We start from the raw sequence: 72,089 nt of genomic DNA, 5'->3' as shown, positions 1-72,089 counted from the left end.
AACCTCAGAAACATTGTGGGTCTCTTTCAAAGTAGATTTATGTCCTCTAACGGGTTGCTTCCTAGAGCTACGGAGATCCATCTTGACTTCCACCATGTATCCCTGTGGACGGAACACTCCTCATTCTAACATTCTACTCTGCTGGGGCCGCAGTCATGTGCATCTGGCATGGATAATCGTTTCTCTCGATAGTTGGAATCTCTCGCAAAATCTTGTCACGTGTTAGTGTAGAAATATTGCATTTCGAATAAACGTTGTAAAATTTAAATCTTCGTCGTCGTCTTCATCATCACCATCATCATCATCATTATCATCATCATCATCATCATCATCATCATCATCATAAATTGTCCTAAAACGCTACTAACAGTGTACACCTAGAAACAGGTTTCGCTCAAAAGGCACCGTTCGAAAAGTAACATGGGCAAGCACCAGCTCGCTTAGCGATGATTCAGCGCGTCAGCTTCCGGCAAAATGATATATCTTGCAACTTACAGGCTATATAACATTACATAGGTATGTAATTTACTGTACAATAAGTGCTGGAATTTTTGACGATCCTTTCTAACGCAGGACAGAACGATAGGACAGTGTAACCACTTATGCACATGTTATATGACAGAACTGCAAAAGAAAAAAATTGCATATTTCATTTCACCTGAACTGGCATATCACACTTTAGACATATTGTAGTCACTTTTTTGTAATACCTATAATCTGCAAAGAAATTGCTCTTCTTCTTTGTGTTTTTAATTCACAGGTACGAGTAAATCAGAAAAATAATGATCTTTTCCATCGTGTCTAAATTCAGTTTTTGTTATTTTTAGGGGAGACTCGGCTAATTCCGTAATATTAAGAAATAAATCCATGATATTTTTATCAAAATGTTTATTGAAAAATATTATCAAAATATGTAGATATGGACGAATCTTTTCATTACCAAATGAGATAAAGAGACCCATTAAAATGCAAATATATTTAGTTGTACATACATTACAATTGAAAAAGAACAACTCGGGTAATTCCGCAACAGTGCGGATAAATCCGCAATAGGACTTGGCTAAATCCGCAGTAGTAAATAATTATGAAATACATTATGAAAGTGACATAAAAGGAACAATTTATATGTAACAATGCTCACTTTCTTCACACCTATGTAGCAAAACACGAAAAACAGCCAACTTTCGATGTTTCACTGTATTGCCGACAGAGGTGTCGACCAATATCCTTGATTTTTTCTGTAGTACTGCAGAGGACATGCCTCATGTTGACAGCCTCTCAAAACTTAAGTTCACGATAGTGTAAAACCGCAGTAAAATCATATATGCACTACTGCGGAATTACCCATACTGCGGAATTAGCCGAATTTCCCCTATGGGTCGTTCTTTGCTATTGACAACTCTTTTCTTTGACTCAAGAATTGCAGCAGTAACACGATGTCGAAATGATGCAAAGGTCCTTGATTACGTCTTTACAAATTCAAAGCGTTCTGTTCCTCTACATTAGTTTGGTGCGCAATTAGCAGTAAATACCGGTAAATGAAGCTGTGTTGGAAAGAGTTGGTGAAGAAAGAATAATGCTGAAACTGATCAGAAAGAGGAAAAGGAATTGGTTGGGTCAGTAGCTGAGAAGAAACTCCTACTGAAGGATGCACAGGAAGGAATGGTGAACGGAAGAAGAGTTAGAGGCAGAAGAAGATATCAGAAGACAGACGACATTAAGATGTATGGGTCATATGTGGAGACAAAGAGAAAGGCATAAAATAGGAAATATTGGGGAAAGTAGAGTTTTCAGTGAAGGACCTGCCCTTGGGCAGTAAACTATGAATAAATGAATATCGTTCATGAACACATCCCACCAAGACCAAACCAAGAAGCCAGAAGATAGCGCGGGAAATCACTAGAATTAAAAAAAAATAATGCTTTGCAATATTTCTTCGAGTTCGTAAAATGTGATTCTTTTAAGAAAAGAAATTATGACATATTATCCTGGTGCTCGTTTGGTAGGAGGCGTTGAAATATACATTTATTACTGCGCCTGTAAATTTGTCATTATGAAACTAAAATAATCATTGAATAAAGCAAAATATACTCAAACTTCTAACACTATGTCAGAAACTCAACCATTGCAGCTGAAGATCAATCTTCAAATAATTAGTTTCATAAACTGTATTGATAGAATGATTCCCATTGTTATATTTTGTCAATAGTGTACATTTAAATGATGTGTGGTTGGTGAAAAATCGATCTTGTATTTTAAATAACAAAGATATGAAAATATTTGTAAACATAAATGTAAAGAACCTGCTTCGACTGTCACTTAAAATTATCTGTGATAATGAAATGCGTATCCCGGAACAATTACGACGATACTTTTTCTTGCAGGATTTATAAGAATGTTATTCATGTAACTATCGTAAATGCGTATCCTTTATTCTAAATTTCGTCGAATTCTCACCATATTACTCAATATTACAGAATGAACCACGCACAGAACCATAAACACAACAAACTAGCACCACACTCGACAATACAACTGCGTACGAAATCAATTATCAGCTACCAATGCTTCACGTTGACTAACCTCGACTACCTCGGGAACACAGTTCGATCAGTTTCAGCTGTTTCCCATCAACCTAACGAGAGAACACTCAATACTTAGACTTATAGCACTTCATTCTTAGTCAATAATAATAATAATAATAATAATAATAATAATAATAATAATAATAGTAATAATAATAATGGTAATAATAATGATAATAATAATGGTAATAATAATGATAATAGTAATAGTAATAATGATAATGATGATGATGATGATAATAATAATAATAATAATAATAATAATAATAATAATAATAATAATAATAATAATAATAAGCTCCAATATGAGTTTCAGGTTAAAGTTGCGTAGGAGTTTCACTACTAGCCTATTAACTTATTATTAGTCACCACAAGATTCGATCCCTCCTAGCATCGGCCCTACGAGAAAAATTACCAAGTAGAAGAGGAGGTCCATGGTTTGTCCACAAATGGGTCTTTAAGGCGCATTGACATCATCGCTATCCCGACAAGATCAACAAGCGGATTCATAATTGATCCAACTGTAAGGATGAAAACGTACGAAAATCAAGCTACTGAGGTACATCAGGAAAATTGCGAAATATACGACCCCATTATACGTCGATCGAAGTTATTGGATTACTGATTGGGGCTAGAGGGACCATCACAAAAAGATTCGCGCATTTTTGCAAGCAGTTTGGTCTATGACAAACTCTTATCATTGAGGTATCTCGTCTGCAGTGAAGGGATCTATAAAAATCCTAAGAAACAATCTCGACACTTAAATAGATTGATCTCTTTCCTATGGCGATCTGCTCACTTAAGTTGGGTCCTGCAACTAGTGCTAAATAGACGACTGTGATCACCTGATAGCAAATAGATACTAGGAAATTTTATGTTCCTTCTGAAATTAATGATGTTTTGTTTAGTCGTCTTCAATGATTTATAATTGTGTTATTTCTTTTTCTTTTCCATCTCCATTGTTTTATTTTTTCCATTATAATTGTTTACCTACCATTTATATAAAAAATCAACAATTTTATGGTAAGCTTTGTCTTGTAGGCAGCCTTCACTTGGAGGAAGCTGAATAAAATTTATTCAAAATAATATGTAGGGACAAAGTTTATTTAATTTCGGTACACTGTCGTGAATTCGAGGGCATTTTGATGTTGCTTAATTTCAATTCTATAGTATAATTTACTTTATAATTGAATTTTAATTTAATTATTGTACAATTTAAATTGGATGAAATCCGTAAATTTTCAGTTATTACGGGTATGTTTGTGTTATTTCAGCAACCTCTGCAAACCTTTTTTCCTCGTCGTTTTATTAACTATAATATGTGTTTTTGCATGTAACTTGAAGCATATACAGTACTTCAATATTTGGATTCGGTCTGAGAGAGTGAAACACTATAAAGTCCATATTTTGTCTCTTTCTCTTTTCTTGCTTGCTGTTGCAGAAATAATTAGTAATTATCTTTTTAAGAGCTATGGAGTTGTTTGTGAACTAGAACGATTTCATTTTACAAGAAGTGGCAATAATATTAAAATTCTTTGCTTGAATAATGATAGAAGTTTTGCAAATTTCATTCACTTATGAAGTTTTGTAGAATACAAACAATTAAGCCTGTACACATATTTATCCTTGATTAGGAGATATACAATGAAGCAAAATGTGACAAAAGAACATGAGCTAGTGCACCAGGTAATGACTAAGAACTTAATTTTTAACTTGTGAGTAGACAATCTATATTTCATTTTTAATGTTGCAAATTAAATTTAATTAAATTTACTTAATTCTCGTGACAGAATTTCAAATCGCTAGGGAACGAAATTACGGACATCTTCAATTTGGTAAAGTGTCATATTCTGTGTGCCCGGACAACTAACAGTTTCGCAACTTCTAAATAAACAGGCTACTGTAAATGCTATTATATTTCAGTGCTTAATTACTTACTCTGTAGAATAATATATGCGTGTGGAAGTTGAGACAAACAGAACTAGTAAGTTCCCATGGAAATATAATATTTAATGGCTGACAAGGAAAAATGTGTTTTCCTGTGTACTTCTCACACATTACTAGTGTTAAATTCTGCGTTAGTTTCACGTACTTCCGCTAAATTAATTTCCATGTAACCTAACATAAATAGAAAGACGAAATTAGGCGAGGGGACAAATTTGTTTATTCTTCTTTCAAGCTAATTAAGCACATTAGTCGTTGTTGTTGCAATAACTCCTATGTGACATATTTATCGATTTTCAAATTTTTGCTCTAGTACTTACTTACTTACTGGCTTTTAAGGAACCCGGAGGCTCATTGCCGCTCTCACATAAGCCCGCCATTGGTCCCTATCCTGAGCAAGATTAATCCAGTCTCTACCATCATATCCCACCTCCCTCAAATCCATTTTAATATTATCTTCCCATCTAATTTCTCTATTAAATACCTTAAATAGTGATACAGCAAATAATAAAATCTCCTATATATAATTATATATCTTTGTTTCGAAAATGTAAGAATTCACAGTCTCTTATGTACGGCTGCCATAGGACGAATAAATGTGTTTTTTCTTTCCTCCTGAAAGATTTTATATTTTGCACATAGAAGTTATTTCAGGAACAACGACGATATATCATACGTTAAAAACTTTTGAGCGGAATGTAAAGGAAAGTATTGGTACTGGTAATGACATAAATTTTGAAAGATAGCCTATATACGAAGCAAGATTTTACATTGCAGTGGTCAAACTCCATGCATTGGTTCTTTCTGTTTGCAGCATTTTCATTTATTGCATATTCAGAATCAAGAGGAGGAGATCAGTTTTATTTTTCGGCAGTTTGTCGAACTCGAGTTCACTGGATTTATAACTAGAAATTGTTACTTGTATCACAACAGGATACGTAATTAACATAAAGGAGTAATTAAATAATTTAGGAAAAACATAGAGGGTAAATTTTGGTAATATTGTGAAACGAGTAATATTGTGATAACTATTTTTGAGAATTTATTACAATTTTACTGAGCGAGAGAAGGAACGGTTTTGTGCAGGAACTTGTCAACGAAGTAAGTTTTTGTACTGCAAAGGAATTTTACAATGTTACATTTGTTCGGATCAAACTTCTGCACATTTAAGGGACAAAACTAAAATTCTTTCACTCATTTATTTTCATAGTACACTGCTCTCTTAAATTGATTGAACACGTTGGGAATTAAATCAGTGGCTTTCCTAAAGCACGTTGTGACATGTTTCATATAAAGCAATTTTTATCTCGAAAAGTTATCAAAACGAGCAAAATTGTATTATTACCTACGCTGCACGCAAGATTGACTTAAAACAAGTCCGCTTGTTTTATTTAAAATATAATCAGTTATCCAAATTAAATAATAATATTTCTAATAAAACTAATTTTTGTATTAAATATTTTCATCTTTTAAAAATAATGATTGAAGTAGCCTAATTTTTATGAAATTCTTAAAACTGAAATTTCAAACACTATGATGGCAGTGAGGATGATGGTTTGTGGTGTACAGAAGAACATGACAATGGAGTGAATGAATGTGAAGCGATAGCATTGCTGGTAATGAATAGGAATAAATAATATTTTCCACAATCTCGCACAAGTTAAGCGCAAGTAAATTCTTGAAAATAGAGTCATGTTCCACACAATGAGAAACAGGGGTAATGACGTTCGCTCTGTCAAGTCCGAAGCATGCCTCAGAGAGACTGTCAAACGAGCGAGTTGTGTTAAGTTCCGAGCATTCGGGAGTAGATCCCCGGACACTCGGGAACAGTTGCCGCCCCGTATACGATCCGTGCCGTGTCATTTAACTAATTTGTTCAGGTGTTGGGCGTAAGGTTACAGAAACGGGTTGCTGGGAAACTCCTTTCACGCTGTTTCATGACCTGACTAAATGTCATTCTCCTTCTCTCATTAATTCTTGAGTCTTGTTCTTTCAAAGCATAAACTACTAACGGGGCGTTATTAATTAATTTTGGTACGAACATTGTGACACTGAATGCTAGACGGCAACCGCCCTAATCTTATTATGTTTGTCCTTCTCTGTATTCGTGTGCTTGCAGATATCACCACTAGATCTGAGGTAGGTTAGAAGACTCATGATGTGATATTTTTGTGAAGTCCGCAAAAACAAAAGGGAGGAAATGTGATAATTCGTCGGACAACGACTAGTCGTTAGTATGGCTGGCGCTAGGAATGACTCAAGGACTAATCTACTCTATCACTCCCTGCCTTATTCTACTGTAATACCCCGTGCCCTACTCTATTACTTTACTGTCATACCCTGACCTATTCTACTGTAATACCCCGTGCCCTACTCTATTACTTTACTGTCATACCCTGACCTATTCTACTGTAATACCCCGTGCCCTACTCTATTACTTTACTGTCATACCCTGACCTATTCTACTGTAATACCCCGTGCCCTACTCTATTACTTTACTGTCATACCCTGACCTATTCTACTGTAATACCCCGTGCCCTACTCTATTACTTTACTGTCATACCCTGACCTATTCTACTGTAATACCCCGTGCCCTACTCTATTACTTTACTGTCATACCCTGACCTATTCTACTGTAATACCCCGTGCCCTACTCTATTACTTTACTGTCATACCCTGACCTATTCTACTGTAATACCCCGTGCCCTACTCTATTACTTTACTGTCATACCCTGACCTATTCTACTGTAATACCCCGTGCCCTACTCTATTACTTTACTGTCATACCCTGACCTATTCTACTGTAATACCCTTGCCCTACTATACTACTAACACTATCATACCCTTCTCTATTCTACTCTCTTATTCGTGTCACACATTATTACTATATCTCTCTCTGTCCTCTGCTATAGTATCCCTTGCCCTACTCTGCTTTGTCATACCCTGTTTCACTCTATTTTATTATTCCTCCCCTATCCTACTACTCTACTCTATCACAACTCCAACCTACTCTAACCTAATATCCCTCCCCTATCCTACTACTCTACTCTATTACAACCTACCCTACTCTAATCTAATATCCCTCCCCTATTCTACTATTCTACTCTGTCATACCCTGTCCTACTCTAGTCTATTATTCCTCCCCTATCCTATTACTCTATTCTATCACAACTCCAACCTACTCTAACCTAATATCCCTCCCCTATCCTACTACTCTTCTCTGTTATAACCCTACCCTACTCTAGTCTAATATCCCTCCCCTATTCTACTACTCTACTCTGTCATATCCTGACCTACTCTATTCTATTAATCCTCCCCTATCCTATTACTCTACTCTATCACAACCCTACCATGCTCTAATCCAGTAGTGTCAGAGTTGTAAGCTCCAATACCGGTTGTGGAGCTAGAGTCGGAGCGTAAACTTGCTTATGTCTGTGAAAACACCGGAGCAAGCAACCAGTCTAGTGGAGCGCTCCGCTCCGTTTAGTCTCTGTCTGACAACGCTGCTCTAATCTAATATCCTTCCCCTATTCTACTATTCTACTCTGTCATACCCTGTCCTACTCTATTCCATTATTCCTCCCCTATCCTATTATTCTACTCTGTCACAACCCTACCCTATTCTAATATAATATCCCTCCCCTAATCTACTACTACACTCTGTCATACTCTAGCCTACTATACTCTGTCATACTTTACTACTCTACTCTATCACACCTTGCCCTGTTCTAATAGTATTCCTCCCATATTCTATTATTCTGTCACAACCTGCCCTACTCTACTCCATTATCCATGTCCTACTATATACTCTATTATCCCTGTCATATTTTGTTACTCTGTTCTATGAAGAACTGGCCTAGACAATCTAATACCCCTCCCTACTCTCCTATTCTACTCTGTCATATCCTACTCTACACTATTCCATTATTCTTGACCTACTGTTTCCTATTATCCCTGTCATACTTTACTGTTCTATCTATCACATTCTGCCCTAGTCTACTCTAATACTCATGCCCTATTCCATTATTCTACTCTGTCATAACCTGGTCTGATCTATTTGATTATCCTGCCATATTCTACTTCTCATACTCTGACCTACTCTACTCTATTATCTCTGCCATACTCTAGTATTCTAATAGGCCTATTCTACTCTATTGTACTGTCATTCCCTGCCTGCTCTACCCTAATATTCCTGTCCTACTCTACTACTGTATTCTGTCATACCCTGTCCTACTCTACTTTATTATCTCTATCCTACTGTAAAGATAGGGCCTATACTTTTATCATAATCTGGCCTACTCTGCTATTCCACAGTACTAATCTCCAATTCTACCACACTTTCCTGCTCTTCTTCTTTCTTGTTTACTTCTTTCGTCCTTCACTCGGTTTTTGTCATTCTAATCGTACTTGCCCTCAGTGGTTTAGTGGTAATCATATATGCTATTGGATCAGAGATACTGGGGTTCAAACCCGGCCAATGACGATGGATTTTTAATGAGAATAGAAATCTTTAGCTAGGATTTTTTTTTCGAATGGACGGAAAACTGGGAAGACCGTGTCGTATATTTGGGGCTAATAAAGGAACCGCTACGAGAGGGCTTCATACAGAATGTAACGGTAATTTAAATTATAGAATAAATACAGTGAACTGACGTGTGTGACCTAATTACGCCAGAGGTTTTCCCTAACTTTGCTTGTAATCCATCAGTCGACTCATCCATCCAACCAACCACCCGCTCATCCATCCACCCGCCCATACATCCACCCACTCACCCATCCACCCACCCACTCATCCACCCACCCACCCACCCATCCTCCTTTTTTTTTCTTCAATATTTCCATATATTTGGTTCTAAGAGATACTGTATGCTAACAACATTAAACACAGATTAAGGCTATCGATATTAACAACACGAGTAAACCAAAAGAAAATAACCATACACATTAAGTTACTATTATTGGGACACTAGGGAGTCCTCGGCTTCGCTCTGTTGACTGGCGACTGTTGCTCGATCCCTGACAGATTCAGTGAGGTTTTTGGTGATCAAAATGCATTTTTGGATAGACCTCTGAACGCTTCGATTCTTTCCTGCAACTTTCATTCAAACATTGCTTCATTACCACCATATTATAATCTTTTATTCTAAGCAAACTAAGAGGAAGGCGAGATGTAGGCAGATCTAGGAAGCGATTGGCTGAAGTCGGAACAAGTCTAATGATCTAATCCGTGAATAATAATGATGATGAGTTTATTGTCTTTTAATATCCTCTGTTCTATAAAAGACACATCGAGCACATAATTTAAATTATCCTGTTAAGTTCAACTCACCGTTCTTCTGTTCAAAACATAAGGGAACGTGAAGTTATTTAGTTGGTAAAATATCTTCATTCTTGATCACTCTTTTTTTTAACACATATATAATTTGCTTGATATGGAGCTTCCGGGCTAAGATGCCGTGGTCTACTGGTGTAGATATTCCCAGACATTTCGTCTGCTATTGCGCCAGACAACTTCAGTGGTATCCTAGAATACCTCACCACTGAAGATGTCTGGTATCCTAGGATACCTCACCACTGAAGATGTCTGCCGCAGTAGTAGACGAAACGTCTGGGAATATCTACACCAGTAGACCACGACATCTTAGCCCGGAAGCTCCACTTCAAGTAGACACCGGCCGTGAAAACCTACATGCTAAAATATATTTTACTTTATTATTCTTCCTCCTCTCACCCTATCTGTGTTCTGAAAACAGAATTCTTTTGATAAAGAGCATTGTTAACAGATAAAGACACAATACTAAGCGATATGCTACTGCAACTAAATGACAGCTCTGTGAGCAGTATGGGATGAAGGTCAATGTAAACAAAGCGAAGACTATGGTTATCGGAAGAAAAATAAAGGAGGTAAATGTGGACAACTTCAAATACTTTGGGGTGTACTATAAACAGTAACATGAGCTACGTGTGATATGGACGGACAGAATAAGAAATGAAGTTGAGTTGGAAATAGTGGATAAAGAAAGAATGATGCTGAAACTGATCAGGAAGAGAAAAGGAATTGTTTGGATCACTGGCTGGGAAGAAACTGTCTACTGAAGGAGGCACTGGAAGGAACGGAAGAAGTTCTAGGCAGAAGAAGCTATCAGATGACAGGCGACATGGTTAATATGCGGAGACTTAAGACTGGTTCACAATAAACCGGGAACGGAAACGACAACGAGAACGAGAACGGAAATATTGTTAAAATAAATGTATTTAAATGTGAATGCTCATATTTAAATACATTTCTTTTAACATTATTTCCGTTCTCGTTCTCGTTGTCGTTTCCGTTCCCGGTTTATTGTGAACCAGCCTTAAAAGAAAAGTAGAAAATAGGACAGATTTGAGAAAGCTAAGTTTGCAGTGAAAGACATGCCCTTGGGCAGTTAACTATGAATGGATGAATATCATTCATGAACAAATCTCGCCAAGACCAAACCAGGAATCCAGAATATAGCGGGTGAACTTACTAGAATGAAAATAAATAATGGAAAACATCGAAATTAGTCAATTAAGGTAAAATGCCACTATAGTGTAATATTAATACAGTGGAGTAGTTCATTTTAAATCACTTAATATTTATTTAGTACAAAATATCTTGTTGAGATCGCTATCAGTTTGCAGAACTGAAGTTTGTTGAGCACTTCTTTGAAGAGAACCGTAAATTTGATCCGTTACTGGGGCACTTAATTTATTCTCTCCCATCCAAAATGAGGCGTCAGTATTCAATTTCATAAATATGTGTTGAACAGATCGGACGTCAAGAAGGCGACAAATGACCTTATTGTGCCTGTTAGACGTTATTAATATTTCACTTAGCAAAAAAATGCCTCAAACTATCTCTGATAAATGATGATAATCCATCACGGACCACGAACATGCACACCCTGCTACTCGAGTTCATGGGGTACATCGGTATGCGGACTGGCTGGTTGGCTATGTAGCCGAGGAGACAGAGTTAAACAAAAGAACATAAAGTGCGATAAAGCAATTGAAGGGGCCCATATTTTCTGCGAGGAATATAGTCTGTGTCGACCGAGGTATACGCAACGAAATAAGCGCAGCTTTCGAATTGAGTGGATGCCACGATCATGGGTTCGAACTCTGCACAGGGCATCGCAGTTTGTCTGTTGTCAACGTGATCCACTTTGTATTCAAGTGTTAAGTTACAATAGGTTCAAAATGGCTAAAAAGAGATAAACAAGATAACAGAACAACATGCGAGCCGTTCAGAGCAGAAGTGGTGTGGTGTAAGTAAAAATGGACAATGAGGGTTAAAGTAAACATTCTGTAAAATAGGCCTATAGCGCAAAGAAGAAATTAATATTCAATTTATTTAAACTACTAGAGGTACCCGTGCGCTCCGCTACACTCGTTAGAAATAAATATAAAGTAATTACATAATTGAAATAGGACATTTGATCCAGGGAACATTCGTGTTTGATAGAAGGATAAATCGTTTAATATGTTACTTACTTTAAATTGCATCCAAATAATTAAAATGCGATCATTTTGGTCCAGAGACACTCATTTGGTGCAATGACAATTCCTTTAACATGTTTCTTAATTTTTATTACATGCAACCATAGTTTAATGAAGATTGACATCATTTAGATTTAATGTGTATATTTTATTTTACTTGTTATAGGTTTCCATTGAATTATGGCAATAACTTAATTTTAACCCTTGTTTTCTACGTATTCAGTAAATGGCGCTTGGCCCACTATGGTTCTGAACCCTTCAAATAACTTAAATTATATTATATAATAATACATATTATGTTATATTATATTACATTATATTATATTGTATTATATTATATTATATTATATTATATTATATTATATTATATTATATTATATTATATTATATTATATTATATTATATTATATTATATCAGAAGTTACTGTAATAACATTATAGCATTATGTCCATCTAGAGAAACTACACTTTCCAATGGTGAAATAATAATTAATTATACAAATCGGTTAATTTAGCTTCCGATATTACTTCATACAAACACAGAAACATTCTCTGTAGGCTATGTTTCATAGCTTTCGATTGTTGCTGTCCAAGGCCCCTTATAGACGAAGTCATTTGTTTTTTAATTCATTACACGGCCTTAGATGGCAGTTATTTTAATTTTAAAACTCATTTATCTCATTAAATATCAGTCCTATCAAAATTTTTTAAGGAATAAAACTTATCGGAAATGATTTGTAAAGAAACTTTTGTTATGTAACATTTTTCACAAAAATCAGTAATAAGCGAGATATTTCGATTTATTTAATTCAGGCCCCCTTATAACCCCCCTTTTAAATAATGTATTTTGAATGCCATATAGCCTAAAATCTAAGTTACAACGAACTTAATTTATGTTCCAATTTTCATCGAAATCCGTTCAGCCATTATCGTGTGAAAAGGTAACAAACATACAGACATACAGACAGACAGACATACAAACAAAAATGTCAAAAAAGCGATTTTCGGTTTCAGGGTGGTTAATTATATATGTTAGAACCAATTATTTTTGGAAAATCGAAAATTACCAGAAAAATTTCGGCTACAGATTTATTATTAGTATAGATTAGTAGTCAGTGGATAGCAAGAAGGACATATTAATTGCTACTTTGCGCTGTATTTTACAGAATTTTTACTTTAAACCTCATTACCCAATTTTGACTTACACCACTTTTGCTCTCAACGGCTCATATAAGATACGGTAAGTGAATTCATAGGCAGATACATGGATAGATTAGATAGATTAACAAATGTATTAAGTAGGTATTAATATATGTGTGATACACGGATGATGAAAGTAGAGCAGTAATGTCAAAGCAAGTGCATTTTTCTGACCTTGACGTCGTGCGCGGGTATCAAGCGCTAAGTAAGGAAAGAGGAAGGGTTGTGTATATAAATAAACAGCCTGATGGATTAAGAAAATAGTGGTGCACAAACTTCAGACGGAACGTGAAATTTTATGTCGTTATTTTTATATGGCTTCTTTCCGTTTGATATTATCTAAATTGTCTGTAAAACAAAAATACTAATACCAATTTCTTAATATTGCAGTTGTGTTTTAAATGTTAATAACATAATAAAGAGTTAAGAAGGAATATTCACACAAATTATATAATAACTACAACTATACTGTACTAAATGGATGAAATACATCATCCATAAAAAAGTAATATCCCCCCCCCCCAAAAAAAAGAGATTGAGTATGACATAAGTTGTCACTGATATTGATGGTACTTTTAGCCTTATAAAAGTAATCAATAAACCAATCAAAACAATATTACAGTACAAAGCAAAGTTACCTAGGTGCTGTATCTGTTTTAAGTGTAACTAATATTCCCTAACAAAACTCTTATCGCATTATGCTTTTAAGGTAATATTTGTGAGTAACTTCCTATCATTAGAATATTAAATTATTTTCTCGAAATGTGCTGAAGCTATAGAGCTGACATTTTTACGACACATGGGCACGTATCTTTTAATTATGATGTAACAGTAGTTGCTTTGTTAATTCATTTCCTTACAAACAATTTCCATGCGAATATTTTCAAAATTTTCAATACACTATCTACAGTAATACGTATTTACGGTATATTAGATTTACGAAAACATTCTGTAAGGCTACTAAATAAATATGCCTATATCTGAAAATTTCACTTTTCTATAAAAAAAGTTGAGAAAATATTTCTTTTGAATAAAAGAATTAAACTTGTGAAAAATGAGCATTAAAATTAAAACTTACATGCTTATAATGCACTTATACTTCTCAGGCAAATCTAAAAATTAACATGGATACAGTTTTAATAAGTTCTCTTCCCTTTATCCATTGAATCAGTGCTGGCCATCCCTGAATATAGCTCGACCAAGCGGCATATACTACCTCTTTCGTCTGTCTCTTTCCTTTCCGCTGTAAAGCGCTCAGGCTCTCCAGAGCTCTAAAGCGCGCGCTTGCTCCTATGGGCATCACTTTACATGGCTGAAGTAGAGTAACATGAACAGCACAATATAAAATAAATTCTATACCTAATTCCATAAAAATGATCTTTTTATTTTCATACTACACATGATTATAACTTACAATATCCAACCTGTTTATAAATGAAGGGTTCAGAGCCATAGTGGGCCAAGCGCCATTTATTAAAAACGAAGAAAGCAAGGGTTAAAGTTAAGTGAATACCATAGTTTAATGAAGATTGATGTATCATTTAGTTTTAATGTGTATACTTTATATTACTTGCTATTTGTTTCCATTGAATTACGATAATCATTTAATTTTAACCCTTGTTTTCTCCGTTTTTAATAAATGGCGCTTGGCCCACTATGGTTCTGAACCTTTCAAATAATATATTCATTTTCATACTCCATATTATTTTAGCTTATAATATCCAAGCTGTTAATAAATAAAATACATTATTTCATTTTCATACTATATATTAACGTCGTGTATGACAGACGCTATATTCGGTTCATTTTGTCGAGTATGACGAAGTTCGATGTTCGCCAGTTTTGCTCTACATGACAAGACCTGTCATGTTTATTCGGCCATGTTATGAAAATATTTGCTGTTTTCTCTCCCATCCTTCAACTGCTTACGGATTTTAACATATATCTTGCTATTAGTTTTCGTAATATGGAATAAGACAAAGCGTGTAATGTCTTGGTTTCCTGTCTCATGTTTGATAGTAGTCTGTAGTATGAACATAGGCCTATGCATTTTTAAAGATTATTTTGTTCGATTTATTTATACGTATATTTTTGTGATATTTAATCATATTAATAACAACAAAAATTACTATACTCATTAGTATGGATAACTTCGCAAGATATTCTTATGAACTAAACATAAAGGGGCAGGCAAAGAGGAACTAAGAAGAAAGGCACCGAACATAAGGAAGGGGAAAGGTTGAACAAACGCAGAGCGAGTTGCGGTTCAACAGAAACTCGGCAAACATGAAGCGATCATAAGGCCTCTTACCAGTTTTCAAAGGATTCGGTTATTTTAATTTACATGCTTCACTTTCACATATTGGTGGGTGCCTATGAAGTGGGGCGAAGATTTTAATATCTTGATATCTCTTCTCAAGTTCGAACATTGTACGACACTACAGAATGTTTCATAATATGTGAGACTCAATTCATCGGTGGACAGAAAACTCAAAAACAATTAATAAAATTCTTGTAAATATTTGTCCCAATTCATTTTGGTTCAAAATTATATGGTAATGTTTATACGCCAACAAAGTAGAGCTGCTTACAGTTACAGGAAGTACTTAAAATGGAATCTTCAGTCTGAATGCAAGCCTGCTGTCATATCGTTGACTGCCGCATTCTTTAAAGGTACCTTGTGTCTGTCGTATAAGTCTGCAGCCCTCTTGGATATGCTGACGAAGTGGTTCAATGTTTGGAATGGGTTGTGAATAATCAATTGTTTTCAAGTGTCCACAAAAATAAAAGTGCAATAGATTGAAGTCTGGAGAACGCGCAGGCCAGCCAATAACAGGTCGAGGGATAACATATATGTACAGTTCACTTAGCTTTAACTCGGCAACAAATACACATGAGATAAATGATTATATGAATTTTTTTTCAATGTTTTTGTCTTTCTTGGTCGCCAATGAAATGAGTCCCACGTGTTACGAGAGGTACATATGTGAGTAAATGGTCGTTCTTGGTTAGTCTAAAGGATATCATGCTAACTATTCGATCCGAGGTTTGCTGGCTCAGATCCAATGGGCGGCTATGGATCTTAATTGGCAATAGAGACCTTAGCATAATAATTATGAATTCCGTGTGATATATTAATGCGATGTAAAAGAATTCTATCGGTGAAAGAAGACTCTAGGAAAAATTTCTCGGCCATTTCTCGCTTTTCTTGAATTTAGACACTGAACTAACCTCTGGAGTTGAAAAAGTTGTTAAATAAATACTAGATATTACTAGACGTGTATGTAGGTGTAACATATGTTAATAGAGGCTTAGGTTTCAATATAGGTACACTTGAATGTATATGTAGGCCTATTTAAAAGGTGTACGCCTGTAAACAGGTTTTGCTTCTCATGGTAGGCGTCGTTTTAAAAGTAACATGGGTAAGTAACAGCTTGCTTAACTGTGATTCAGCGCGTCAACTTTCGACAATAAAATCACGCTACTTATACGTTAAATCACAGATGTAATTGATTGGTTTATCTAATAAATAAGAGATGGAACTGTCGACCATCCACTCTAATGCACATTTCACATCTTTTGAAAATATTTCTAAATAAATTCTGGATTTCATCTCTATCGATAGAATTGAACTCTAGGCACATGGTCCGTTTCATTCCATTTATAACCGAGTGTTTTCTCAGAAGGCTGTAGTTTTAACAATTTCATCGTTTTCCAGGCTAATATCTTGGATACGCCTGTCCATTGAGCTAACTTTCTTAACGATTTTTGGAGGGTTGTTCTTGTGTATAGCCTATATCTTTACGTTCATTTTTCTTCAGTTAAATCTCGATTTAAGTGTCTTCGTTTTTACTTAAAAATGAGCCAGGTTTGCTCAATTTTCTTGCACTAAATTCTGGGTTGTTGAATTAGATGATACTTGAACGCCAAGATATTTCAATGTAAATATAGCACGATACATTTGTACGATTTCTTCACAATATACGTATTATTACAAAATTGAAAATTCACTCTTCTAAAATGTAGTGCATTGCAACGAACTAAAGTAAACTGCACTGAATGGAAGTCAGCTGTATATTAATGCTGTAAACTTGACGTCCATTTTCAGGCCGCGTTATCTGTCCATACTACCCGACGCAGTACCTTCCCACGCTTGATCCAGGCGAAATGTGCATATAGCTTTCCAAAAATACGCTATGAAATATTTCATATTAAACCATTTTTATCTCGAAAAGGAAGGAAAAACGAGACAAATTGTATTATTTTTTTTTATCTAAAAGAGTAACCCCTTGAAATTAATGACATTAGGCCTACTTGCTGTTCCTCCTGTATAGAATAAGTGAATAGACATATGTGTAGACGGATGGATGCCGGCAGGAAGGGAGAATTGGGGCTGGGTTGAATAAATGGATTGATTGATTAATGGGTGTGTAAGTAGATACGTAACCGAAGAGTGAGTTTTAGAATGGAAGAATGGATGATCTGTCTGCCTCTACAGAATGGGAGGGAATTGTATTTATTTATAATAAGAAGAAGTGAAAAGTCAACTGTTAAATTAAAATGTAGCTAATGCTTGAATATCTGTAACTGGGCAACGTGAAGAATTGTCAATTATCCAACGTGGAGCACGATTTTTTAGAATTGTTCTGTCTGTAATATTTTATGAAAATAAAATTTCAGCGCAAATACATGTTCAGCATCATCGACTGTTTTAATATGTTGTGCATTTCACAAGGAAACATACAAGGCTAAATAACTTTTAACACGTTAAGAGTATGCAATGTAATGGTGTTTATTTATAATATATACATAGCTCTGAAAATGTTAATATATTTTATGGCACATGTGAATTGTAGTTTCATGATGAAATGAAATGCTGTCCTTCCATGTTAACACAATGTGGACTACCTCTGTTCGGGACATTAAAGGTAGACGAGTGATGACTGGAAGAGACACCTGTAAGTAGACAAAATAAAAAAGATAATTATTGGTAAGAACATAAGCCAAGTCCACATCTGTGGAGTAACGGTCAGCTCGTCTGGCCGCGAAACCAGGTGGCCCGGGTTCGAATCCCGGTCGGGGCAAGTTATCTGGTTGAGGTTTTTTCCGAGGTTTTCCCTCAACCCAATACGAGCAAATGCTGGGTAACTTCCGGTGCTGGACCCCGGACTCATTTCACCGGCATTATCACCTTCATTTCATTCAGACGCTAAATAACCTGAGATGTTGATACAGCGTCGTAAAATAACCCAATAAGAAGAAGAAGAACATAAGCCAATCTCAGCATCTACAAATGAATGTTAAAGATAAATCTTCATTTCTGTAACCGGGGCTCAATCAATCGCATGCGGTAGCACATTCTTTATAGTCATTATCAGACGTCTCCAAAAGCGTACTCGCGAGTAAGCCCCTGAACGGAACCGAAGCCAGTATGTAATGAGCGCTCTCTGCCTCACCCATCTCCACCTGTACTGTACTCAATGTTTATGCGCAAACGAAGAGCAGTGGCGGGCTGCCATTATCACTGTGTTGGTCGAAGTGTTCCACCGTTTCACAATGTCTTCTAATCATGGACGTAGTACAATCAAAGATAAATAGGAAGTGAATTTTTTGTGTTAATGGGGAGAATGTGAAATGCTTAATTTGTTCGAAAATTCTTAAGGGTATGTTAAAATTCAACATGCGACGACACTACTCGACTCTTCACAAAGAATATCATACAATTACAGGCATGTTGGACATGTGAAAATAATTTATTTTGGGGCTAACTGTATAACTGTCGGTTATACATAATAGTCAGTATATTACTCAGTTCCGCATGACAAACATATAGTTTTTCGTTTAATTCCAGGTGAAATGCGTAGGCCTACAAATATTTTGATAAATATGAAATAAGAAAATACAAACACAAATTACACATGTGTCCTCAGTCTTAAACAAAAAAAGCTTCTTGCTAGCTATGTTCTAGCTTGGAATATTGGAAAATCAATGAAGCGCTTTACAGAAACATCATTTGTAAAATCGTGCATAGAGGACGTTACTAAAATACTGTGTCCAGAACGAAGTCAAAGTTTAAGAAAATTAAATTGTTTCTAATTACAGTTGAGAGAAGGAATTTCAAGATTGTAAACGTAATTGAATCTGAAGTCGAAACCACAACTAACCAGTTTGTAGTTTACTCACTTTCATTGGACGAAACACAGATATAAATGACAAAGCTCACCTAGCCATATTCATCCGAGGAGTTAATGACCATTTTACTGTTTCTGAATGTCTTCTAGATGTAATTACAAAATACAACTGGAGAAGATCTTTTCCAGGCACTGAAAAACACCATAGAACAGAAGAGGTTGAATTTGCAATTGTGTCTATAGCAACAGACGGGAGCTCCAGCTTCATAGTATGTCAAAAGAATATACAAACGTATATTTCTTATTCTTTTGATGATATTATTTGTAAACATAAGCAGACCGCTGCCACGATCCCCCACTGATCGCTTCCATTTGTTGAGGTACGAGTCTCTTCCCCTTCTCTAGCCTTACAGTACACTGTGTTCGGTGGGCAGCATCGAGAGCACGAATGACGATACGCTTTTTTGGAGATCTCTGGTCATTATGGACCTAAATGGATAGGCCTACCATTTAACGCTTATTTTTAATAGGCTGTGGTGTCGTTATATAAATTGTTCCGTAAATCTGTTTACCAGGATAAAAATTATATTCACAATAAATATAATAATATACTGCTGATGATCGCCCGCATATTACCTGCATCGAAGATCAGTTGTTCTCTTGTTGCTGTGGAAACCACGTGGGGCAGACCTCTACAGCCATCTCGCAAAGAGAGCTTAGAGCCTTGCTATTGCTGTCATAGTCTGTGAAGCAAAATAGATTTATTTTTGGCATAAGAACCTTACATATGTACAATACTGTTCTAAAAGAGGGAGGAAAGCAATTAATTTTAAATTCGGTCAGGTAGCTGACATTAAATATATCGATTGGGGAAAGAAACACACTGCAACCTAATGTAAGAATAATCTCAATATGTCTTTTCATGTTCTCAAGTTGTTCAGTGTAGTCGATGTTTTTAAAGAAAATGAAAGCCCTGGTACGAACCTCAACTAGGATATTTCTCTGTCTACATCTGTTACTGAAGAGAAATCAACAGAAATATATGAAATGACAAGACATTTATAATATTTTTGTAAATGCATAATGAATGGAGTGTCTTCAGTTTGTGCTTTGTAAATATTTGTTTAAATTTGAAATTACGAAAGCAAATTTATAAAAAGTTTCGTGATTATGAAATATCACTTTCCCGCGGTGGTTTATAATTTCAGATCAGTACAGAGAATTTCTTACAAAGCTTGATATATCTAAAATGATTATTCTTTATAAGTTTGAATAATTTATTTTCATGTAAACCTGACATGGAGCTGAGATTAAATTTATCGTTCGGGGAAAGAAACACACTGCAACCTAATGTAAGAATAATTTCAATATACAGTATCTTTCCATATTCTCAAGTTATTCAGTGTAGTCTGTGGTTTTGAAGAAAATGGAAGCCGGAGTACGAACTTCAACTAAGTTATTTCACCTAGAATATATTTTATAAATGTATAATAAATGAAGTTTCTTCAGTTTGCTCTTTGTAAATACTTGTTTGTTTAAAATTTAAACAAACTACAAAAAGTTTCTTAGTATGAAATCTCACTTTTCCGTGGTGGTTTATAAATTTAGAAAGCCACAGAGAATTTCTTAATATATTTATAATGATTATTCTATATAATTTTGAACAATTCTGCAATGCCTGGGAAAAGTGACATATTAGTTTCCACAAATCTTCTTTGATAATTTATTGACAACTTACGGAATATCTGCTGGCTTAGCAAAAGAGACATTAGTATTTCTCTCATTACAATAATTCATACAGAAAAAAATCAAATCGACATAAACCAGTGTAAGTTGTCAATAAATGATCGAAAACGGTTTGTGGAAACTGACTTATGTCACTTTTCCCAGGCACTGCAGAATTTATCTTCATGTAAAGTTGCAAAAGATAATTGTAAGAAATCTTCTTAAAATTCTCTTCAGGTTTGAACACTCCAGTAAAGGAAAAAAAAAAAAAAAAGACATGACAATGGGAAACATAGACTTTTTTGACTGAAATAAACCAGATCATATTGTTCCGATCATGAAAAAGAATAACTCCTGAGTTAAATGAATGAGAAGGCACGTACCCATGGGGAGAGCGTTGCCCGTCCGCTTGCCGTACATGCTGCCGTTGAAGGGCAGTCGTCGAAATGGGGGTCCTGGGTTGCAGGCCACCAGCACAGCCAGCAGCAGAAGGGCCACCAGGGAAAGAACGGTGCAGGCGAATTTCATGGCTAGGACAATATGAGGCAACTGAGTTAAATTTATTATCTGGATTAGTCCTCAGTTACAGTACGATTATTTAGTCCTGACAGTCGCCGGCGAGTCCATTAAGTTACGCCAAGGGATGTTCAGGTTAGTCTGTTGCCTTCAGTCAAAGGGATCGGATGTCTCGTATGCGGTATAGCGTTGTATTTCCAGTACAATTGAGCTGTATTGCATTCCTTTAGCGAACGCTCGCCCTTATCTCTACTCCGTAACTCTTCCCACTACTCCTATTACTTCCGCTCTTTCGCGTCGCTGAGCTGTCAGGACTAAACAATCGGGCTGTACGTCATTCTCAGTCATGCCCGTTAGGGGACTCGTTTGCCGAGAAATTTACTTCCTTGATTAGGTGAGGTGCCTATTCTGATGATGTATAACTGATGGTGAAAGGTTGATTAGGATCGTGAAGAAGTCAGCTCGTGGAACTTTGAATCGGTACTATCCCACCATTCTCATGGGGGAACTTGGGAAACCAAGAAAAGCCCAAATTAGGACAGCCATCCCTGAGATCAAACCCTAGGACTTCCGGAATACAATGCGGAGATAATAATCATTAATTTTTAGTGCTTGTAATTTCCGAATATTGTCACAAGTGACAGCATTTCTGTGTATAAATTTAGAGGATTCCCATTAAATTTCAGGTCATTTATATTGTTAACGTTTCTACTCATTGTAATATGTCTGTGGTAATAAAATTACAATTAATAATAGTAATAGTAATAATAATAATAATAATAATAATAATAATAATAATATAATAATAATAATAATAATAAAAACAATAATATAAAGAATAGTGATTAGAAAATTGTTGTAACAGGCTTAAACAATGTTGAATTCTGCGTTGAATATGAACTTCTCGTACTTACTTACAAAATGGCTTTTAAGGAACCGGAGGTTCACTGCCGCCCTCACGTAAGGCGCCCTCGGTTCCTATTCTCAGCAAGATTAATCCAGTCCCTAGCATCATATCACACCTCCCTCAAATCAATTTAATATTGTCCTCCCATCTACGTCTCGGCCTCCCCAAAGGTCTTTTTCCATCAGGTCTTCCAACTAACACTCTATATGCATTTCTGGACTCACCCATACGTGCTACATGCCCTGTCCATCTCAAACGTCTGGATTTAATATTCCTAATTATGTCAGGTGAAGAATACAATGCGTGCAGTTCTGCGCTGTGTAACTTCATTCGTCTTATCCCTAAAATATAGTGGGGATCAGCTTACTTAATACCTTAAGGGTGAAACCTAACCATTCTTCCCCTTTTACTACATATGCTAGTGGATTATAGAGATTTTCTAGTTCTCAGGTTGAATTTTCTTTTACCAACTTTGTTTCGAATTTTGGGTACTGACAAATACTACAACTGGCAGTTATTTCCTAACTGTTATGTTGGCAGTAACAATTTAGGTTTGCAGTAAAGGAAACTGATGAAAATGCAAACAAGTAAATATATTTTTAGGTTAGGTCTCATGAATCATAAACTGTATAGTCAAAGCAATGAATTTCATGTTGCCAGAGAAAACACATTTTAATATTAGATCACACTAATCCTAATTACCAACATAATGTGCGAGAAGTCCAGAAGGAAAATATACTGTATTTCATAAATTATTGAACCATTTAGGAAATACCTCGCAACATAAAGGTGAGATATGGTAAATAAGCAAGACACTGTTATTGCTAATACTGTATTATTATTATTATTATTATTATTATTATTATTATTATTATTATTACTACTACTACAATACGTAGCATTGTTATTTTACCCCTCTTTGGTGATATCTGGTATTAGTTGGCAACACTGAAGAGACGGCCAAATTAGATTTTTAGAAACTACACTTACGTGATTCTCTCTATATTTTCCTAAGCACCTTATTCTCGAATACCCTTAACCTCTGTCCCTCTCTCAAAGTGAGAGTTAAGTTTCACAACCATACAAAACAACCGGTAATATAACTGTTTCATAAATTCTATCAGATTTTTTGAAAGCAGACTGCATGATGAACTTCTCGTACCATACGAATATTGTACTTCAGTTACTGCACGGTACCGTTGCTTGATATACTAGCCCACCTCGCTCCAGTGTGAGCTATGTGAACATGTTTTTATTCCCGCGTTGTACAGGACTACATAAATCTATTATTAATGGTTCTGTACCGAAAGATATATATTTCCGAAGTAGTAAAAAATGTACGTCAAGTCTTAGAAATGAAGTTTGTGTTTATCATTTTCGGTGCTGATTAAATATCACTCATAGCCAATGTTTTCGAAAAGCAATCACTCTCAAAGCCTTCTATATCTTCTGTCGTATTTCATATCCTACTCTGTTGTAAGTGAACTCCATTAATATTACACACAAGCTATAAGCAAATAGCTCAAGCGTTCTGTTCGCGGTTGGATTTAAATACTGCATCAATCCATATCATAACATTATCGAAAACTTATGACATATCACTCGCCTGCAGAACTAAGATACAATTTTTAGTACTCATTTGTATTATTTATTTATTATAGTATCTTTAGCAGAGTTATAACACAATATTTAGCTTGTCAATTTAACTCTTACTTACATATATAAGTTTATACAACACTGGACATTTTTGTTCTTGGTTTCCATCTACCAGAAAACAGAAGTGAAAAGTAACTTTTATGTAAAATCCGAGTATTATTGTAGTATAGGTCTATGTACCGTATTTTTTTTTATTTAGTGAGTATGCCCCAACGAGTATAACTCATATGCAAGGGCTATACAAGAACACATACATATGTTATACAATGCAATTTTAAAAGTCATGAAACTACAGTCTGTGAAAACAAACAATAACACAAGAATTTATGAAAGAAAGGAAGCAAAATAAGAACAAATAATAGGATGGCATAAAATTTTGGGCAAAAGAAGAAAAACATTGAAACCATGAAATAAATCAGTCGACTGAGGATTAAAATAAATAATCTTCCTAAAAACGTATTTTTAAACAATTCTTAAAACACCGGCAATTTGGTAAAATTCTCTATTCTAAAGGAAGTTGGTTAAAAGTTGTTGTTAAAGAATGGTTAAGTCCTTTCGTTCCATAAGTTACTGAGCTATGCTGAGAAAAATATGTATTGTCTTTTTGTCTTGTTAAATAAGTATGTATATCTTTATTAAACTGAAGTGTAATATTACTATGTATTAAATTGTTAATAACTTTGTACATGAAAATGGCAGCACCTAATTTGATAATTGATTCAACTGGTAGAACGAAGGAAAATTGATATAGATATTTAACCGGAGTCAAGTAATGAAAACCCAATCAATTTCTTAAAGCTCTATTTTGAATAATTTGTAAAGGTCTCAAAGCAGTTTTCTTATTATGTCCCCAAATAAATGACATACACATTAAATGAGAATGGACAAAAGCATAATATATATTCAAGAGACAAGGTATAGGCAAAGATCTTTTAAGCCTTTTCAAAATACCAGACATTGGAGCAGTTTTCTCACAGACAGCCAAAATAGTATGCTTATCCAATGTTAAATGTTCATCAACAATCAAACCTAAAAATTTAACTGATGCAACTTTTTGTATTACAGAATCATTAAACTTGAATTCTTTCGGAATAATATAACAAAATGAAGGTTTAGTGAACACAGTACATTGTTAATGTAGTTATTAGTGCACAATATCTACTAGCATAAAATTAATACAATAAAAATACCTATAATTAATTGGTTGGAATCCATAATGTGTCCACTTGAAGTGTGCACACTGATTGAATAACGATTAGTAATACAGAAGATATAAAAGCTGCAAATATCCATCCAAGAATGTAAAAACAGTATGACAAATTGTAAGATCCGTGCCAATTTTTGTAAACGAGTTGAAGGGTTAAAAAAAAGTAAAAAAGAACCATACACCAAAAAATGCAAATTTGGGATATTAAGCAAATTGAGCGTATTGTAGCGGCCGTCTACTGAATTAGTTGTTAGGAGAAAAAACACCATAGGCCTATGTTATAGGATTGGAAATTTTCAGTGTTTTCATAAAACAAACATAGTTCAAAGACTTTTTTTTTGTGAAAACAGTCATTGTACAGCCAGGGCAATGATAGCATTTACAAATATCCCATTCATATCATTTTTAAACATTTAATTTCTGCTAAAATTTAATCATATTGAAAGCAAAGTAAAGTAAATCCATGACGCTACAGCCCTTAGCAGGGACAAGACCGACTAGCCGGCTGCTGGCCTCACGTCCAAATGCCGAAGCAGAGGTGGACGATCATCCAACCAGAATGAAGGTATCGTGTGGTTAGCACGATGATCCCCCAACCGTTATAGCTGGTTTGCGAAACCGGATTTCGCTACATATCGTAGCTCCCCAAGTGCATCAAGATGCTGGGTGGGCACCGGTCCCATACACTGACCGAAATTTCATGAGAAAATTTCTTCCCCCCTGAGGACTTGAATCAGCGCGCATTCCGTCACGCGAGTCTTAGGCGGGATGCCTTAGATCGCGACGCCACGGCGCAGGACATATTGAAAGTATTTTGATAAAATAAATTTATTCTCTGGAAAAGGGGCCAATAAAATATATATATATATATATATATATATATATATATATTTATTTGTAACACTATTAAAGTGGGAATGCATTGTTTAATCAAAACTTGTAGACAAATATTATTGCATTTAAATCGCAATTACATAAAATAAATCATTCAATCTTTGTTTTCTCGAAACATGACTTTTGCTTATGGGCCCTTTTTCCGGCTATCGCCTCAATTAATTACTTTAACAGTGTTTTCCACATCTCATTGGGAAAACAAGACAAAACCAAAACCACTTTTTCTTTACACCTAATTTTGAAGGAAAAAGTGTAAATAGAATAGACACTGAAAACACTTTAGAAAATGGCGTTTATTGAGTTTTGTCTAAACTGTTCTCTTAAGCAATGTTTTCTAAATGAAGACGACTCCACTTCACCATAGTGTCGTACAGTATTATATCCGTCTGGTGTGTAGCCCGAAGTTCAGAGCAGCGAAACAAGGACGGGAATGTGGAAAACCCTTGTTAATAATACTACGGTTATTAATAGGATTATTTCGTTGAAACCGAATCGGGGTCAGGAACCTCTAGTGCAGATCTTGTGCGACTCGTTGGCATTCTCCACGCGTTCTGCGCAGGTGCACCTGTTGCTTGTGACAAGAGAATAGCGCGGCCCGTCCCGGTTCGCAAAACGCGAGCGCCAGCCTCTTACGCCTGCCAGCTACTGACACCTCCAGCTAAGGAAATATTAGAACTGGCTCCACAGGTTTGCCGTAAGCGAATTTTACATAATTTAAATGGCCGGTCATTGTGTGCAATAGTTACGGCCCAGCTTTAATGCTCCCAGGAGACCAAGGTCGTGTGTTCGAGTCAAGGCTACGTTATGGATATTTTTCCATTCTAGTATTAGTATTTAGTATTTATTTATTTAATCTGGTAGAGATAAGGCCGTCAGGCCTTCTCCGCCCCTCTACCAGGGGATTACAACTATAATATGAAGAATAAAATTACAATTAATATTAAATTTACAATTACAATTACAATAAAGTACGACAAGATTACCTGATTAATGAAAGCTAGACATTTTATCATAGAAGTTAAGAACAAATAATATTTTTGTATTTACTGAATTACAAATTAAATCTAGAATAACAAAATTCTATAGTGATGAAATTACCGGATATTGAAATATTTTGTGATATATTAAGAGAACTATTTACAAGAAACCATATCTGAACGAGTCTCAATTACTGACCAAGCGCCTAGTAAGTTTGCGTTTGAATTGAGTTTTATTTCGACAGTCCCTGATGCTAGCAGGTAATGAATTCCGAAGTCTTGGCAGGGCTATTGTGAAAGAGGATGAGTATGAGGAGGTGCGATGGGATGGTATTGTTAGTACTGTTTCATGGCGAGAGCGTGTGTTCAGATTGTGGTGGGAAGAAAGGTAAGTGAAGCGAGGCGACAGGTACGAAGGAATAGAAGAGTTCAAGATTTCGAAGAGAAGGAGAAGTGAATGTAAATTTCTTTTCTTATCTAGTTTAAGCCAACCTATTATTTCCTGGGATGGGGTGATATGATCATATTTACGAACATTGCTTACAAAACGTACACACAAATTATGAGCCCGGTGAAGTTTCGTTTTGTTGTCGCTGGAAAGGTCAGTGAGTAAAATGTTAGCATAGTCAAAATAGGGAAATACAAGCGTCTGCACAAGGGACTTTTTTAAGCAAGAGGGAAGATGAACATTCTCAGTGTGATGTTCTGTGTTGTCTCAGATCAAGGTCTCGCATCTTCAAATCAGTATGACGTAGAGAAATTGATCTTAAGACACGGAATTGCCTATATTGACAATGTTAGATTACGGCCCGGTTTCTTCAACCTTTGTGTGTTATTCCATTTTAACTGTAAACTTAACAGTTGAAGCATTTCTTCAACTACTGTTAGTACTAACAGATTGTTAAAACCCATGTTAATTTAACTGCCCAATTTCATGCAGTTAAATAATTCAACTCTCTGTTAGCATGGAAGTATTCAATATTGCTTTTGCGTTAGATGCTGAACTTATATATTTTAATTATTTAGAAAATTATATCCATGAATACATAAACAGAGCGGATGATTTAAGTGATTTGACAGAACAGAAGTTCATATAAAAATATAGGCTATTTTCTGCCAAGCCTCACTTTTCGTTTTCAAGTAGATTCGTTTGTTTGTTTATTCTTAATATGGTTTATACTGCGAAATTATTTCCAGCAGAAAGCTTCTCTCGAACGAAGAGAAATTAGTCCCACGATTTCTTTTTGTTCCAGTGTTTTTGTTTGTTTATTCTTAATATGGTTTATACTGCGAAATTATTTCCAGCAGAAGGCTTCTCTCGAACGAAGAGAAATTAGTCCCACGATTTCTTTTTGTTCCAGTGTTTTTGTTTGTTTATTCTTAATATGGTTTATACTGCGAAATTATTTCCAGCAGAAGGCTTCTCTCGAACGAAGAGAAATTAGTCCCACGATTTCTTTTTGTTCCAGTGTTTTTGTTTGTTTATTCTTAATATGGTTTATACTGCGAAATTGTTTCCAGCAGAAGGCTTCTCTCGAACGAAGAGAAATTAGTCCCACGATTTCTTTTTGTTCCAGTGTTTTTGTTTGTTTATTCTTAATATGGTTTATACTGCGAAATTATTTCCAGCAGAAGGCTTCTCTCGAACGAAGAGAAATTAGTCCCACGATTTCTTTTTGTTCCAGTATTTTCCATTTCACAACAGCAATACCAATACGCTGCTCCAAGTTACTATGATACAGACGACGGAAAGAAGCATAAATCAAATCTGAGAGAATAGAAAGACTTCTATCCTCTCTGAATCAAACAACGGAAACAAGCGAGAATCGCAATTTTTAGAATTCAGAAAACAGGATTGAGCCCATACTTGGTTATAGGTTATGGTTAAACTTCAGAATCTCTGGTCCTAACAGAGAGTTAATAAACAGAATGTTAAAATGTGAAATGTAAAGTTGAAGAAACACAATATTTTAACAGCAATTTATGCTTTTAACTTATAGTTAATTAACGCTATGTTAACTGCATTTTAACAGACCTTGAAGAAACCGTGCCTATGTCTTAGATAAGGAACTTTTTCTCAAAACTGTTGCAGCTAGACAACTGATTTTTATAGGTCATGTATACATAACTTGACTTTATGCTGAAACAGAAATTTTTCTTTAATTTATATCCTTAATGAAAAATAATTTTTCTCCTATTTGTATATTTTTTCAACGATTTTCAGTACATTATCCCCTATAACATATAAAAAATTCAACAGATTTCAAAAACATTGTTTCAGTATACATAAAAAATCAAAATAAGTAATTCCTAAAAATTCCAACTTTCTAGGTTAAATAGAAGCTGAGAAAATATTTGTTTTGTATGGAAAAACTAAACTTTTGAGGAAAATAAGCGTTGAAATAAGACTTATCTGAATAATATTGCTACGAACCCTTTTCAGAGAAACGAAAAATCAACATGAATATAATTTTAGTATAGTCATATGTGATATACCATATTAAAGAGGAAAAATCAAATAATTTATTTTTATTTATTTATTTAATCTGGTGGAATTAAGGCCATTAGGCCCTCTCTACCACACCACCAGAATAAAAATAGACACATACAAGAAACAAATGCAGAGCGAAGCAGCAAATAAGAAATATTAATAAAATTGCAGATACAAATACAAAAATCACAAATGCAAAAAGAATAAGGGAGAGAAAAAAATATATGAGTAGGAAAATAAGATCACAATGTGCACAAAAGGTTCTAATACAGTATATTGTCTACCTAATACATTAGTGATTAAGTAAAATGATTAAATATCTAGAAGTAAGTGGCTGACTATGTCAATATAAAGCGGAACAATACAGTAACAATTTCGAAACAACCGCAATAAGTTAGAATACTCAGTTTACTGCATTGCGCTCTACGCACTAAGAAAATGCTTAATGAGTTTGTTTTTGAACACTGTTAAATTCTGACAGTCTCTGATGTCACTGGGTAGGGTATTCCACAAGCGCGACAGCGAGATTGTGTATGATGATGAATACGATGATGTCTTATGTGTTGGTATATAAGAATGAAATAGAAAAGTAAAAATAAGATATAATTCTTCGCCAAAAATCCGTAAATTTATGAAGAATGAGAGTTGAAATTAAAACTTGTATATCCCTACTTAGAGAATCTAAAAATTAAAATGGATACAATATGAGTATAGTCATATATCATATAGTATTTTAAAGAGAGAAAACCAAATAATATATTTGAAAAAAAAAAATGTTTACTGAAGGACCGTAAAACAGGGTGAATAGAGAAGCAGGGGTGAATAGGGACGAATTTTTAATATTTTATACTTCTTTGTGTTAAAGAGTAAATTCAGTATAGTAATAAGGTTGTTTATTTGTTCACTCGTTATGAATAAAAGAACATAAACACTCTTACTGCTATATTTAATCTTTGACACAAAGAAATAAAAAATAGTAAAAATTCGTGCCTGTTCACCCTTGCGTCCCTACTCACGCCATTTTACAGTAATCCAGAATCACAGGCTGGTAAGTTGCAAACCTAAAAGGCATACGAATTTTAAGAAACAAACCCCTTCAGTCTTGTTCGCAGACGATGGATTAAGGAGATAAAATACAAATGTCAGCAAATACGAGTAGATTACAAAAAAGTATCACATACTGTTTAAAATCACGACACAATAAAGTATCATGAAGGGAAGAGTCTGAGTTAGGTTTAAAAGTGTAACAAATAATGATACAATAGAAAAACAAAAAAAATTTAATTATCTTGGCTGTTTAATATTTTATATAAAAATGTATAGTAGGAAAATAAATAAAATTGTATTCAACCCACAGTGCTTCTCGAGACAACCTTAAACTGTAACATGTTAATAAAAGATACCAGATTAAAATAACTATTTAAAGCTTTTGGTAACAAGTATTCCCTTATAGAAGTGAGGTTTATTAAAGAACATGATAAATCACAAATAACGATAGCAAAGATAATATTTTTAAGAAAAAACAGTTAAATATTACCAGGCAGGTTTAAAAGATTCAATTTCAAAATAATAGATAGGCCTCCAATTCAAAACTATAAGGAAAAATGAATACAATATAGACGAATATGAGGAGATAAGACTACCAAATTATGTGAAATAGTAAAGGGAAAGGAAGAGGCAAAGTCCTGAAACGAATTCCTTGCTGTTTCTGAGACCGGAACAGGCCATGAAATCTATAACCGTGATTGTATATGAATCAGAAGTCAATAATTGAATGAAATCTCTGTAAACACTGGCCCAGATTAAAGCAGTTTTATTCGTTTTTATGTTATTTTGTTATTCTTAGTCTTGTAAAAACTTATTTCTAGAAAAGACAGTAGTTTGAAATACAAATATTTTGTCATTAGAACAGACTGATTTCTTTTTATACATTTTGTTTAGTTTTCTTGTTTTACGCAAAAAAAAATACTTGCTAACAGGGCGGGTTATAAGAAGAAAAATATTAAATTTTACATGGTGTGTTGTAATCAGAATCACGCAAGTGAAGTGAGTAGACATTAGATACACACATCGTGTGTTGTAATGTACAGTATTGGCAAAAAAACCGGACCAACCCTTGTAGCTGATTTCAGAGCCTTGTTCGCTCAGAGCACGATAGACTGGTAACTAAGACGTTCGTGGTTTAAATCCTGCCTGGGAAGGAAACTTTTTTTTGTCCCTTATTCAAATTTATTCGGAAAACTTTTCGATTACAGCGATATTTTACTACTTAATTAACTTATTATTCCCAGAACATGAATTTTACCAGCAATCGAAAAGTATTGGGAATAAATTTGAATAAGTTTCCTTCCCAGGCAGGATTCGAACGACGAAAGTCTTAGTTACAAGTCTATCGAGCTCTGGAGTGAACAAGGCTCTGAAATCAGCTACAAGAGTCGGTCCGGCTTTTTTTGCTACTACTGTAGCTGTGCATATGTACTCAATAACATAGCTTCAGGGAACTTCAGTAATAAGAATTTCAGAAATAAAACGCGACTATTGACTTCCGATCGTGGGGGGAAAAAAAAGTAGTATATACACCATGGGATCAAAATACAATCATATTTAATAATATATTATTGTGGTATTACTAGTTTTATTAAAAGAGTACAGTAGAACCTCTATTATCCGTGGTAATGAAGGGGATGGGCTGAACGGTTAATCGAAAAATCGGATAACCCGTACCATGAACAATTTTGTAATTTCCGCCAAGGTCTTGTATTTAACTCTCTATGTAGTGGATCAGAAGTTCACTAATTTAAGACTGGTTGTCAACGACGGGTTTTTAAGAGACTAGAAAGCCCTTTGTAATGCCTGTCTCAGGAAAGATAGGAATAAAAGAGTCGTCATATTGTAGATTTACGTACTTTTTACACTTTATCCTTGTTTTTTTATTAAATCGCGCAGTTATAATTCAAATCTCATTTTCTGATGCGAGATGAGCCACAGTTTGTCTTTCTCAAACCATTCAATTATTTTCATTTTTTTTTCGATAATTTGCACAACACGTTATCTGTTAACACCAGTAGAAGACATTTCATATACAAGTTACATTATAGAACGCTAATTCGAACAGTAGACAATGCTGTGTAACGATAAAGGCTTGCAAAACATTCTCTAGCAAAAATATATGTAAAATCTACTAATATGATGAACAAAACAAATCTTCATATACCGGTAAGTTATTTATTTCTGAAGAAGAAAAAAAGAAAAGAGCGAGAAATAGACAGTCGGATAATCCGCCAATCGGTTAATAGGGTGACGGATAATCGGAGTTCTGCTGTAATTCTTTTTAAAATAACTGATTCAACTTAAAATGCGATTTTACATACATTTTGAAAGCTTTTGTTCTTTACTCGGTTCAGAGCTGGCAACACTCACCTGATGTTGAAGCTGTGGACTGCAGGGACAGTTGGGCTCTGTGCTGCGATGTCCAGACCTCCGACTCTTTTATACGGCGTCACACAAGTGTATGTGAGACTCGTGACAAATTCTGCTCATATTTCCATATTCTGGCGTCAGGACTTGACAGCTTCGAAATGGATGCGGCTGCCCCCGTCATGTTAACATATTGCAACACTCGGAGAACCAATTCAGCGAAATAATGTCTCATCAGAAGATTACATTTGCGAAATAGTCTTTCTTTAACATTTATTCTCTTTCCTCTTTGTCTTCAAATTTGCCCTCTGTCAGGAAAAGAGTTGTTTTAGGTGCCGTAATTGTACGACATGGGGCCCACAACTCCACTGATACTACTAGAACTATTACTACTACTACTACCACCACCACTGCAACTACTGTTACTACAACTACTACTACTCAGGCTACTAGTGTTATAACTGCTTGCTATAAATTCAAAACACTCTACTTTGGTTTCTGGTAGCGAGAATATAAATTCATCTATAAAAATTAGTGGACGTGTCTCTGTTACTGTATTCTGCGTCGTTGTAAATGGTGACTTTGGGCCATGCTGATCATCTGGTGAGGAAGTCTCACTAATAGCCAGTACCTACTGTTCAGTGTAAAGACGGAAAGCGTCAATGATCCTAATCCTTGAAAATACATGTTATTAGTCTATTGTTGTTGGTGCTGTTGATGATGGTGGTGGTGATGATTATGACAATGCTGCGTTGAGACAAAAATTTATTGTTTCCTGGAATGTACAGGGACATCATTTTATTTTTACTTCAATTTTAATTTATTGTTAATACTGTACTGTATTTTGAGTAAATAAAAACCTAACGAAAATTATCCTAGTTTACGTCAATAGATGATACAGTACTTTCCTTTCCACCTATAACTAATAAAGTGATTTGTTTGTGTTTTACACTAGTATCATCAAACTCCGGTCGTGAAAGGGGGTAACATACTGTTTGCTGTTCTCAACCGTTAATCCAAAGGTATACTTACTTACTTAGTTACAAATGGCTTTTAAGGAACCCGCAGGTTTATTGCCGCCCTTACATTTGCCCGCCATCGGTCCCTATCCTGTGCAAGATTAATCTAATCTCTATCATCATATCCCATCTCCCTCTAATTCATTTTAATGTTATCCTCCCATCTACTTCTCGCCTCCCCAAAGGTCTTTTTTCCTCCGGTCTCCCAACTAACACTCTATATGCATTTTTGGATTCGCCCATACGTGCCACATGCCCTGCCCATCTCAAACGTCTGGATTTAATGTTCATAATTATGTCAGGAGAAGAATACAATGCGTGCAGTTTTGCGTTGTGTAACTTTCTCCATTTTCCTGTAACTTCATTCCTCTTAGCCCCAAATATTTTCCTAAGAACCTTATTATCAAATACCCTTAATCTCTGTTCCTCTCTCAAAGTGAGAGTCAAAGTTTCACAACCATACAGAACAACCGGTAATATAACTGTTTTATAAATTCTAACTTTCAGATTTTTTGACAGCAGACTAGATGACAAAATCTTCTCAACCGAATAATAACAGGCATTTCCCATATGTATTCTGCGTTTAATTTCCTCCCGAATGTCATTTATATTTGTTACTGTTGCTCCAAGATATTTGAACTTCTCCACCTCTTCAAAAGACATACTTCCAATTTTTATGTTTCCATTTCGTACAATATTCTCGTCACGAGACATAATCATATACTTTATCTTTTCGGAATTTACTTCCAAACCTATCGCTTTACTTGCTTCAAGTAAAATTTCCGTGTTTTTCCTAATCGTTTGTGGATTTTCTCCTAACGTATTCACGTCATCCTCATAGATATAATCCAAAGGTATAGCCAGGTTAATATTAGAAATGTTAGTAAAAACAAAATGATGACTCGGTATTAAATGTTTTGTAAATTATTTTCTTATAGCGAAGAATTAAGGAATTAGTGTTATATTTAAAACTTCTTTTTAGTATTAACGACTTGCATGTTAAAACAAGAAGTTTATTTTAATATATTATGACCTCTTAGGTGGATGTATGACAAGCTACTGTAACGGGTTACTCGGGATTTATGCAGTGGAGGACATTAAAGGATTGTTTTTGCGTGATTTGCTTCTTATCTGATTTGAGTCAAGTCCTCAAATATCAGATTTCAATGATATGCATGCAGCATTTCTCGTCTTGAATCTCTGAACAGGCACGACATCGCCCGTTGTGCGAGGCCCGCATGATAAATCCATTGCCCCGCAACAGTGAAGACACTTCACGACTCAAGATTCACACAGTTGTACATCGTCAGCCCGTCTCTTTCTCTCTCTCTCTTGTTGCTCAGTTACAAATTATGTTAATTACGGAAGACGATTTTATTTACAAAACTTTTGGTCCCACTAGTCATTAGCACACAGCTTGATAGCTATCTTTTCTTCTACTTTTTATCTGAGGCTGATTCATATCACTGCGGTCACTGTAGGTTGAAAGCCTTAAAACTGGTATGACTGTCGTCATTGGGACCCGGAAATTCATGTTGTTAAAGGCTACTAAAAAGCGTATTAGTATAAATGTGAAAGATTAAGAATCTTTAAAAGAGGTAAGCTTACTATAGATTTGACCTTTTCTGTTACTATTATGGCAGGTATTACACTATCAAATTTCTGTGAACAAATTTCTTTGGACAAAGAAATTTGAGAATCTCTGATACAAGAACTTTCATGAAAACTATCTTAGACCACTCTTTGACGACTTTCTACATGTATTTACGGTCGATCAAAATTACCATGGCAATGATTTGAAAATGGCGGATAAACATAAGCTGTCATGGGGCAAATTTTTGACACATCAACGATTTCTAGATAGAGAAGTGAAATGACATCTATTTTGACCGGTACGGCAGGTGTATGTTTTCTTTCGAAGGCATTGAAACAACAGCTGAAAACAAAGGGTGAAAATGGCAGAGAAATAAAATTGATTGCTGATAATCGTTAATGGTTGGATGGCTGGGACGAAATTTACATCACAAAGTTACAATATCCTCCAGCAGGCGATAGAGAACTCGGAGATTCGAGTAGGCCAGTGAGTTCTTTTACATTTTTCCTTCATACAATGCTTTTTATGTTCTTATGACTGTGATGATAATTACTGTTAGGCCTACTTATATTTCTATGTATGTAATGATCAGTTTCTTAAAAGAAAGAATAAAAAATAAATACAGTAAATATTTTATGCACCTTCGTATAGTTCTATATAAAGGGAAGGCATAGTAAATATTTTAGGAGGTGGTAGTATAGACGAATTCGAATAAAAAATTCCATATAAAATGTGTCCAATGTTTATTGGGTACGATACAGCTGTTAGGATGTAACTCAAGAAGGTGTTAAGCAAAGGCAAATGATTATGTTTAATGCACTTTCGTTTCGTGTGTTGCTACTCCGGTTGCTATGAGCTTATTAATCGATTGTCATTTTTGTTTTGAAGGTCACTTTGTGAAGTTGTACTTTAGTTTGCATAATTTCAACCGTGATTGTGATTTGTTGGCCAATTCTACTGTATCGTTTAAGTATACCGCACGTATTTACAAATGCTGAGTATGCCGATATGGTATTTGTGTACGGGTTTTGTAATGGAAGCGCTGTTGCTGCTTGTAGAGAATATGGCAGACGATTTCCTGACCGCAGAGTTCCAGATTCAAAAGCGTTTACTCGTGTTTTCACTAAACTGCGTGCGACTGGTGCAGTGGCCAGCAGTCATATTTCATCTGAACGTGTAAATGAACAGAATGAGGAGGAAGTAGAAGACATTATTCTAGTCGTCAGGTCTAGTCTAAACCTAACATTCCCCGGAAGATGGATCGGCAGATATGGTCACGTTTCTTGGCCACCAATGTCCCCGGACCTTACCCCTTTAGATTTTTGCCTGTGGGGATGGTTGAAAGACGAAGTCTATAAAGATAAAGTAAATACGAGCAGATTTGTTCGTTCGGATTATGAATAATTCTGCCCTCATAAAGAACGCCAAGACGACCTCGGAAGAGCTACACGTTATGTTGTCAAGAGAAGTCGAAAGTGCATTGAAGTTGGTGGTGGAATTTATGAAAATAAACTTCGAACATAATCATTTGCCTTTGTTTAACACCTTATTGGATTACATTCTAACAGCTGTAGCTCTGTATCCAATAAAAATTGGACACATGTTATATGGAATTTTTTAACAGCTGTAGCTCTGTTCCCAATAAAAATTGAACACATTTTATATGACATTTTTTATTGGAATTCGTCTATACTACCACCTCCTAAAATATTTACTATTCCTCCTGAAAAACCCTGTATTCTTAATGCTTCATGAATGGCCCTGCACATTTCAAGAATAATCAGAGAAATTGTACACTGTGGGATTGGGTATCGCAAATCAGAAAAGCTTGCTCCAATGGCCAGAAAACGAACAGTTACAGCAAACATTTCTTCTATGCTGCAGGCGTGTCCATTTGGTGAGTTGCGATCATCGAGCACTGTAAGATGTAATGCTTCCTCCCTCAACCCCTTCCACTACCCCCTGCATGACAGTGGAACAATGGTATCAGTGGCGCTCGTACCTTCGTAATGTCTATATCGAAGTCGTGTTATTCTGTGTTGATTGTCAACAATACAAACTTCCATTCGCAATGAAAGGAAGAAATTTTAGCTTTTAAGTATGAAAAAAAAAAAATTAAATGTCTTATTTGCCGCAAGATTGTACGTGACTTTTCAAAAACAATATAAAACGTCATTATGCTACGTGTTACTTCCAGTGTTCTAAATTTAAAGGGTACGGTTCACATAAATTATTATTATTATTATTATTATTATTATTATTATTATTATTATTATTATTATTATTATTATTATTATTGTATTATATTATTTATAACATTTCTAGTTAACTGGTGTGGAATATGGATTATTATTACTTTTACTGTTGTTATTATTATTATTATTATTACTATTATTATTATTATTATTATTATTATTATTATTATTAATTGCACGCATTGTCTTTTTTACCTAACATAATTAGGAACATTAAGTCAATACGTTTAAGATGGGCAGGTCATGTAGCACGTATGGGCGAATCCAGAAATGCATATAGAGTGTTACTTAGGAGGCCGGAGCGAAAAAGACCTTTGGGGAGGCCGAGACGTAGGTGGGAGAATAATATTAAAATGGATTTGAGGGAGGTGAGATAAGATGGTAGAGATTGGATTAATCTTGCTCAGGATAGGGACCGATGGTGAGCTTATGTGAGGGCGGCAATGACCCTCCGGGTTCCTTAAAAGCCATAAGTATTATTGTTATTATCACTATTATTATATTTACTTCGCTTTTTCCATACAATCTATGCAGGCTTATGCCTCAACCTATAACTGTGATGAACATTATTTACTTACAAATGGCTTTTCAGAACCCGTCGGTTCATTGCCGCCTTCACATAAGCTCGCCATCGGTCCCTGCCCTGAGCAAGACTAATCCAGTCCCTACCATCATATTCCACCTCTCTCAAATCCATTTTAATATTATCCTCCCATCTACGACTCGGCTCCCCAGAGGTCGTTTTCCCTCCGGCCTCCCAACTAACACTCTATACACATTTCTGCATTCTCACTTACGTAATACATATCCTGCCCATCTCAAACGTCTGGATTTAATGTTCCTAATTATGTCAGGTGAAGAATACAATGCGTGCAGTTGTACGTTGTGTAACTTCATTCGCCTTAGTTCCAAGTATTTTCCTAAGCACCTTATTCTCAAACACCCTTAGCCTCTGTGAATAAACATTATGAAATCAAAATACAGGTTACCTATATTAGACATGGACATTTTGTCACAATTACGTGTGGCTGTATCAGATATAACATACGATTTTCACTTGTTTTTGGCAAAGGCGATGAAGAGTAGGGAACAATAATGGTTAAACGTAATATTATTACTAAAGATAGGAATTTACCTACAGAGACTACACTCTTTTCAGAAATAGGAAAAGGAATTGGTTAGGTCACTGGGTGAGAAGAACCTGCCTACTGAAGGCTGTACTAGAAGGAATGGTGAACGGGAGAATAGTTCGGGGCAGAAGAAGATATCAAATGATAGACAACATTAAGATATATGGATCATATGCGGAGACTAAGAGTAAGGCAGAAAATAGGAAAGATTGGAGAGTGCTGGGTTTGCAGTGAAGAACCTGCCCTTATGCAGAACACGTGTGTGTTTTTTGTCTCACTATATGCTTGTTCTTTTGTTCTGTATTAGCAAAGAAATCCCCACTTCACTTCTGGGTATCGAATCCCGCTCCGCTGGAGTTGCAACTGGAACTCTATTACTTGAGTCACAGCGAAGAATATAGGAATAACACTGTTTTATATGAATTGCTACTCACATACAGTAATTATTTTAAATGTATTAGGTTATCGCATTTCATGTAATTAGATTAGTATTAGTGTAGACATTTATACCAGTCCGGTCGAACAGGATGATAACTGCTGCGAGGTGGGCAGTTCTTATGATTGCAACTGTACCGGCGTCCTTGTAGATCAAGAAGCACTGCTCCCACTTGTAGAGATCACGATCATGTATAATATGTCGTGAGAGTCATTAATGGCTTTAATATACTTTTTTTTTTATAAATATCGTTTTCACACAAACTTATTTTTTTGTTTGCATCTCCTCACAGCGCCATCTGTATCAAAGCCTTCATTATGCATGCAGTTCACATAGTTTACATGGCTGAGATCTGTGTAACTCATTTTTATATATACGTACTAGAACTTTTAAAAACACAAAAAAATGATAACATATAGCGTATAGCGTATGTGACGGGACACTTGGTATTCCGAGGCGAGAGCCAACTACTGTGTACCCGGAGCCCCTTTTGTCGTGGAGGTGCTGTTGAATATGCATAAGCTAACCACCCCCTGCCGAGCCTGTTTCTGCGAGCCTCCCGGTAGTCGCGACCCTCGGTTTGAGGAGGAGCCCTGCAGAGAAATGGTGTCAGTACAAGCCTTGGTTTCTTGTACGTTTCACGTTTTATTGTGTGATACAATATCATTCTCTTATTTACATGGGCGAGTGTCCAAGACTGCTTTTCGGCAGCGTTTTTATCTGCGATGTAACACGTTGCTACTTCGGTTTCCCTCCCTTTTCGCTCTTTCAAGATTTTATCCGTCCTTTAATCCAAACAAATATCTTACTTCTGTTTGTAGAAAAGAGAAAGTGTGAATATGTTGACGTATCGAGAAAGGCATGCATAATCTTTGTAAATTACGGTATATAACTGTGAAATGCAGAATCTTTACCATAGTTTATATGATCATTGATCATATGAATCTGCCACTAAATTTCATGAAACTCATCCAAGACTTTTAATTTTGTTTTAGAAAACTGTCGTATTTTAAATCTTTAATGAAATTTGAGGATCGAGTATTTTATCCATAGCTTACTATCGAGTTAGATGGTTTAGTAGCAAATTCTAGACTTTATTCCGAAGGTCCCGGATTCAAATCCCAAGGTCGACCAATCTGATCGGAGTTTTTAGTAGTTTCCTCGGTCATTATACAACTAAGAATCTAGTTGTTTAAACGGGGAATTGTGGATTCGTTCCAATTTCCACTACAAAATAAATTATACAAATAATAATGTTTTCCTACCGATTGTTGTCCTACATGGTGGTCATGTTGCATATATGGCCACTAGATGACATAGTGGTTTGCGAATTGGCCGATAGGTGAGAGCAATCTATTATTATTATTATTATTATTATTATTGTTATTATTATTATTATTATTATTATTATTATTAATTACTTACTTACTTACTTACTGGCTTTTAAGGAACCCGTCATCGGTCCCTATCCTGAGCAAGATTAATCCAGTCTATCATCATATCTCACCTCCCTCAAATCCATTTTAATATTATCCTCCCATCAACGTCTCGACCTTCCCAAAGTCTTTTTCCCTCCAGTCTCCCAACTAACACTCTATATGCATTTCTGGATTCGCCCATACGTGCTACTTGCCGTGTATTTTCGTCTATCACTATTAATGGTGATAACGATGATGATAATGACATTGATGATGAATCTGAAGATAATGAAGACGATCAAATTATTAAAGAAAATGGTAGAATATTAAGATAAAACTTGGGAGGGATGTATTTGTGAAGACGATGATACGGATAGAGTAGAAGTTCATGATAATGATGGTGATGATGATTATGTTTATTATTATCATTATTTTCCAGAAAGAGAGAATGTTTCTAATCTATGTATAATTAAACTCTTCTAGTCATTATCTTCGTCTGTCATGTCTTCAAAGAAAATAATTCCTTGTTGGGCCTATGCCCAACTTCCGTCTCAGAAGTAGAATTATTCTTAATATCGTCAGAAAAGCAGAAGTTCGGACATTGTATACGTAGTTACTATACCATGAGACGGTAGTAACTAACATTTCGTGTTAAAACTGCAAATACTGTTAAATTATTTCAAGAAAGTATAGATATTATTTATAATTTATTCCTTATGAATATGTAAATAACGCAGAGAACTTAATATAGTAAATGTGATTGTCATTTGTCTATCAACTGAGCAGGCCGTGCAAATAAACTGTGCACTTTTTGTTTCACAAACGAATGCAAGCTACTCTAACCACACATTTAGATTTTTTTACCGCCCGTCAACCGAAGTCTCTATAGATAAAAGCAACTTTAATTTATATCTACAAAGACTTCCATTCAGACTGGCTACAAAGTATTTATCATATGAAAGAAAACCAGCTAAATCAATTTTTTATATCTGACTTATAGAGCATGTAAATACTTAAGTTATGGAATATTAATACTGTTCGTAATGATCTCATTGATTCTGTTCCCGCTTGTACTACGAGACCAACTGGGCTGTCCTGTGAAGTTATTTATTACAAATAATGCAGTATTATACATAACCCGACCGGGGTCGTCACTGGACTTTCTTTCATTACCTTGCACCGTTGTGTTATTTAGCTGGTGGATAGGGTAGGGTCTGACTTGATACGACCTCAAAGGTTTCATGCCGACACTTTATTGGTCCTTCTCAACTCACGCATTTATTTATACACTAGTTGATGTCCTAACTCTGTTCCTACTTTGAAAAAAAAAAAGCCAACATTCATTCGAGGAACACGATCTGTGTAATTAATATCTAAATAACTCAATTTTGAATTAATTATGGTTTATTCAAAATGACACAAAGAATATATCGGTGAACGGAAACGGCTATATATTTTTTTCAATTCATTTATACTATTTTTCCTCCGTCACTTCTCATCTTCTCTCCTTTATACTTGCGCTCTTCCTTGAAATCATAGACTACTCATAATCTCAATATGTTTTCATATTCCTTTTCTTTTCTACTATGAATTGTACTAATTTTACTTTTTATTACGACTGATACTGAAATATAGAACATGTATGTCCCAGGATATCAAATAAAATGCTAAACAACAACTTCATTACTTTGATTTAAAAAAAATATATAAATTAGAAGAATATCTTATGATGAGTTGTCAGACCTAATGCGTTGTAGATATTTAATTCTATGTACAGTGTGTCCCTTAGAATCACTATCACAAAGAAACCAGAATATCTCCTAAACTAATAGTGTCAGAATAACCGGACTTAGATTTTATGTTAGAAAAAATCACCAAGTTTCAATGGCCGGAGGTAAACTACACACACTTTCCAGGTATATTTTTCTCCATACCTTTGCTATACACTTGTGGTATGTAATCTGCACACACAACAAAACCTAGGTGGTAGGAGTCGTATGTAAACTACACACACAGCATGACTCGGGTTATTTTTTTTAATAAATGACATGTAAATCGAACGCAATGTCAACCAATGTTAAGGGTGACAAGCACAATTGACTTACGCAGCTTGTAATGGAATTAGAGAGATACTGTATGAGTTAGGCTGACTTGGACGGATAGTTACGCAGCAGTTCAACATAAAGTAGCCTATTGGCCCTTGAACACAGTTGTTTATAAGTGCTATCCATGCTGCAATAAACGTTGTATGGAGTGAGGCTAATGTCATTGGATATAGATTCCACCTAAGTCAATTTTGGCTTCGTCAGATTAAAAAATATGCTTTCATCTATACTAATAATAAATCTGTAGCCAAATTTTTCTGGTAATTTTCGATTTTCCAAAAATAATTGGTCCTAACATATATAATTAACCACCCTGAAACCGAAAATCGCTTTTTTGAAATTTTTGTTTGTATGTCTGTCTGTCTGTCTGTCTGTCTGTCTGTTTGTTTGTTACCTTTTCACGCGATAATGGCTGAACGGATTTCGATGAAAATTGGAATATAAATTAAGTTCGCTGTAACTTAGATTTTAGGCTATATGGCATTCAAAATACTTTATTTAAAAGGGGGGGGTTATAAGGGGGCCTGAATTAAATAAATCGAAATATCTCGCTTATTATTGGTTTTTGTGAAAAATGTTACATAACAAAAGTTTCTTTAAATATCATTTCCGATAAGTTTATTCTTTGAAAAAGTTTGATAGGACTGATATTTAATGAGATAAATGAGTTTTAAAATTAAAACAACTGCCATCTAAGACCGTGTAATGAAATGAAAAACAAATTACTTCGTCTATAAGGGGCCTTGGACAGCAACAATCGAAAGCTATGAAAGATAGCCTACAGAGAATGTTTTTTGTGTTTGTATGAAGTAATATCGGAAGCTAAATTAACCGGTTTGTATAATTAATTATTATTTCACCATTGGAAAGTGTAGTTTCTCTAGATGGACATAATGCTGTAATGTTATTAGAGTAACTTCTGAGTGAATTGAGGACAGGTAAGATTAAAATAGCTTCTTATGCACAGAAAATTTGATAGGCTATTCTGTATTTCTTAAAATAATGTTTATGTACACATTCATTCTAATCTCAGAGAGTAATTGATTTAGTACGCAGTAATAGTATGTTAGCTTAGTATTCCATTATTTTATAATCCAAATTTTAACTATGCTCAATTGAATCCTGTTAAAATACATAAAATACATATGCATTAAATGCGATGCAAAAAAATTGGGTAATGAGCCAAGCAGATTATGTTGCGCTGTTGTAAAAGTTGTTCCTCCTGAGATTCAAGAGCCCCCATAACAAATTGAAACTTACTTATCGGAGTACATCCGTTATCAACACACTTTTTATATATAATATAATATAATATAATATAATATAATATAATATAATATAATATAATATAATATAATATAATATAATATAATATAATATAATATAATATATGATATGATATATGATATATGATATGATATGATATGATATGATATAATATAATATAATATAATATAATATAATATAATATAATATAATATAATATAATATAATATAATATAATATAATATAACATAATATAATATAATTTAATTTAATTTAAGTTATTTAAGTTATTTGAAGGTTTCAGAACCATAGTGGGCCAAGCGCCATTTACTGAATACGTAGAAAACAAGGGTTAAAATTAAGTTATTACCATAATTCAATGGAAACATATAGCAAGTAAAATAAAGTATACATATTAAATCTAAATGATGTCAATGTTCATTAAACTATGGTTGCATGTAATAAGAATTAAGGAACATGTTAGGAAAGAAATTGTCATTGCACCAAATGAGTTCTCTCTGGACCAAAATGATCGCATTTTAATTATTTGAATACAATTTGAATTAAGTAACATATTAAACGATTTATCCTTCTATCAAACACCAATGTTCGCTGGATCAAATGTCCTATTTTAATTATGTAATTACTTTATATTTATTTCTAACGGGTGCAGCGGAGCGCACGGGTACGGCTAGTAAAGAAATATAAACGTGATTCTGAAATAGGCAGATAGTTAAAAATTGTACTCAGTCTATCATTTTTTAATCCACATGAAGTTGGCGACTATTTTGTAGCCTATCTGATTTAGTGGTCATTAAGCCACAAGATGAAAGACTAGATAAATTTTGTGACTATTTAGTAGACAGCTATGTAGACGACGACGCTACCTTTTCTCCATCAGTCTGGGCAGCTAAAACAGAAAGCTTGTAGCGTATAACTAAATAATTCCAGTACGTATTTTCATATTAAATTCAATAAGAAATTTTTGCTCTACTCATCCAGATATTTATATTTTTACAAATAGGTTAACTGAATTTCAAATAGACACACATGTGAACATTCAGGACTCCTTGAGGAGGAAAGAAACTATGGAGAGAAATATAAAAGATTTTAATGAGGGACATATAACCCGAGTGGAATTCATTAAGCTCAAAATACCGTCTACCAATAAAAAAATATTGATTAATACGTTACTATTGTAATAGTGGGTATGTTCAAAGTAAATATATGCCATTGTAGTTCTGTGTGTAATTTACATCCTGTTTTTATTACCTGGGTTATTTGTGTGTGCAGATTACATATCCAAAATCGGTGTGTGTGCAAATTACATGTGTATAAATTACCTTCTTTTAGGTCATATGCTTGAAACGTGTGTACAGTTTACCGCCCCCGGTTTAATATGTGCGCTTCTGGTGGCCCGAACAATATCAAGATGGTATTCTATCTCCCTCCATGTGTTCCGCAGCATTACATTTATCATTTCGCACAAGTTGGATTTTGTATGCTCTAAGTCGCAATCTTTTATGGACAATGTTGTGAACAATCGACTTCGGAATACCCAGCTCTGAACTGGCCCGTAGAATTGATTTCCTTGGGCTGCGCTGAAATGCTTGCCTAACATCTTCAACTTCACCTGCGGACACAGCTTTTTTGCCGCTTCCCTTCTTCCTTAACACAGAGCCTGTTTCCAACAGCTGATTATACCATTTCACAATGGTATGACGTTCTGGAGCATTTGCATCAGATTCCCGACTAAGTCGCCTTTGCACTGCAATTGGGAACTTCAATTCGGCTAACCAATAACATCATTTCACTTTCTGCTGTACCGTGAATTCCGCCATTTTAACTCTATGTGTTGTCATACCCAGCGCATGCGCATTAGAGTCATAATTTTCATTGTTACCAAACTTGGAGGGGCGGCCGGGTAGCTCAGTTGGTAGAGGAGCTGGCTACGGACTGGAAGGTCCGGGGTTCGATCCCAGGTGGTGACAGGATTTTTTCTCGTTACCAAACTTTCAGAACGGCCCCGAGGTTCACTCAGCCTCCTATAAAATTGAGTACCGGGTCTTTCCCGGGGGTAAAAGGCGGTCAGAGCGTGGTGCCGACCACACCACCTCATTCTAGTGCCGAGGTCATGGAAAGTATGGGGCTCTACCTCCATGCCCCCCAAGTGCCTTCATGGCATGTTACGGGGATAGCTTTTTACCTATACCAAACTTGGAGAGTTTCTACATAAGACAAGATGAGAAACATATTTCTAAATTCACTGAGTGACGAGATATTTATATTTCTTTGTGGTAGTGATTCTACGGGACACAGTGTATTCTACTGTGTTTATTTTTGTTTTTTGTTTCTTATTTTCATTGTATACACTTAATTCAACTGTCTTTATAATGTTATTGTAAATAGTATTTTCTTCTAATTTAATGCTCATATGTTTACCATAGTGTTCATTTTGTATATTCTTTATTAAAATGTATGTTTTAAATTTTATTATGTAAATCGTGATAATTTATCACTTAACACCAATATGTATTCAACTATGTCCTTTTATTATTTTTTATTGCGTACATTTTATTCAATTTCGGTTTCTGGTTTAATTTTTATGTGAATTCTACTTGCTTGCAATTTAATACCAATATGTATTCCAATGTGTGTATTATTATTTTTATTGTGTAAATTTTGTTGAATTATCGGTTTTTGATTTTATGTTATTCTTATTTGATTCTAACAACATTAATATGTATTCATTTTCATTTTATTAGGTAAATTTTTATTTAACTGCTTCTTTTGATCTCATTATGTAAATCATATCTGTATGTAATTACTTAAATCCAATTCAGTTGCATGTTCTGCTTTGTAAGCAAGTTTTAATCCTTGTTGAGTGTAAGACTAGACCTTACGGTCTTAACTCTGCCATATTAAAAAGAGCCATTATTATTATTATTATTATTATTATTATTATTATTATTATTATTATTATTATTATTATTATTATTATTTATTTATTTTTTAAATTTGTATTGCTAATTCCAGTGTTCCTCTTTATTGTCGTAGTCGTCATTTTTGTCTTCTCCTTATCCCTTACATAATATTTTCATCTTCATAAAAATACGGTAGTTGTAAAAATAGGAACGTTTAATTAATACAGGGTAACCGAGCTAAAGCTATTCATAAATAACAGCGCATAATGTGAGAATTGTAAATTATATAATTTTGTAATGTAAAGCGCAATCGGTAGAAAATCTTCCCGAGATTTGTTCTGTCACACTTAACCGTCACTCCATCCTAACTAATGTCATTCCACCCCATCATAACTCATTTCATTTCACCCCATCCTAACTCATTTCATTCCACCCCATCCTAATTCATTTCATTCTTCCCCATCCTAACTCATTTCATTCCACTCCATTCTAACTCATTTCATTCCACCCCATTCTAACTCATTTCATTCCACTCCATCCTAACTCATTTGATTCCACTCAATCCTAACTCATTTCATTCCACTTTACCCTAACTCATTTCATTCCACTTTACCCTAACTCATTTCATTCCACTCAATCCTAACTCATTTCATTCCACTCCATCCTAATTCATTTCATTCTACCCCATTCTAACTCATTTCATTCCACTCAATCCTAACTCATTTCATTCCACTTTACCCTAACTCATTTCATTCCACTCAATCCTAACTCATTTCATTCCACTCCATCCTAATTCATTTCATTCCACTCCATCCTAATTCATTTCATTCTATCCCATTCTAATTCATTTCATTCCACTCCATCCTACCTCATTTCATTCCACCCTACCCTAACCCAATTCATTCCACTCCATCCTAACTCATTTCATTCCAACCCATCCTAAGTAATTTCATTCCACCCATCTTAACTCATTTCATTCCAACCCATCCTAAGTAATTTCATTCCACCCCGTCTTAACTCATTTCATTCCACTCCATCCTAATTCATTTCATTCCACTCCATCCTAATTCATTTCATTCTATCCCATTCTAATTCATTTCATTCCACTCCATCCTCCCTCATTTCATTCCACCTCACCCTAACTCAATTCATTCCACTCCATCCTAACTCATTTCATTCCAACCCATCCTAAGTAATTTCATTCCACCCCATCTTAACTCATTTCATTCCACTTTACCCTAACTCATTTCATTCCACTCAATCCTAACTCATTTCATTCCACTCTATCCTAATTCATTTCATTCTACCTTATTCTAATTCATTTCATTCCACTCCATCCTACCTCATTTCATTCCACCCCACCCTAACTCATTTCATTCCAACCCATCCTAAGTAATTTCATTCCACCCCGTATTAACTCATTTTATTCCATCTCGTTCCATCTCATTCCATTCATTTCATTTCATCGTATCCAAACTCATGTCATTACATTCCAACTAATTGCATTTCATCTCATCCTAACTCATTTCATTCTGTCCCAACTCATTTCACTTGATTCCATTCAATTCCATCTCAACTCATCTAACTTTATCCCATCGTAACTCATTTTATCCCATTCCATCCCAAGCCCTTTTATTCAATTTTAGTCCAACTCATTTCCTCGTCCCGTCTTATGCCACCCAATAGTCAACCATCTCAACTCATTTAATTCCAATTCGCATCATTCCATCGCAAAGGTCTTATGGCTTTAATGCTGTCAGACAAAATAAAGCTTTTACTACTACAACCACCATCCCATCCTAAAATATTCATTCCATTTCATTCCTCCTATCCCATCCCACTCAACCCAATGCCGTCTATTCTAGCTTTATTTAATTATGTCCTGTTTTATCTTATACTGTCTCTCCCAGAAACTTCATTCTCAAATCTCTTTTCCCATTCTGTTCTCTTATGTTCAGAATTTCTAGTTATGTACAGTATACAAGTTAAATTTGCTAAGAATGTAAAGTGCATTTAAAGCAACATAAATCGAAGTAAAATGAACTTGATATTAATGAGGCAGATGAGGGTCATCTGTTTCTTTTACAACTCCAGGCACGTCTGTGTGCCGTGTTTCTACGGGGAAGCCACTCGAGCAATTAACTGGAGCGGATGCATGCCAACAGGGGAACACTTTTATCAACATGCAGTGCGACCAGAAACAAGAACATGTCGTTTCTGAAACGCATCCATCTCCCCTGTCTGATACGCATAAAAAGCAAGGGCACATAATAAAGCGACGAATGGACCTGTCCGAAACAGACCAATGAGGTTCCACTAGGCGTACAAATGATCGGAATTAATTATGTAAATGTTATACTTAATACAGGACCGAGGCAGTTCGTTGTACAACACTGGCTTCTATTCCTACTCTATTGTTATGTAACTGTTGGTTACTCGGTTCATAGGTACGTAGTTGATATGCGACGTTGCACTCGGAGAGCAAAACTGGCACAAAGCAGGTTCCAGGCATTTGTGATGTATCCAAAGATTTTTAGTAGTATCTTGGAAGAAGTTTTTCGCAAACTGAATTGGGAACACAAAATTATTATGTCATAAGTATAAATAATAATAATAATAATAATAATAATCTTCTTCTTCTTCTGCCAATACACAGTTTTGGGTTGTTTCCCGTCTGTGAACTACAAATGGATTTGGTCCGTCCAACGTCGGTGAAGTCTGCCTAAATCTCTTCGTCCTCGTGGATGGTAATACAATACTCTCTTTGGTAAACGATGTTCAGGCATCCTAAGAAGGTGGTTTCTCCATTTACGTTGATAATGTTGGACGTCCGTGGTCATCTCCTCAACTTCCCACTCATTTCTTATGTCTTCGCTCCTAATGCGGTCCCACAAAGTGATCGTAGAAATCTCATTTGTGATGCGTTGATTCTATTTCTTTCCTTTTGCCGCAGTGTTCAACATTCACTGCCATATAACAGAGCTGGTTTTGATATTAAGTTGTGAAATCGGATTTGGACCTCTTTTCGCATTTGTTTTTCAAAGTTCCTTCTCAAGACACCATTTAATTGATTATATTTCAATATATATTTATGTCTTTTTGATAATTATACAAAGAAATATGACTTTATAAATATACAAAATCTGTCAATTGTTCTATTATTTTGTTATCAACCACTATTTTTGCGCGTATAAGGTTTTTGCCAGAAACTGCCATTACTTTTATCTTTTCGGTTGATATTTTCATATTGTATTCTTTTAAAACCATCTGTAGTTTAAAATAATAATAATAATAATAATAATAATAATAATAATAATAATAATAATAATAATAATACTTTATTGCCAGAACGAAGATACATATTTCCTTTTATATAAAACACTCTGGTACCCCCAGAATGAGTAAAAATGTCCGGAATCTTTTAGCGTGGAGAAGACTCATCGAGCCACGTTTGCTGTCCAGTTTTGTCCTTGAATTGGCGGAGCGTATATTTACCACGTTTCCGGTTGCAGAGAATTTGAAACGAATTGTACTACTACAATCACTACCACTGTCATCACCACTCTGTCCCGATAAGGGTCATTTGTTGCCTACGTTTAATTTCGACATTGAATAACCTCAGGGTTTGAAAACGTCGTTAAAGAAAATACTACTACTGCTATAGAGACAAAGGCTAAACATCTACGCACTTCGCTGAATCCGAGCCTATGAAATTTGGTCATAGACGACAACCGAATTTCACTGTTTTGGAATAGTCTGTGTAGGTACTTGAAATAGTACGTTAAAATTACAATAGTCATCAAGATGTGTTGGAACTCCCATGCCGTAGCATTGGGATACACTGTCGACAGTGTGAGGTACATTTCCTGCAGATGACCGAATTTGTGGTTCACAAAACTACTGGAGGGTAGGTATCTCTGAATTTACATTAGCCATTCTCATCTCATTCCATCACTACACACTTATTTATTACCGTACTATTTCTCTAATTCTGAATACAGCCTCTATAGTTTGTAAGAATATTGAGATAAAAACTGACACCTTTGTCCTTATCAGGAGTCGTGTCTCAGGTGGTTCGATAAAAACATGCCGCTAAACATTGGTAGGCTTACCCATCAGCGAGGAAGCAAGTAACTTAAGTTATTAACCATTAAATTTGTAGAGTGAATGTCTTGTACATTTAGGATGGCAGCCCAGCCTTTCAGCACAAGTCCTGTGAACGCTTAAGCTGTTGGCTATTAAAAGATGGCGTCGTTTTTTAGGGGAAATTAACTTTATGTTATGGATCACGCGAGCACTACGTGTGAATGTTACCAATTGCTATGGAAGTCGCTTGTTTCTCGAAGCACTGATCTCTTTGGAATATACAATCGATTCCTGCAAATTTTTCATATCCGTTCTTCGTTCTCGAGAAAGTTAATGATTTTAGGATATCAATAATATATTTGACTATTTAATATATAATAGTCGGCCTTTGTAGTGCAGTCGGTATGAGGCTGGCCTTCTGTGCTCGAGATTGCGGGTTCAATCCCGGCCCAAGTCGATGGCATTTAAGTGTGCTTAAATTCGTCAGGCTCATGTCAGTAGATTTACTGGCATCTAAAAGAACTCCTGCGGGACAAAATTCTGGTACGACGACGCTGATATAACCTCGGCAGTTGCGAGCGTCGTTAAATAAACAATAATTTAAAAATATATATGTAATATGCCGGTAATACAATACGAGTATAATGAAGTGTAGTTTAATGTAGTGCAGTACAATGCAATACAATCTATCCATTATTCCCCTTGAGGAGTGGGACACGAGCTGGGGAATGCCCTCGTACGTAGGCCGCTTAGATGGGCCCATTGTACTATCTGGAATGGAATGGTGTGGATGTCCTAAGGCTACCTGCTCTACAGATTCCCCTGGGGGCCGCCTAAGAACTCCCCTACAGCCTGTAGAGTTCCTTTTACTGCGGTCCCTCAACCCCGATCCCATGAGCTACCATGAGTCCAAGGGAGAGTCCACGGTATACAGCACTACCACCAGCAACTGATGGCCACATAGCCTCGGGGTCGAATGTCGTTGGCGGTCCGCAGCCGACTCAACATCAGAGTAAGCTAGAAATACGTGAAAAAACGGAGCTGATGTTGGAGGGGAACTGTAATTATGATGGCGAAATGAGTTTGAGGTCCAATGACGAAATTTACCCAGCAATTCTGCTTCAATAAGTTGAGGGAAATCTCAGAAGAATCTTAACCAGATAACTTGTTCCAACCAGGAGTTGAACCGGGTCCGCTCATTTCAAAGTCAGACATGCTAACTATTACTCCACAGCGGTGAACTATGCAATGCAATACAATACAATGTAATACAATATACCGTGTGACATAGAAGTACAGTAAGTTGACAGCTAGGATGTGCTGGATAACATGAGTCATCCTTTGTTTCAAGTCATTTATAGATGTAGGCTCTTTTGAAAAAGTGTTGTTTCACAAATCCTCTTAGAAAGAAATCAAGAGGTGTGAGGTCTGGTGACCGTGGAGGACATGACTGAGGCCCACCTCGTCCAACCCAGTGCACACCGAACATCTCATTTAGTTTCTGGCGAACTGTTACAGCATAATGTGCCGTAGCCCCGTCTTTTTGAAAGCACATTCTTACCCGTTTGTTCAGTGGCAAATTATACAGAAACTCCATTACAGTGCTGTCCAGCAATTGCCTATATGTGTGTTGGTTTACATTTCCATCAAAGAAACATGATACCACAATCACCTAATATTCCACACCACACCATAACTTTTGGAGCATTTTTGTTGTGCGCGACAACTTAGGTCGGATGACTTGCTGAACGAAGAACTACTGCGTTCGACTCCCACTAAGTACCATATTCAAACTTATCAGAATTTCTGACACCACCATTTTTGTATAATAGATTGGAGAGTACCTCAGTAACATTTTTCTTATAAAAATTAGTACTTACTTACTTACTGGCTTTTAAGGAACCTGGAGGTTCATTGCCGCCCTCACATAAGCCCGCCATAGGTCCCTATCCTGAGCAAGATCAATCCATCATATTCCACCTCCCTCAAATCCATTTTAATATTATCTTCCCATCTACGTCTCGGCCTCCCCAAAGGTCTTTTTACCTCCGGCCTCTCAACTAACACTCTATATGCATTTCTGGATTAGGCCATATGTGCTACATGCCCTGCCCATCTCAAACGTCTGGATTTAATGTTCCTAATTATGTCAGGTGAAGAATACAATGCGTGCAGTTCTGTGTTGTGTAACTTTCTCCATTCTCCTGTAACTTCATCCCTCTTAGCCCCAAATATTTTCCTAAGCACCTTATTCTCAAACACTCTTAACCTATGTTCCTCTCTCAAAGTGAGAGTCCAAGTTTCACAAGTCCTCAGGTGGCGGATCGAGGAGACGGCCTCCAGATATTATTATTATTATTATTATTATTATTATTATTATTATTATTATTTATTTTTATTATTTATTTATTTATTTAACCTGGTAGAGATAAGGCCATCAGGCCTTCTCTTCCCCTCTACCAGGGGATTACAACTACAATATTAAGAAAACAATTACAATTATAATTACAATTAATATTAAATATACAGATACAATAAAAATCAAAGTACTAAAAGATTAACTGATTAATAAAAGCTAGTTAAGAAGAGAGAAGCATTTCTTTTATTGATTAAGTACAAATTATACCTACTCTACGCAGTAAGAAAATGCTTAATAAGCTTGCTTTTGAACGCTACTAAATTCCGACAGTCTCTGATGTCACTGGGTAGGGTATTCCACAAGCGCGAGAGCGAGATTGTGTATGATGATGAATACGATGATGTCTTATGTGTTGGTATGGCTAGTATGCCGCTATTTTGCGTGCGTGTGAAGAGATTATGAAGGGTAGCTGTGAATATATTGAATAAGCAGTCGCGGAAAGCCGATGAGGGGTGGTCCTCCAGCTTGGGGGTTGGGCGAAGGGCTAACAACCCATCACCGTAAAAAAAACAGATTGTTACGAAACCTTCAAATAAGCCTCGGAATGGGACTGATAAAAATTAGTATTAACAGAAAAACGTTTTAAGTTGTTATAAAATATTTTTATGTTTTTAGCAAATATATTATTACTTTTTTAATTTTAGCACATAGAAAATAAATATTTTCTCACTTTTTAGCACCTAAAAATCACATCCCCAGTGATTACACATATTCTTATGATTGGACGAATGTCCGATGCAGTATGCTGCAGTATCATAGCAATGCATGTAATCACCGTCGCATCGAACGGTCTGAGACAGAATGTCTGATGCAGTATGTGCTGCAGCCTAGGAGACACACTGTTATGAAGCTTCAAGCTGTGTTAAAACCTAACCAGAATTCATTCATTCGTTTATTCGCTTCCATCATCTTAACTTTCTGTTTCTCCGCTCTTCTACATTCTCTTTCTTTTCATTTCTTCTTCTCCTCTTCTATCAAGTTCTCGTTCTTATTTTCATTTTTCTCTTCTTCTTCTTCTTCTTCTTCTTCTTCTTCTTCTTCTTCTTCTTCTTCTCATATGGTGACGAAGATGGATCCAAATTTTCCGACTTCCTGCCTTTAGTAATATCGCATTAAATGAAGAAAAGCCAGCATGAATTATTATCCTCACTAAATATATGTCCTGAATCAAATTGAGCACATATGTAATTTCATTATGGACCTGAACTTTAAATAGGATGAAAATGAGCTCTGAATTTTGCTACATAACTAGTGATTAATTACCTGGTAGCATTACTTTTTACGTAACGAATAAATCTAGCAGAGCTGTGAAAGTAGAAATATATTCACTGAACGTTACGTGGGGTCAATTGAATCTGGTAAACGAGAGGTTCTGCACCTGACAAGGCCACACACTGTGTTTGAATTCAGAGGTCCACATAGTACAGTACACAGCAATTAATTACGAAATCAAAACAATCTCATATATAACGCTGCCTGAGTTCATGCGAGTGCAAATATGTATCTGTGAACTAACTAAGAAATTTTAATGAATAGAATATGATATATCGTTCTGTTGAAGGGAGCCGGAAGGGGCAGAGATGGAATAAAATCGCTGCTAAAATATTATTTGTAACAGATATTTATCAGGGATACGAAAATTGGAAAACCATGTATTTAAATTACTGAATCGCAGTTAATACTGAAGCAAACTTCGTGTATCGGAAAGAAAATAATACACTTCGAACGTTTACTGGATTAAAATGTATTCAATTAGCGTTACTTAAGGAATAGTTAAACATTATGGTCGATATTACTAAAATATTTCCTAAGCGTCTTCCCGTATTTATTTGCGACATTATTTTTGAACTCTTAATGAGAGGGCGTTATGATTATTATTTGTTAGAAGAGACTAAAGGCTGGTTCACAATAAACCGGAAACGAGAATCGGAACGAAAACGAAAACGGTAAAATTGTTTAAATGTGTACATTTAAATGTGAGCATTCACAATTAACGAAAAGCTTGCCGGACCCCGGGATCGGGAACGGAGAGTTGGCCAAGTTTCAACTTTGGCGTTCATGTTTCCGATCACAGCCCACTAGATTCATTCTATTGCCATCTAAAAGCTATTTTGTCGTCGTATATTTTGTAGTAAGAAGACCGTGACATAACCTATGCATTATTTTGTTCTGTGCTGTGCATCTTGGAGAAAATTTTATTTGATGACATTCTAATATTGAGTGTTGAGGAAAATCCTCACGTTTACGATAAGCGGCACGCCTCGTATAAAGATGAGAAAATGAAGGAGAATACGTGGCTTTCAATAGCTGCATCTTTGTACACCGATCGTAAGTGAATCATATTTTATTACTGTATTGGTTGTATTACACACTACATATTCATGGTTCAATTCAATAACTACTGTTGTGTTCATTTTCGTTCTATTACGTTTCTTCTCTAATTATTTTACGTTATGGTAGACTTAAAATAGGTTGTGATAATAAAGATGCATGGGCATATTTATATTACCGTACCTAATGAAATGTTTCAGTTGAAATTTCTAAGTTGGTTAACCTGTGTTTATGTTGGCTACCTTGTACTCATGAGAGAACGCCATTGGTCAATTATACACAAATAACATGAGAATGTGTAAATCGACTTTACATATCGTTATTGACATACATATCGATATGCATAGTCGTCTACGTTCTCGGTTTATTGTGAATAAAAAAAATTCATATTCACGTCCTCTATTTCTCGTTTTCATTCTGGTTCTCGTTCCCGGTTTATTGTGAACCAGCCTTAACTTATCTTTATGCTATTTTTATTTCGGCAAATATATTAAAAAACATTAACTTATATATTTTTAATATTTAAAATAATATCATTCTGTAAAAATTCGCTCAAATTTATGATTCCAATGTACCTATGTGTACATAACAAAGAGAAATTCTGTATTAGTTATATCAATCTATTAGTATGGAAAATAAAGGAGGGATGAATTAAATATTTTAAACAAAACCTAATAAAACAATTGAAAAGTGTGAGCCCAAAACGCGTTAAGTCCATTTTATTAAATGACTGGGCTAGTATTTTTACCCATTGGTTTTCAAGTGACATGCACAATAACACAAACGTTTAGACAAGGATTGATGTTGTTTAGGAAGAAAACAAGCTTAAAGTATAATGATAGACGTCTCAAACATAATCATATATATGTATAAATCATGAAAATGACCAAATAGACTGAACGAGGTTTGATATCACGCTCTTCAATTGAATATCAATTGATCTTGAATGGCCTCCAAAATCCCCTAATATTAACCCATTATATATTTTGGTAGAACTATTTAGATGGTCTTTCAGGCCCGATCATGAGACCTGGAAGAATTATAACGGAGATTTAGGAATGAGATACGACAGATCACCCGAACAGTGTTTCTGAAAACATTAAATAATATCAGAGATAGATTTATACATCGTTTAGCATGAATGAGGATCATTTTGAAGATATTTGAACTGATATCGGCACGTGATACACTTAGAACATTGTTCAATTGTTTTCAGTAGTTTCTCTTTATTTAAATTATATGCATTACGTTAATATTGTGGATTAATTTCAATGTTACATATTCATTTTCTAAGCCATTAATGTGTTAATTTTTAATTTATAAAAAATTATTTTGTATTTTGTACATTTTGAGACTTGAAGAGTCCGAAAATGGACAAAGAAGTAGTACGTTGTGAACTTTTTGACACTTTCCAGTTCCTATGTGACATTGCAACATTTCTCCACCATCTTCATCACTTATTACGAGCGTAATGTTAACCCACCGCTTATGGTGCACTCTGGATAGTCTTTGACGAACTAAGTGGAAAACGTTTATCAGCATTAGCCACATCTATGAGTCACTCTCTTAAAATCGGGGCGAATAATGGCAATTTAAGAGTCCTACCATTGCACAAAAAACCTTTATCGGCTTATTTATTACTTTATTCTACGTAGGCCACTGATGTAGCTCACCTGGCAGGCGTGTTTGCTTGATGATCCGAAGTACTGCTGAAGATTGGATTCGAGTTCAGCTTGGGCAGATTTTCTCGTTTAAGGCAAATGTTAGATAATCTCTGGAGAATCCTAGGCATCATATCACCATATACCATCTCGCTATTACCAATTCTATCGATGGTTATTAGAGGAGAAAAATTCGCTCCTGCGCCGGGGATCGAACCCGGGTCCTTAGTTCTACGTACCAAGCGCTCTAAACACTGAGCTACGCCGAATTTTAATCCTTAGCACCGGATCGAATCCCTCTCCTCTAGTGTTTTTCCCTTTGTGGCCTGACTCCATGTTCGACATATATGTTGACATCGTTGTTCCTGCAATAACTCTTATGTGACATATTTATCGATTTTCAGATTTTTGTTCTATTAAATAACTTAAATAGTGATACAGCAAATAATAAAATCTCCTATATGTAACTATATTGCATTGTTTTGAAAATATAAGAATTCACAGTCTCCTATGTACGGCTGCCATAGGATGAATAAATGTCTTTTTTATTCCTACTGAAAAAATTATATTTTGCACATAGGAGTTATTGCAGGAAAAACGACGAATATATTAAGTCAACTGCCATTATACAAGGAGCGCACTCAATTGAGTGACTTGATGGCCGAGATTCCAGGTCTTCAAACTTAAAGAATTTGGCGGTATTTTAGTCTTTTTAGAGGAATCTGTTCCTCACAGTTAGGCGAAGAATCTACATAAAGATTAATTTTTAGTCCTACAGAATTTACCTTTATGGTAACAATGGTTATGTCGAACATGAAGTAAGGCCACAAAGAGAAAAACACTAGAGGAGTGGGATTCGACCAGGTGCTGAGGATTGAACTTCGGCGTAGCTCAGTGGTTAGAGCGCTTGGTACGTAGAATCAAGGACTCGGGTTCGATCCCTGGCTCCGGAGCGAATTTTCCTTCTCTAATAACCATTGTTACCTTACTCACTTACTGGCTTTTAAGGAACCCGGAGGTTCATTGCCGCCCTCACATAAGCCCGCCATTGGTCCCTATCCTGAGCAAGATTAATCCAGTCTCTATCATCATATCCCACCTCCCTCAAATCCATTTTAATATTATCTTCCCATCTACGTCTCGGCCTCCCCAAAGGTATTTTTCGCTCCGGTCTTCCAACTAACACTCTATATGCATTTCTGGATTCGCCCATACGTGCTACATGTCCTGCCGATCTCAAACGTCTGGATTTAATGTTCCTAATTATGTTCAGGTGAAGAATACAATGCGTGCAGTTCTGCGTTGTGTAACTTTCTCCATCCTCCTGTAACTTCATCCATCTTAACCCCAAATATTTTCCTAAGCACCTTATTCTCAAACACCCTTAACCTAGTTCCTCTCTCAAAGTGAGAGTCCAAGTTTCACAACCATAAAGAACAACCGGTAATATAACTGTTTTATAAATTCTAACTTTCAGATTTTTTGACAGCAGACTGGATGATAAAAGCTTCTCAACCGAATAATAACAGGCATTTCCCACATTTATTCTGTGTTTAATTTCCTCCCGAGTATCATTTATATTAACCATTGTTACCTTAACATATAAATTCTGTAGGACTAAAAATTAATCTTTATGTAGATTCTATCGATACTAAATAACATTGTAGTTGATATAGCGTCATTACAAAACCAAGTAAAAGAAAAATTCTACATAATGCAGAAAAATGAAAAATGGAATAAATACCGTGTTCTTGAAGAAGATTACGATTGTGTATTTTTAATTTTTTACTGAAGTTATTATATTAGGCCAGTATAATTCCCGAATGAATTGACATTGGATATAAACAAAGTCCATGCAATAATTTATGAGCAGACATGTCTAAAATAACTTTTTGTTTTCAGGGTTCTGAAAACGTTTATTTTCGTGGAGATCTCGAAATTGATATTTTTAAGCATCACAATACTTCCTCTAAACTTCGATTGCTTAACAAGTAAAGTAATTAAGTGCAAATTCCAGTAGAATTAAAATAAAATGCTAATATTTCGACGCGAGATAAACTTACGTTACTCATGCCCAGAGTGTAACGTGTGCTGCTCGCTTTACACACGCTCGACTTATTTAATCAAGACTCTAGCAACGGAGAGCCAAGCACGCAGGCAGGCAGACACAAGAGTAGAAGAAATATTAATTGGTTGTTTCATTTTTCGCCGTCGCGTAAGGAATAGTAATTACCGACCCCGGTTTGAGTTTTGTTGCTTCTTATTTTCCTTTATTTATGTGTTGGTTTATATTATGGGAGAATGTGCAATCTGTTATGCGGGCCCTGAAGTATTGCCCGAGTTGTTTGAATTACGCAAGTCTCAACATGATGAAATGCTGGCTGGCATGGAACAGTCCCCACTTAAAAAAAAGAGAGGTAAAGTAGTTCGGAAGGGTGGAGGGGGCAATTTGACTGTCTCTAAATCATCGAACAACCTGCTTTAAGCACCATTGAAATTATTCTCTTAATGCTCGACATTGCACTAAAGGCTAATTCACGCTATAGATATAGCGGTGCTTACACCACGTTCAGATTTAGGAGAGGTACAATATGATGTTTGCATGTAAGACTTGTCATACTTATAGAGGGGATTAACTGAATCAGTTCCTGACAATTTTTTCGTCTAAAAGTTAAACTATAGGCCTACTTATTTTGAAGTCGACGAAACATATAATAATTCTAATGGCGAGGGAGAGTGAGGCCATACGTACTGTCGATGACACAGCTCATCTGCCCTGGAAGGAATGCGGAGTTGGTGGTAGTTTCGCACTAGTAGTGGATGGAGACAGAGAGAAAGTTTGAAAATAGAAATACAATGTAGCATGCATTATAAAAATACTGACTGACCATTTCTGCGCCGCATTACAATGGAGTGGCTAATTCTGAATCACTTTCATCATCATCAGGCTTCGAAACTTCGGACTCGATAGAGTAGTTCAGTGGGAAATCCGCATAACGGCGTACTGAGTATAGTGTTAAAGCGTACAGTGGGTGGGGGTACTGTAGAATGAATGCCAACAAATACGCAAAGGAAAACGCTCTGGATTTGAAGGTTCTGACGAATAATTTGGTTTTCATACAAACCTATTTTCAAACTGTGTCTGAAACTAATAACACGGTTAGAAAAGTCAGAGCAAGAGATGCCAGAAGCCCTCAAATTAGTTGAGGAAATGACACAGAGAATTAATGAGACACCAAGTACACCGGGTACTGAACGTGTAAAACAGAAGTGGAAATCAATTTTATGTAAAAATAACGGATATGGATCACTATGTAATATAAACAGCAAATTAGTGGACATAGAGTCACCCGAGAATAAATGACTATCTCTTAGAAACTGCAATGATATTAGGTTTTTTCGTTTTGCTCCTATCACGTCATGCGATGTAGAGCGCAGCTTTTCACAATACAAACTGTGTTTGGCAGATAACCGAAAGAGATTTATGTGTCTTGTAGTACATTGCAACTGTACTGTACTGTAACTGCACTTCCTAAAGACGACCAATGGGATAAATGAAGAAATTAAAATTGCTACATGTTTATTTCCACCATTAACACTGTCTATAATTAAACACAAATGCTTATAAAAGAAAGGAGAATAAATGCTTTTCACATTCTTTTGACATTGTCATTGTGTAATGTATATTTACTTTCAGAATGTACATATGTGTCTGTTTCCCCATACTACCGTACTCTACTCTAAACAGCAACATTGTTACCTCAACACATCTCTACCTTTCACTACCTGCAGCGAGTCAACAACCTATAGTACATGCACAGTAAACTTATTGTATCGGGTCCAAAGTCTCGAAGTCTGATCACCACCACCACCACCACCACCACCACTGCTGTTATCATCACTATCACTAGGGCTAGGATTTTGATGAAATTGCATCTTTTTTTCTAGTAAGCCAGAAACATAGCTGTTTTAGTATTTATGTGTTGTATGATAAACTAAGTGTTTTAAGACATATTTGTCAGGCATTTCTTGCATTTTTTTGCCTGTTTCAACTCATACGAGCATTTTTTGTTTTATTCGATTATTTTTGACGCATTTTCATTTAATTTTGGCCATAAATCCCCTTTATTAACGTATATTATTAAGTGTCAATATTACAGATAAAATAGTTTATTTTCTTTGACATTTTCTCTTCATATTTTGTCCATTAATACCCATTTATTTTGTATAATATTTTAATTGTTTTTCTACACAAATATTGCCATTTTAACGCAGTACATCCCATGTAATGAATGGATCGGTCCACCCACCCTTTCAATATAGATTCCTTTATGCCTGCTACTTCCTGATAAGAGTGGCTTTGTGGTGGACTACACGGAACTACATCAGGTAAAATAATTAATTAAAGTGTACTACTTAGAAAAATTATGTAAAATTAAATAAACTTAAATTTTGGTACTAGAATTTAATTCAATTAATAGTCTAAATATTAAGTAGTACAAAACTTCTTTTCCTACTAAGCCAATTATGTAAGATCAATTTTAGAGCATTTTTAAGGGCATTTTTTTTTTTTAGATTTTTAGGTCATAAATGCATTGTTTTAGGACATTTTTTCATGATTTATAGGTCAGGAAAATCCTAGCCCTAACTATCACTATCGTCTCCGTTATCCAAAAAAATAATCAGATTATTCACTACTGCAGGTACTGTATTATGTCGAAATTTATATTGGCTTTCCACTTTTAATGAATGTTGACAATAGCCTTCCCAGTCCTCTTTGGGACGATCCCAGTTTTTTTCCAAATTTTCTTTTCTAATTTGTTTTATCGTAAATTCAGACAAACCAGTGTAATATGCCGCGCGTTTAGTGGCTTAAGTAACTAGATGCGTAAGACTCTTATTGTTGGCTTCATTATCACACTTTTCTATTACTTTTGCTATTATTTCAAGTACTTGGAAATGAATTACTTTCTTTTTCTTAGGAGGCGACATGATTAGGTACACTTAAGTTTAAGTTAATAAATTTAGTTGCTAAAATACAGATACGCTTAGAGATACACTTAATCTCTATATATACACAAACACTACGCACGAAATTATTCTACAAGGGTTACTACGTACATTTAGTCTCTCTACATATACGCAAATACTACACACGAAAGTTGTATTGCTACGTCTTAGCTTTGAATATATAGGCTACTTACATCAGCAATTCTATTAACTAGAGAAAGCAAACGTTCACCTCTATCTTCCACGTATAAATGGAGAGAAATGTTTTTTTTTTGAAGAAAATAGAAAGGGGATTAAGCAGAGTATATTCGCCCCAAAAGTACCGTTAGTCAGCCGCTTGCTCCAAGTTTAGCTTCACACCCCTCAAAACAATCACCCCTAACTTCTCCAAGGTTCAGGGCAGATGATCTGTGTCACCGACAGTATAGCGAGTACACCGTTACATGTAGAGGAAGAACGGAATAATAAACTGAATTGATTTCACCAAGATTGGATCCGGAAGATAGGCCCTATATACGATTGTCCAAGTCTGACGGATGGTCCGGGTGACATTTTTGAAACTGAAGATGACAGGCGGGTCATCCTTACTGGGGTCAGCAGATAAGGTCCCATTTTCTACTGACGAGCCACCTCCAGATATCATCGAAGGCTATTTGTAGTATTACAGATGATAGATGAAAGGAGGGGAAAGTGAAAATTGTTGGTGGAATGAAAGAGGGAAACGGGAGTACCCCGCGAAAACCCTCTGCAATATCTGTTTCGTCCACCACAAATTCTATCCAGATCTGATCTGGCATCTTCTTACAAATTGTTGTCTCCTAACTTTAAATTGACAACGTGATTTCGGAGACAATATAGCAAAATTTTTCTTTCCAGACATTATCAGTTAAAGCCCTCTATGCAGATCAGCAGTCAGTTCGTCTGTTTTAAAATGTTTACTGCTATTCCCTAAAGTTCCCTAATATGCCTATACTTGTAACAACCTTCAGACGCTGAACAAACTTTCAATCTGAAATCACTATGTGACAACATAACCTCGATTGATCTATTATCAGGCAATACATCTCACTTGAAGATATGTGTTAGAGGAAGAACAATTGTTTGTATGCATCTGAAGTCCGACTAGCGTAATATGTAGCTAGTCGGCGATGTATGCAATGGAGGGTGAAAGGCCATCTCACCTAAGGCAACATAGGACAACATACACTGGGTGAACAGTATAGAGCAGAACAGGTTTCAGCCTCGCGCGGCCTTGAGTCCCCCACCTCCGCGCATGCCAGCCGGCCGTGAAACCGGTTCTGCTGTATACTGTTCACCCAGCATAAGGCACCAACATCCATGGAACGTGAAAGATGCCCCTTATCGTTGCGTACAACAGATCAGGCGTATTTATAATAAGAGCCAGAAAATGATTTTTTAACGTGTAACTACGTCTTTCTCCTCTAGGTATGAAAGTAATTTATAAATTGACCATCACATAAAAATGCAATTTTCTCTCACCTTTGTATTCCCCTTGTTATTTCTATATTCTCTTTTCATTCCTTTTCTTCTTCTCATATTTTTACGTAAATCGTATATCTTTCTCCTTCATAGGTATGGGGATCATATGAGGAGACAAAGAGGAAGGCAGAAAATAGAAATGACTGGCGATTGCTGGGTTTGCAGTGAAAGACCTACCCTTGGGCAGAACACTATGAATGAATGAATGAATGAATAGGTATGGGAGGGTATCTTGGGAATTAACCATCACCTAAAAATGCAAACCCTCCATTGCTCGCCTTTTATTTCACTTGTTCTCCTTGTGTTCCTCTTAGTGTTCTTTCCTTCCCCTTCTCCTTGAATTCCTATTGTTCTGCTTGTGTTGCTCTTATTCTCCTTATCTAACCTCGTTCTGATTATCTTCCCCCATTTCTCCTAACCATCCCTTTGTTCTCCTTGTGTTCCCTTAGTCTTCCCCTTCTTCTTCTTCTTCTTCTTCTTCTTCTTCTTTTCTTATCCTTATGTTCTCCTCATTCTCCTTGAATTTCTATTGTTCTGTTTGTATTGCCCTTATTCTCCTTATCTTCCCCTTTTCTACTTATCATCGCTTTGTTCTCGTGTATTCTCCTTGTTCTATTTGTGTCACCCTTGTTCTGATATCACCAACTTCACACAGTCGTGGCTCAAGGATCCCGCTTCAGACAGCATAGACAAGAACAGAAACCTGACATTAAGATATTCATATGCGTGCATACTGTAATCTGCAGGAGCCTCAGAGCGACTTCCTATACCTACGACGAGTTCGTAACTTAGTTTTACATTCAGGCGTCGTGTTTAAAGAGTTGCTTAACCAATTTCACAGCATGAGGCGGTCCACAGCCGAGTATGTCCCATCCACTTCATTAGCACCGAGCATTGTCGCATTCCTCTCGCGACCGAGCACGTCTGCATGAGTTATCGCACTGCCTCACGCTCCGGGGGACTCCAGAGGGCGGTGCACTGCGTTCTGTGAAATTCCGAACTGCCCGGTTTTGTTTTATTTACAAGTTCAAGTGTACAAGTACAGTAGTTGATTCTTACAACTGTTTTTCAAGACGTACTATCCGGTCCAGATGTAAAGAACGGAATTAAAAAAATATTTATTTATTATTTTAATAATTACCATCTTCATCACCGGTACTGCGGTCATAAACATCGCGATTTAGAGTGCAAACCTGTTCCGCGTCCAGCTGAATTAATTTTCTCATATTTCCAAAGGTCTTTCTCGATTACGTCTTCCTCGGCCATCGACATGGTCTAGTGCAGCGGTATTCAACCGGGGGTATTCGAAGACTTTTTAGGGGATACGTAAAATTTAAAATGCGCATAGATACACGTTCAAGAATGATCAGAGCTAATGTCCCACTGCAGTCGTTAATTCCTTTAAACTTCACTTTACATTCTACGTACTCGTAGTTCCGAAGCGTTGAAAATGTTTCAAAACACAATGAAATTTCCCAAAGTCTGTTTCTGAGGAACTAATATGATTTTATCACTCGTCAGAAATCCAAAATTTGTTCACTCTTCTGATCAATGGTTACGTGCTCAAATGCTTTGATGAAAATCCTATGTTGCCAAATGGATATTAGAAACACAAATTAAAAATAAATTCATAGAATTTTATTAGAAACAAAACACAGGAACTAATATAATTTTATCAACAGTAATCTCACTAGAGGTGGAACACGAGCAGATTTATCTAGAGAAAATCAAAACTCGAGTGGGATTTAATTGACTATTACACGATTAGAAGAAAGTAGGTTATATAAAGATTAGAAGTAACAAAGTTACAATAAAATATTAATTGGCTTACGAAAATACAACTTTCTTCAAATGTATTATTGTACCATCTCAACATTACGCTAGATGGCAGTAGTGTTTTATGATGATGTTTTCTTGTATCAGTTGTGCCAACTATGGAATCATCATTGAACTCTGTGGACTGTTACTAGTCAAGAAGGCTTTGTTGATTCAGTTTAATTTTTATTAAAACATTTGCATTCCATTTAAATCCTCCGGATCCCAGTAATCAACGTCACTTGACAGATGATTTTCAATAAATCTTAGTATTAAATAATCTCTGTTACGTGACTATCCATAATATGTAGCAGAAGCTATAACAAACATAACCTAAATAATATAAACAAGTGTTAGAAAAGTTTTAATTAGAGATGATGAAATAAAGAAGAAACGTTTTAATTAACGATGATGAAATAAAAAATAAACATGGATGATTTTAAAAGAAACAATTATTGAAAGTACAATTTTCAAATTTGAATGTTTTGGTGGTTCAATTGATGTTATATTGGACGTGTGCGTAAATGAAGTGAACTCGTTGGTGTACATGGTGTATCCCTCAACTCATTCAGGATTTCCGAATGGTGCTCTTCATATATGACCAGTGATTTTTATTAATTCTTGTTCTTGAATGCCAAAATGCGAGTCATATTTGAAAGTGATGTGCATCGACTGGAGTGGTTTGTAATTTTCTGGTTTTTGACGGCCAGACCAGTGCAGTTTGAAATGTTGGCAAACAAAGAAACAAATGCTAGGGTAGTGATAAAAATAAACAAATGCTAGGGACGCGATAAAATTAAACAAATGCTAGGGACGCGATAAAATTGTGCGATAAGTGGCCATGATTGGTTGAAAGACGTCCTTTCGTACCGTTTTATTGGTCGAAAGTAGTGTGACGTAGTAAAAGTGTAATAGTCACCTGTAAAAATTCCAAAATGTATCCATTCGTCTAATAAATGGCTGCCTACTCACACACCCTTAAGCAGATACTATGTTGCCAGATAAACAATACAAATAAAAATAAAGAATTAATTCATACAGTTTTATTAAAAATACGGAATCTAATATAATTTTATCACCTGTCAGAAGACCCATAGCTGTCCAGTCTTCTGATAAAGAGCTGATTATTCACATACCCTCACACAAATGCATTGTTACGAAATGGACAATACATCCCCGTTAAAACATGATCACAAATTAATTACATTTTTAATGGTTTAACTTAAAATGTTGATGAATAAGATACATATAAACTTACATTAAATGTTTATAAACATGTCATTAAACGTACTCACAAAATTATAGATTTTATACGGCAGTGGTCGGCATTTCTTGATTCGTGAGTCAACCTCTTAATATACAAGAAGGCCGGAGGGGTAAGGCATGATTTACCTCCCCTTAACCATCACTTGTTCATTCGATGTAGAGCAATTAGAGTATCCTCTCCCTCCTACCTAACCCTTTTGCTGTGTATTGCGGGTTGCATTTTACATGACAATCTTCGCCGAGTCCACCACTGTGGAGTAACGGTTAGCACGTCTGACCGTGAAACTACGGGGCCTCTACTCAAATCCTGGTTGATACAAGTTACCTGGTTGAGGTTTCCTTCGGGGTTTTTCCTCAACGCATCGAGAAAAAATGCTGGGTAACTTTCGGCGCTGGATCCTGGACTCATTTCGCTAGCATTATCATCTTCATCTCACTCAGACGCTAGATAACCATACATAACATACATACTGTACATACATGCATACATACATACATACATACATACATACATAGTGTTCTTCCCAAGGGTAGATCTTTCACTACAAACCCAGCATTCTCCAATCTTTCCTATTTTCTGTCTTCCTTTTAGTCTCCGCATATGATCCATATATCTTGATGTCGTCTATCATCTGATATATTCTTCTGTCCCGAACTCTTCTCCCGTTCACTATTCCTTCCAGTGCAGCCTTCAGTAGGCAGTTTCTTCTCAACCAGTGACCCAACCAATTCCTTTTCCTCTTCCTGATTAGTTTCAGCTTCATTCTTTCTTCACCCACTCTTTCTAACGCAGCTTCATTTCTTATTCCGTCTGTCCATTTCATACGCTCCATTCTTCTCCATATCCACATTTCAAATGTTTCTAGTCTCTTCTCTTCACTTCGTCGTAATGTTCATGTTTCTGCCCCATACAATGCTACACTCCACACAAAGCACTTCACTAGTCTCTTCCTCAGGTCATTTTCCAGAGGTCCGAAGAAGGTGCTCCTTTTTATATTAAAAGTTTCCTTTGCCATTGCTAGCCTTCTTTTGACTTCCTGGCAGCAGCTCATGTTACAGCAGTTAATAAAACGTCGTAAAATAAAAAAATTGAAAATATCTTTGCTTAAAGTAAATATTTAAAATCACGAGGCAAGAAAAAAAACCTAATGAGTTAACCACCAGTGTATAATACAGTTATCTCTTCTCTTTAATAGTAACAGTATAACTACATATCTCATTTTTTTTATTTTCAAAATGAGATCTATAGTTTTACCGTTACTATTATTTATATGTAAAGGTTTAATATCATTAACAATAATAATTGCGTACCATTAACTATTTATATATATATATATACATACATAAGGTCCTATTTTAAATAATCAATTATTGATAAGTAGATTTAACATAAATATATTTTTATATAAGTAATATATATTTAAATAATTTATATTTATATTAATATAAATCATATATATACACCTCTATCTTTCAATAATAATGCTATATTATTTATAGATAATCTGTATTTTATATAAATTAATTATTATAATATAAATCCAATTTTTAGTAAATTGGGTATTAAGAAATAAATTCAAAATAAGCTACTCTTGTTCACTATTTTGTTTCCTGTTAATATAAGCATTAAATTATTTCTGTAATATCTATAAAAACCTATATGCACTCGTGAAAACCAAAAACGACTCTTGAAAGTAGTACCGTCCACATTGGGAAATTGTGTAGCTTAGTCCAATAGAACACAACCAGGCGGAAGATCGAACCCAAGCCCCTTCGAATGGGAGACCAGCTGCTTGTGGTCAGTTGCAGACGCTGAAATCTGCCGTGAAGTAATACTCTGTAGGCCTGTACTTCATTGCACTTATTAACCAGTATTGAGGAACATACGTCATTGCTATCCATAAAGCGATCTAATCTGATATTATCCTAGTAGACGCTTCATATGCGACCAGACACTTAAATCCGAACACAGAAAGAGAAAAGTAAACATAATAATCCCAATCTATCACAGCAGAGAAGCCAGCCGGTACGTCTAGAATTGGACTGCTTATTTTGCATAATTTATTGCTATTCATAGATAGGCTTACTGTGTATCCTTATCATTGCACAATAAAATTCCTCTCCGTCGCTAGGTAACCGTGCAGTCGCTGTGGATTCGGTAAGTAAACTAATAAATTAAGTGCTGAGAACAGAATTACGTTCCATAGCGTTCAGCTGAATGCATGAATTGTACTTTACACACCTTGCAGCTTAATGCGGCATTAGAAATGGTCTCCTAAGATGGACAGACAGGTCGTATGTAAGCCGGTTGTGACACCTTTTCTGCCTCCCTGTCTTTCGCATTGTTGCAGCTGACGTTAATGACTGCGTAACAGTAAGATATAGGCGTCTTATGAGACATAAATATCAAGTGTAGTCCGGTACCTTAACCATAGCTACTTTGAAAGAAGAAGAACTTGCCTATACCGCCCATACTAGCTCTGGGACCTTCTGTCATTAAAAAAATGTGTCTTGTTTAGCGATTCTATATCAACTACTAAATTCCTTAGCTTCGATGAAATTGATGATAGCGGAGTGGTATTTAGCGAGATGAGACCGAGGATTTGCCATAGATTACCTGACATTCGCCTTACGGGTTGGGGAAAACCTCGGAAAAAAACCCATCCAGGTACTAAGCCCAAGCTGGAATCGAACACACACACGAGCGTAACTCCAGATAAACAGGCAAACGCGATACAAAATTCAAGCAAATAGGAAGTTATATTATTACGATGTACTGAAGTACATATGATATTTCCGTGCAGAAATTCTGCGTCATCATATGATGATGGATGAGTGGAACTGAGAAAAATTCTCTCCGGCACCGGGATTTGAACCCAGGTTTTCAGCTCTACGTGCTGACGCTCTATCCACTAAGCCACACCGGATTCCCATCCCAATGTCGGATTGGATCCTCTCAGTTTGAATTCCACCTCTTGGGTTCCCTCTAGTGGCCTACCCTCATGCACTGCGTCGTAGATGTATGACAGTGGCACAATGTCCATACATGTGCAGAGGTGCACTCGTTATGAGTGACTAAGTGGCCGGGATCCGACGGAATAAGCGCGGTCTTAAATCACAAAGTGATTATTTTTCGCATATCATATATGAAGAGTCCACTGCAAGAATGATGGATGTCATTTGGAATACATTTTGCAGGAGAAGCGATTGAAAGTTTGAAATGCTTAGCGCTCAAAGGTTAATTGTGATTTTCCGATCATTACTGGACAATGACTATCAGTGTTAATGCCATGTAACTCTCTATGTACATTCTATATGTCTTAAGCTATGCATTGACAGTCTTGCTTCATTTTCGACAAAAAAGTGACATTCATCATTCTTGCAGTGGACTCTTCATATATTACTACGATGTATTGAAGTACATATGATATTTCCGTGCAGAAATTCTGCGTCATCATATGATGATGGATGAGTGGAACAGAGATGGGAATCCGGTGTGGCTTAGTGGATAGAGCGTCAGCACGTAGAGCTGAAAACACGGGTTAAAATCCCGGTGCCGGAGAGAATTTTTCTCTGTTCCACTCATCCATCATCATAGGAAGTTTGTTGCCGAAAAAGATAAGCATTCCAAGCGAAAATTTTCTGAAGAAAACAGGTTGAAGGGACATCAAGGTTGACCGTTAGTATACAGCTGACTTCCACTCAATGAAGTTCAGCTTAATTCTTGGCAGTGCAGTTCAGTTTAGTTCTTGGCAATGCAGTACTCATTAAAATAGCGAACTTTCTTTAAAATACGTAGGCTACTGTATTTTACGAGAAAACGTGAAAAGTTATCCGTGCTAAATTTGAAGCAATCGACAGTTCCAGCACTTTTTGCAAGGTAAATCAATAAATTATATCCGTAATGTAATGCATAACTCGGTAGATTTTATTCATCGAAAGAAGACTCTCTGAATCACCGCTAAGTAAGCTGTTACTTGCCCATGTGACTTTTCGAGCAGAGCTTACTAAGCGAAGCCTGTTTCCAAACGTACACCCAGCGTATAGACAATAATTATACAGTATGGACACTTCGCGTCGGTTCCTTTGATGTAGCAGCACTGATTTCAATGACCTTCAAACCAGTTTGAGCATGAGATTCTGCTTTCTCCCAGGAGTTGGCACTGACATCACACCAGCTAGCAGTCGACATAGCGGAAATATAACACATACAATTAATACATCTAGCTACATTATGTACTCAAAATAAATTGGACCGATGAAATAATAAATCTGTTATTAACTGTAATGTCTAGACTCTAGAGTTCCTTTACAATGAGAGTTGAAACGTTGACCCCAACAACACTTAAAATATGCAATGATTTGATAGCGCTGAAAATGGAAAAACAAAATTCCTATGAGAAGTAAAACCATATACCTATATTATATTGTATACAAATATTAAACGAATTTGATACATAATTTTATATTGTATTATATTATTTTATAATATAATATATTATATATAAAATATAAAAAAATATATTGTTACAACTAGTTTGTCGCTGAGAAATACATAAGAAAAGCTGTTAACTTGAATTTATTTGAAGCACAGCGTTACTGGATTATGCAATAAGGTAGGCGATGTTTGGATCCTGTGGCTCAACTCTTACATTCAATTATTATCTTAGCGTGTGCTCGATT

At 35.6% G+C, this 72,089-nt stretch overlaps 1 protein-coding gene across 1 annotated transcript; it reads right to left on the bottom strand.

The window, feature by feature from the left end:
* Nucleotides 1–18,026: 18,026 nt before the first annotated feature.
* On the bottom strand, nucleotides 18,027–33,246 carry LOC138697142 (neuropeptide SIFamide-like). Its single transcript, XM_069822721.1, has 4 exons — nucleotides 33,175–33,246; nucleotides 21,490–21,636; nucleotides 20,018–20,124; nucleotides 18,027–18,206 (listed from the first exon to the last, which is right to left on the bottom strand). The coding sequence occupies exons 2-3, from the start codon at nucleotides 21,632–21,634 to the stop codon at nucleotides 20,030–20,032; spliced, it is 240 nt and encodes a 79-aa protein (XP_069678822.1). The 5' UTR covers nucleotides 21,635–21,636; nucleotides 33,175–33,246; the 3' UTR covers nucleotides 18,027–18,206; nucleotides 20,018–20,029.
* Nucleotides 33,247–72,089: the final 38,843 nt, after the last annotated feature.

This window comes from Periplaneta americana, chromosome 3 (genome assembly GCF_040183065.1).
Source record: "Periplaneta americana isolate PAMFEO1 chromosome 3, P.americana_PAMFEO1_priV1, whole genome shotgun sequence".
NCBI lineage: Eukaryota > Metazoa > Arthropoda > Insecta > Blattodea > Blattidae > Periplaneta > Periplaneta americana.
Note: the sequence above shows the minus strand (reverse complement) of the source record. Positions and strands in the feature narration are given on the sequence as shown.

Bases quoted from the DNA above. Each gene is read 5' to 3' on its own strand.
- LOC138697142 (XM_069822721.1), bottom strand. From the start codon at position 21,634: ATGAAATTCGCCTGCACCGTTCTTTCCCTGGTGGCCCTTCTGCTGCTG. The intron at 20,125-21,489 runs GTACGTGCCTTC...TTTGCTTCACAG, and splicing joins GGGCAACGCTCTCCCCATGG to ACTATGACAGCAATAGCAAG.